At 34.5% G+C, this 72089-nt stretch overlaps 1 pseudogene; it reads right to left on the reverse strand.

Moving 5' to 3' along the window:
- Positions 1 to 22587: 22587 nt before the first annotated feature.
- Positions 22588 to 40922, reverse strand: LOC139044948 (uncharacterized; annotated as a pseudogene).
- Positions 40923 to 72089: the final 31167 nt, after the last annotated feature.

The following is a 72089-nucleotide window of genomic DNA, read 5'->3' on the forward strand; positions in this document are numbered from 1 at the left end:
TTGAATTGCTTTGACTCTTTAATTAAATATTTATTGCCAACCAATGTACAATTCAACTCTGGCCTCCATTTGGTCCATTGAACCTATTTGTCTATTCTTATTTAAATGCCACGCTGTCTGAATTGCTGTATTCTTCATGATTCTTCATGATTGTCTTCAATATTCTAAAGCTTTGGCATTTTTATATAAATCTTAGATTTAAATTGTCAATTACTATAACAAATTTTGACTTTGAGCATGAATGTGTTAACTCTAGTTTAATTTAGAAAAATTAACAGATTGATGGTTTTGAGTATTCCTATCTATGAGCATTTGACTGCATCTTCTTTAGTTTAGTTCACAATGATTTTAGGTATTTTTGCAAAGGCATTACACGTCTTTCAATTAATATTTATTTCTAATGATTTCATGTATTTTTGCTATACAAAATTATTTTTAAATTCTTTTCTCTAGCTGCTTTTGATAGTATGTAAACATAAAATTGGTTTTTATATGTTTACCTTGTATCCTACTAAATTCACCTACTGTTTGTATTTGTGTGTATTTTTTTTATTATGTTGCTGTTCACACGTGCTAAGTGGTGAATAACACAATTTCACCTCTTTTCCAATTTTTATGCCCTATATGTAGATATATATTTTTTTTTTATTGCACTAGCTAGGATGTCCAGTACAGGTTTGTATAGAAATGGGGAGAGGAAATATTTTTGCGTTGGTCCTAAAATTAGGAGAAAACATAATTTTATCACATAATATGATTTACTGAGATAAATTATATGGATATCCTATAACAGATAGAGGATATTCCTTTTGATAAAAAGGTTCTGAATTTTTTTTCTTACAAATGAATATTAAATTTTATCCAATGCTTCTTCTCCAGCTATTGAATGATTATACATTTTATTTATTTTATTAATGTGATGAATTATAATATTTTGACTATTAAGCCAATCTTTCATTCCTGAAATAAATCTCATGTAGTCATCATGAGTTACCCTTTGTATCTATTGCTGTATATGATTTGCTGATTTTTTCTTTTGGAGATTTTTCTGTGTTATGATGAAAAGTGATCTAAATTTTCTCTTCTTGTAGTATTCTTATTATATTTATTTTATTGAGAAGATAATAGGTTATAAAATTGAGAAATTTCAGATGTATATTGTTGTCAGTCACCATATATATGTGCCACCCCCCAACCCTCATCCCCTCTAATCTGTTCTCCTTGTCCATATATTTGTCTATCCTACACACATAACTGAAATCATATGCTGTTTGTCTTTCTCTGTCCAACTTATTTCACTTAACTTAATACCCTCGATGTCCATCCATATTGTTGCAAATGGCACAATTTTGTCTTTTTCTTAATGGCTGAGTAGTATTCCCATATATATATATACCACATCCTCTTTATTCATCAGTCAATGGCCACTTAGGTTGCTTCCAATTCTTGGCTATTGTGAATAATGCTGCAATGAACAAAGGGTGCATAATCTTTTTGAAATGTTGATTTCAAGTTCTTTGGATAAATACTCAGTAGTGGGATAGTGGGTTGTATGGTATTTCTATTTTTAATTTTTTGAGAAATTTTCATACTGTTTTCCATAGTGTCTGTACCAGTTTGCATTCTCACCAGCAGTGTATGAGGGTTTCCTTTTCTCCACATCTTCTACAACATTTATTGTTTTTTGTCTTGGTAATTATAGCCATTCTAACAGGCGTAAGGTGCTATCTCATTGTAGTTTTAATTTGCATTTCCCTGATAATTAATCATGTTGAACATCTTTTCATGTGCCAGTTGGTCGTCTGTGTATCTTCAATGGAAAAATGTCTGTTTATATCCTCTACCCATTTTTTGATTGGGTTATTTGTTCTTTTGTTGTTGAGCTGTGTGAGTTCTTTATATATTTTGGAGATTAACCCCTTGTCAGATATGTGATGTGCAAATAGTTTCTCCCAGTTAGTGAGCTGTCTTTTCATTTTGATCCTTGTTTCTTTTGCCTTGAGAAGCTCTTTAGTCTGAGGAAGTCCCATTTGTTTATTTTTTCTTTTGTTTCCCTTTCCTAGTGAGACACGGTATTCAAAATATGTCAAAGAGTGTGCTGCTTATGTTTTCTTCTAGGAGTTTTAAGGTTTCATGACTTACCTTCAAGTTTTTAATCCATTTTGAGTTAATTGTTGTGTACAGTGAAAGATACTGGTCTACTTTCATTCTTTTGCATGTGGCTGTCCAGTTTTCCTAACACCATTTATTGAAGAGAATTTCCTTTCTCCATTGCATGTTCTTACCTCCTTTGTCGAAGTTTAGGTGTCCATAGATGTGTGGTTTTATTTCTGGGCTTGCAATTCTATTCCATTGATCTATGTGTCTGTTTTTGGACAGGTACCTTGCTGCTTTGATTACTATAGTTTTGTAGTATTTATTTTTTTTTGAGGAAGATTAGCCCTGAACTAACATCTGCTGCCAATCCTCCTCTTTTTGCTGAGGAAGACTGGCCCTGAGCTAACTTTCATTCCCATCTTCCTCTACTTTATATGCGGGATGCCTGCCACAGCATGGCTTGACAAGCGGTGACATGTCCCAACCCAGGATCTGAACCGGTGAACCCTGGGCCGCTGAAACAGAACGTGTGAACTTAACCACTGCTCTGCTGGGACAGCCCCTGTAGTATATTTTGAAGTCAGGGATTCTGATGCCTCCAGCTTTGTTCTTTTTTTTCAGGATTACTTTAAATATTCAGGGTCTTTTGTTGTCCCATATGAATTTTAGGATTGTTTGCTCTATTTCTCTGAAGAATGTCATCGGTATTCTGATTTGGGATTGTGCTGAATCTGTAGCTTGCTTTAGGTAGTATGGACATTTTAACTATGTTTATTCTTCCAGTCCATGTTCAAGGAATATCTTTCCATTTCTTTATGTCATCATCAATTTCTTTCAATAATATCTTATAGTTTTCATTGTATAGGTCTTTCACCTCCTTGGTTAAATTTATTCTTAGATATTTTATTCTTTTTGTTGTGATGGTAAATGACGTCGTATTAATTTTAATTTTTATTTTTTGGTGAGGAAGATTGGCCCTGAGGTAACATCTAGTGCCAACCATCCTCCTTTTTCTTTTTAAACATTTTTACTTTTTTTTTTGAAGATTGGCATTTGAACTAACATCTGTTTCCAACTTTCTTTTTTTCTTCTTCTTCTTCTCCCCAAAGCCTCCCAGTACATAGTTGTATATTCTAGTTGTGAATGCCTCTGGTTGTGCTATGTGGGATGCCACTTCAGCATGGATTGGTGAGCAGTGCCTTGTCTGCACCCAGGATCCACTGACGAATCCCTGGGCTGCCAAAGCAGAGTGTGTGAAATTAACTACTTGGCCACAGGGCTGGCCCCTCATCCTCTTTTTGCTTGAGGAAGATTGTCCCTGAGCTAACATCTGTGTCAATCTTCCTCTATTTTGTATGTGGGATACCACTACAGCATAGACTGATGAACAGTGTGTAGGTCCAGGCCTGGGATCCAAACCCTCAAACCTCAGGCTGCTGAAGTGGAGTGTGTGAACTTAACCACTATGCCACTGGGCCAGCCTCTGGGATTCTATTATTGAATTATTGTTCTGTTAGTTCCTTATTAGAGTATAGAAATGCAACAGATTTTGTACCCTGCAACTTTGCTGTAGTTGTTTATTTCTAATAGTTTCCTGGCAGATTCTTTAGGATTTTCTACATATAAAATCATGTTGTCTGCAAACAGTGAGAGTTTCACTTCTTCCTTGCCATTGAATTTCTTTCTTTTCTTTTTTTTTGTCTAATTGGTCTGGCCAAAACCTCTAGTGCTATGTTGAATAAGAGTGGTGAGAGTGGGCACCCTTGTCTTGTTCCCATTATCAGAGAGATGTGTATTCTGCTGTGTTTGGATGGAGTGTTCTATATATATCTATAAAATCCATCTGGTCTAGTTTTTCACTTATTTCCACTATTTCCTTGTTGACTTTCTGTCTGGATGATCTACCCATTGATGTAAGTGTTGTGTTAAGGTCACCTACTATTATTGTGTTGCTATCAATTTCTCCTTTTAGGTCGGTTAATAGCTGCTTTATACACTTTGTTGCTCCTGTTTTAGATGCTTATATATTTACAAGTGTTGTGTCCTCTTGGTTGAGTGTCCTTTTTATCATTATATACTGTCCCTCTTTGTCTCTCATTGCATTTTTCATCTTGAAGTCTACTTTGTCTGACATAAGTATGGAAACATCTGCTTTCTTTTGTTTGATCTTAGCTTAGAAAATCATCTTCCATCCATCACCTTGAGCCTGTGTTTGTCTTTAGAGCTGAGATGTGTTTCCTGGAGGCAGCATACTGTTGGGTCCTGTTTTTTAATCCATCCAGGCACTCTATATTTTTTGATTGGAGAATTCAATCCATTTACATTTAGAGTGATTATTAATATGTGAGGACTTGCTACTGCCATTTTATCACTTGTTTTCTGATTTGTCTGTATTTCCCTTGTTTCTCATCCCAGGTATTTTGGACTGCCAATTCTGTTTGATGGCTCTTTATGATGATTTTCTCAGTTTTCTCTTTATTTATCACTTGTGTCTCTGTTCTGATTTTTTGTTTAGTGGTTACCATGAAGGTTGTATAAAAAATCTCATAGATGAGTTAGCCCATTTTCTGATAGCCTCTTATTCCCTTAGCCTAAGCCAGTTCCATCCATTTCTGCTTCTTTATCTAAGTTATTGCTGTCACAACTTATTCCACTTTGTGTTGTGAGTCTGTGGTTAAAATGAAGTGATTATATTTATTCTTGAAGTTTTACTTCCTTTTATCTTTAATGTTATAATTAAATGTTTGCTAATCTGTTCTGATAGAGAGTGACAATTTTCCATCAGTTTTTGTTTATCTGGTAAAGTTTTTATTTCTCCATCATACCTGAAGGATGTTTTCACTGGATGGACTATTCTTGACTGAAGGTTTTTGTCTTTCAGAATTTTGAATATGTCATTCTACTCTCCCCTAGCCTGTAAGATTTCTGCTGAGAAATCTGCTGAACGCTGATAGAGGTTCCCTTTTAGGTTATTTTTTCTGCCTTGCTGCTCTTAATATTTTTCTTTGTCATTAATTTTTGCCAATTTTTCTTTCTTTTTTTTTTTTTGAGGAAGATTAGCCCTGAGCTAACTGCTGCCAATCCTCCTCTTTTTGCTGAGGAAGACTGGCCCTGAGTTAAAATCTGTGTCCATCTTCCTCTACTTTATATGTGGGATGCCTGCCACAGTATGGCTTGCCAAGTGGTGCCATGTCTGCACCAGGGATCTGAACCGGCGAAGCCCTGGCTGCAGAAGTGGAATGTGCCAACTTACCCACTGTGCCACTGGGCCGGCCCCTGCCAATTTTTCTAATGTATACTTTGGAGAAGGTCTTTCTACATTGATGTAATTAGGAATTTTAATAGCTTCTTTAACTTTTATTTCCAGTTCCTTTCCTAGGTTTGGGAAGTTCTCAGCTATTATTTCTTTAAACAAGCTCTCTTAATTTCTTAATTGAGACAGCAGCTGCCATCCCTGGCTGCTGTGCATATCTGAGCCTGGACTAATCCCTGGGACCACGGTGGCACTGTGGGCTCCCCCACTGGATGGGAAAGTGATCACGTGGGAGCTCAAGGCTGCTGCAGCCTGCTCCCACAGTCCCACCGAGACTCACTCCTACCTTCAGGGCCATAGCGGTACAAAAGGCATTCACAGCAGCTGGGAAATCATTCGCCCAGGGGCGCAGATCAACCACCGCCTTTTCCTAGGTCACACCAGCCATTGTGCTTGGTGGGTGGGGCCCCCACACTGGGTCCAAGCCTGAGTGAATCCTTGGGACCACAGGAGCATAGTGGGCTCTCCCACCAGATGAAAAAGTGATCACATGGAGCCGCAGGGCTGCCGTCAGCTATTCCCACAGTCACACCAGAGTGTGCGCCCTCGGGGCCGCAGCAGTACGATGGACACTACAGCCAGTAGAGCAGTCGCACGTGTGCACAGGGCTTCCTAGGGGCCAGAGAATGCTCACCTATCTCCAATACCTCCCCGGGGCAGTCCACCCACCTTCAGAAGTATAGGTGCACATGTCTCTCAGGCTTCCTGTGCACTGTGTGGATATCCTCCATTGATCAATGGATGTCCATTTAGTTGTAGTTCAAAGGAGAGATAAAGGGACTAGCTCACTCCACCACGTGACTGACGTCACCTCTCCTCTTACTAGATTTTGATATAAGAGTATATTAGTCTTCTAGGGCTGCCAAAATAGAATACCACAGACTGGGTGGCTTAAACAACAGAAATTAATTTTCTCACAGTTCTGGAGGCTGGAAGTTCAAAATCAAGGTGTCAACAGGAATATCTATGGGCAGCTTCATCTAGAACATTGCTTGGACTTAGCCATCCCTGATCCTGCTTGTCTAATAAAGTTTTCATGACTGGATTCTAGACTTTAACTGATATCCTAGCAGATGTTCTTCTCTTTTGTCCTTGTGAGACTGGGTTATAACATTCTCCTGGGTCCTCTTTTTGGCTTGCAGGCAGCTGCCTTCTCCCTGTGTCCTCAGTTGATCTTTCCTCCCTGTGTGCACTCTCCTGGTGCCCCTTCCACTTCTTGTAAGGACACTATTTCTATTGGGTTAAGGCCCCACCCTTATGAACTTATTTAAGCTGAATTCCTCCTTAAAGGACTTATTTCCAGATATAGTCACGTAGGGCATTAGGGCTTCAACCTATGAATTTGGAGGGGCTGAATTCAGTCCATAACAAAGAGTTATTATGGTCTCATCAAATTTATATTCTTCTATTCATTGAAATGGTTTATATGAAATTGATGTTTTTATTTCTGTAACTATATATTAAAATTCACATGTAAAACAACTGGGGGCTGTAATTGTGAAAAAATCTTTTGATAAATTAGATTTCTTTAACAAATATAAGGCTACTTATATTTTTTATTTCTTCTGTGTCAAATATAGAACGCTATGTTTTTCATAAGGTGTCCATTTTCTTTAATTTATCAACTTTATTGGTATAAATTTATTACTATATTTCCTTGTTGTCCTGTCAAATTTTAGGAGATCTAGAGTGATATCCCCTTTTGTATTCCTGGAATTGGTCATATATACATATATATGGTCTCATTTTCTTGGGTAATCCTATTAAGGCTTTATTAAGCTTAATAATTGTTTCAAATGCGATCTCTTGGCTCTGTCCTTTTTAATCTACTGTTCTGTTATTTTGTTTTATTGATCTCTCTGCTCACCTTCCTCTTTCTGTTTTATTTCTTTTCATTTTCTTTTCTTTTTCCAGCTTCTTGTGGCAGAGATGGAGATAATTGATTTTAAAACTGTCTCTTTTTTGGGGGCATAAATGGAGAAAGTGTTATAACAAAAAGGATAAAGATGTCCCAGAGTTAAATGACTCTGGTAAAATCTTTACATCAAAGGAACTCTTGGAGATATTTCATGACTTTTAAAGCGTGAAGTTAAAATGTAGAAAACTGATTCATACTTAGAAAAGAATATGACAATTTGCCAAGACATCAAAAGATGCTCACTTCCTATTTTAAGTCATATGACAAGACCAAGGCAAGAGATTGAACAGTTGTTCAAACCATGTTTATACCTTTTTACAAATAAGAAAATATTGTTTTAAATCATAATGTACTAAATAAACATTAGTTTTATTTTTTTTTCATTTCCTGATATATTTATAACTAAAACTTAGAGAGTTTTAGTGTTTTGACAAAATATTTAAATGTCACTGAACAATTGCAATTTTTCCCGTTGGTTTTTAAGATCACTTTGTACAGTTTTAGCTTGCACCATCAGGACTGCCTTTGATTCTTTTTACAGCAAACCCCCACCACATCCTGTGCTATTGTTTTCATATGTTTTACTTCAATTATATTATATGCACCAGAGTGCATTGCTATTACGTTTTAAAATGTTTAACACTATTTTAAACAAAAAAATTGCAATAGCATTTTATATTTATCCACGTATTTACTGTTTAAGGTTCTCTTCATTTTCTTTCTTGAGATCTCAAATTTCTCCTTGATTGTTTCCCTTTAACCCTTAATCCTAAACGTGTTTCTATATTTTTTGAAAATTTAATTAGTGCCTCAACTCTTATTAGTCAAAAATATATATTTATTTCTACTTAAATTTTGAAGGACATTTCAACAGACCATAGATTTCTAAGTTCATTTTTTTGGTCACTTTAAAGATGCTATTTATTATCTTCTGGCCTCCCCTGTTTTTGATGAGGTGAGAATTATTATTCACATTTTTTCCCTTGAAAAGAATATGAAATTGGGGGAATAGGTTTCTTTAGAAGACTGTTTCTTTATTGTTTAGCAATCTAACTGTGTGCCTAAGTGAGGTCTCCATGTTTACCTTTCTTGGGCTGTAATGAGCCTCTTGGATGTGTGGGATTACATCCTTCATTAATTTGGAAAAAAGGGCTTAATGGCCATTATTTCTTCAAATATTTATTCCGATACATTCAACTATTTCCTGTATCCATTCTTTGTGGTCCTTTGTCCAACGCCTAAAAAATAGTTGCTTTGTATATTTTGCCCATTTTTAAAAGTGTTTATGTAAGGTATGTCTGATACCAACTATTCCATCATGGCCAGAAATAATATTTTAATGGGTTTATTTTCCTACTCTTCTACCAGAGGAAAGAGTTCATCTGTCCTGTTTTTATCTATTTTTTGGGTTCCACTATAAGTGAACATATTAGTTGAAAAAGAGATTGTAAGCTATTAGTTAAAGATGTTGTTTCATGATCCTATCATCAGATGCTTCAAGGTATTATCAGCACAGGTATTGGAAAATATATCAAAATTCTCTAAATCCAAGTGCTGAAATTCAGTTAGTACATACTAATAAACATATGATCTTAAAATCCTATTATCATTTAAATTTCTGTCCCTTTCTTACTGTTTATGTAAGGACAATGAATTCAATGTCAATTTGTATTAATTTATTTATTCCTTATTTCTAATTTTTCATATAAAGGATATATTTTTAAATAAGCTTACTAGTTTACACTAAGTTAATTTTATTATATTCATTCATTAGTCATTCACAGCCAAATAAATTCCAATTAATTAATTCTCTTCCTATTGTATACCAGTTACTTCTAGCTCCATAAACTTTTTGTTATAGAACATGTATGATTTTAAATTAAAGCCCTCTTCATATGGATTTAGGCTACTTGTTTTGTTTATTTCCCTGCCTTAAGAAAAGCACCTTTAAATTTATTGTAAATTAAATTAAATATCATATAACCACATTATAATTTTTTGAATTGCAAATTTGATAAAATGTTACTAAAACTTAGGGAAATATAGTTACCAAGTTTGAGAAGATAATAATTAAAGCTTTATACATGTGTTTTAATAAAGTAAATGTACAAAATAGTATACTTTAAATTTCTCCATACTGCATTGTAAAATTTCCAATTGCCTTAAGAGTCACTAGCCCCTTTATTGTTAAAGTCTTGAAGCATTTCGAATTTTCCCATGCTAGTTCTGATTTATTAGTTCATTCTCAAGTTGCAGGTAACTTTATATTTGTTTTTCTGATTATAAAAGTGTGGTATTAGTGAAAACAAAGAAATACTAAATGGTCCAGAAATTTTGAGTGAGACAAGAAAGAGGAAAATACCATTTATCTGATGCATTTTATTTGTCTGTAGTATCCCTTTTTTTTTCTTTATTTTCAGCAAATTTTGATATCAGAGTCGTACTAACTTGGTAAGTACAAAAGCTGTCTTTTCTTTCCTCTTCTAAAACTGTTCACAAAGCCCAAGAAAATATCTTCTCTTGAAGGTTTGAAAATACTCATGTACCTTTAAATGGTCTTTTTTGTTATCTTTTAAGCATATCTGTAGTAGCTGGAAAATATCTTCTAAATTTTTATTCCCAGAAGCCAACTCAAGCATGACTTATTTACACACAATAGGTGCTCAGTAACAAATTAATGTAATAAATTAGGAGTTTAATCAATAAATATCTCAGTAAAATTCATTAACTCATTATGCTTATCTTTAACTTAATGTAGAGCCAGAAACACATTATTAGCACTTTGTCTTATAATTAACTTGTTACTCATTTTTGTAAAATATATTCGCAATTCAGACTTTTCATCATTTTAACGCTAGTTTCCTTTTCTCTTCTCCTACTCACAGCTTTCTTGGAAACATTACTGAGGCTTTACAGTAAATAAATGTGGTAATATCTATTTTGGACTTTTTGAATGTAATCATCACAGCTGTGTTTTATTTCTGGGAGGGTTTCATTTTTCAGCTTATGAAATTGTAGGGAAGATGATGAGATAAGTAGAAAGCAAGTAAAAGCTCCAACTAGAGGATAGGAAACATTTTGCTCCTGCTCCCTAAAGATGATGATAAAGAAAATTTGTTTTACCCCTGATGGAATGGAATTTTAGTATAGAAACAGTAACAAAGGTATTCAACAATAATCTTCCTGCACACTACTAACTTGAAATTATTGAAATTATTTCGATAACTATCCCTTAACCATGATGTTCAAGGATATGTGGATCCCTGTAGCTTTATAAATATACAGAACCTTTTTAACAACGTTGTGTATTTTGGAAAACAAACTATGACTTGTATGTAACTCTAAATTAATTAATTTAAGTCAAAGTGGTATGGGATATATAGATTGAATACTCAAGCACAGAGAATTTATGGATAATATTCTCCAGAAGTAAGAGTAAATTATATACTAGGAACTATATTTATAAAGATGATCCCATATCTACCTTGTGCCTTTCACATCTAAGTTTATTTTTATTATGTGATCTCTAATTTTTTAACCATAAAATCTCCTTTCAAATTTTTGGAACACAATCATGTTTATTTATGTTTAATTTATCATTTATCAAACTAGTCATAAAAGTATTTTTGGTTTCATATGATCTTTTGGAAACTTGCCTCTCCATAATCAAGCTGTGGAGCATATGCTCCTTCCCCTTGAACGTGGGCCGACCTTTGTGATTATCCCAATAAGAAGAGTCTGATGGAAGTAAAGTTATATCACTTCCAAGGCTAGGTCACTAAAGTGAATAGAGTCCCCACCTGTCATTCACTCTCTTGGGATAATTGCCCTTGGGATACAGCCATTGTACTCCAAAGAAGTCCAGGTAATATGGTTTCAAACCAAACCCCAGGGCTTCAGCCCCATCTGAGATCCCAGCTAACAGCCAAGAGCAAATTGCCAGCCCTGTGAGTGAGCTATCTTAGAAGGGATCTTCTAATCCTCAGTCAAGTTGCCTCAGCTAACAATGCGTGGACTAGACAAGACTTTCCCCCACGTTGTGTCCAAATTGTAGACTTGTGAGCAAATAATTAATTGTTGTTGTTTTAAGCCACTAAGCATTGAGGAGGTTTGTTTTTCAGCCACAGATAAGCAGAATAATTGAAACGAGAAATTCATACTTCTCAACTTTCAGCAAGATATGCAAATAAAGCCATAGAAATAAATCCAAACGTTGTTTTGAATCCCACCATCAGTGCATTAAATCTCAGTGTTCTCTTCAGGAATTGCTCATCTTTCATCATTTCCTTGAACAGTCCACCATCTACCTGGTTGATGTGTAAAATGTGTGAGATATGTGAGACATTCTATATCAAGTTTGAAGTATCAAACTCTGTAAGGCAACAACGAAAATTTTGACGACTTAAAATTTGCAAAAATGGGACTGACAAGGTTGAATTCTACCTGAGCCCTGTGCTCCTGTAAAACAGAGCTGTTCACTAAATCTGCCCCTCCCCAATCTTTTCTTCACTACAAAAATTTTTACTGCAAAGAATCACCCTCTCTGTATGACTTAGATAGGACACTCATGAATGACCCCCTTGTTTGCCTGTGACAAGGCCAGATACAGAGATACAGACCCTCCAAATACTCACTCTGCGTCTAATAAATGATTAACTGAACTGTTTGACTTCACCAAATGACCTCGACAAAATTCTTGCAATGGAACACGAACAACCCTTACTCAAAGATGCCCTCCTGAGACTCTGCTGATAGAAAAAGATCCTCTCCCAACAGCTGTGAGATCACGCTGCTCCCACTCCTCCGCATCCAGTTCCTTATAGCTTGGTTTACTCCTCCTCGTAAGATACAAGCTTTTTTCTGTCTCACCTTTAATACTTCTGCAGATCTGCAGGCAAGCTGGAACTTGTCTCCCTATTGCAACAGCCCTTCTCCCCATATTTCAAAAAAAAAATGATCGATTCTATCTGATACCACATTCTATCTGATTCTATCTGATATCTACATCTGCAATAGATTGTGAGCTTCTTACAGGCAGGAAAGTTGATCTTTTTCTTCCTCTAACTAAATTGTGTGATCAATAATTTCAGATTGAACCATTCTTATGAGACTAAGGAAAAAAATAGGTAGAAAAGATAAACGTGGCAATTCTCCAGATTTTCTCTGCACCACTGATCTGGAAACATCCTGTCCATGGTTAAAACTACTTTGTGCATTCAGAAGAGTAATTTTTCCTGGAAAAAAATCCCACAAACCATGAAAACAAAGTAACTTTGTTCTCTTGTGAGGAGCTAAACGTGATAATCAGAAAAAGAGAGTGAATGCCTTGAATAATTTCTGTGGTATTTGAAATCTGCCAGTGCATAATGAGCTCCTCTGAAAGAACACCTCATGAAGCACCAATATCCGGTGACCAGGGGGTTGAGGCTGTCTGATGTTGTTATATAACACGAGGCAGCTCAGCATAGGAGAAGTTGTGCTACCTGCTACCCACTGCACACAAGACTTAAGCCCAGACCCTGGAACCACTACTTGCTAGATGTTTGAAGTTAGAAAAGTACTAAATTCCCTAACCGTTTTATGCAAATGTTAATTTATGTGATCAGAAATACGCATATTCATTTCAAATGAATTCAAACACACTTAATTCAATATATACAGGGGCATGCTGGTAATGTTTAATTACCAGCTTTCTGAGGAATAAAAAAGAAAAAATTAAAAGCCCCACAAAACTCTGATTTTTAATGTTTGCCAATTTCTGTGATGTAAATACTCATAACATTGCCAATTTTAAACTATCAACTGGAGATCAGCCAGACCCAGCACGCCACTCACTATATATATACACATATATATGCGTGCGTGTATGTGCATGCATGTGTCTGTGTACCAACACATATCTATATATTCACATCGACTCGTAAATATTCAGCGTATGTATGCTATGTTCCTCATATATATTTATATATGTCTGTGTTTTATATATGCTGAAGAGCAATAAAACAAAAAAAGTTTGTTTAAAGTTGGATATACAGTCATACATTTTGAATAAAGGATTGGGCATAATATTAACATGCAGAAACTCAAGGAACTAAGAGCCTTTAAGAAAACTTGGAAAACGACCAATAGGAAAAGTTTTGTAATTTCCATACTTCTATAATACTTAACCCATATACATTAATGCTGACAAATATATTTGAATGTTTTGGTATTTATGCTTTTAAATACATGGATGCATTAGTTTCATCTCTTGCTGAACGTCTCATAGATTTTATATCCTATATAAATCCATTGTACGTTTTTCTATTATTTTGGTCTAGATTACCGTAGTAAATTTAACTACATATAATGGCAACATAATCAAACTGTGATAAAAAAGGGCTCTTTTGCATTTGCCGTCCAGACGAATATATGCAGAGCTTACAAAAAGCTGGCAACAGGTTGAGGCCAATAGAGCTTTACTGCATGTAATCAAGCCAGCATTGCCATTACTACAGCCAAGTGCTTTGGAAAATTGAACAGACATTTTTTCTTTTTTTTTTTTTTGCGAAGAGGAAATCAATAAGTCTCTGGGAGAAATATGGTAATCTGTACTATAATAAAACATATTCATCCAGATGATTGATTTTAAATGGATTTACAAAGAATGAGTATACTTCCTTTGCACAAAATGAGTAGATGTATAAAGAATTAAGATGGCTCATGGAAAAGTTACACTTACCATTCAAAAATCAAAGAAAGACTTTCTTCTGTGCCCCCTCTTCAAATAAATTAGGAAAATCTGATTACATCTTTTTGTCTTCTTCAATCTAAGTACACTTTCAAAGGACTAAGAGTTGAAATCAATCTCCATCTAAAGAAAAAAAAGTGGTCTGAAATGAAACAATTTCAATCAGAAAAGCATAGGGAGAAAGTAGGAGTAAACAGGAGAAGTTCTTCAGAGACTATCTTTTGGAAGAAATGATCATTGAACATAATGAATGGTGGGGAAAATATCCCCTTGCAAGTTTTCTTGGTCTGCATATTTATATTTTAAAGGAGTGGGATGATCAGGTCATGTGAGAGCCCTACTAATGTGTAGTTCATACTGCTTCATTGTATTTAATCTTCCTCTTTAAGGTGTTTATAAATTGATAAATAAAAGATTCTTTTAAAAATGTATCATCAAAAAGGAGAAAAATCCAAATAAAAAAGGAAAAAAGACACAAGTGTCTCTGCAAAGATTTTTTGTTTTTGTTTTTAATCTGATAATCTAAGAATGTCCCAGTATAAAACTGATCACATAAAATGGGGACATGCTACCTTATAGAGATAGTAATCCCTGAAAAATAGTTTTGGATCAGTGGGACTCAACCATTCCTGAGAAATTTCACTCTCTGCCTTCCCTCCAGCCCTCTACTTCTTTAACACTGGTTTCTACTGGAAAACCACCTCTTCTCTTTCATTCAGGTGGCAGCAGTTATGAGTTCTAAGCATATCTAGGAGTAGAGCCCTTAGTAAGCCATATCAGAATTGCCTGGACTGGTTAATAATCTTGTGTCCTCCTTGGAATTGCCTAGATGATCTACTTCAGTCTTTCTTGGGATTGGACTCTGGAATCTCTCATTTTAACAAATGCTTCAATGGTTTTACGCATACAGTCATGCATTGCATAATGACACTTTGGTCAACGATGGACTGCACATATAACAGTGGTCACATAAGATTAGTACCATGTAGCCTAGGTGTGTAGTAGGTTATATGTACCATTTAGGTTTGTGTAAATACACTCTGTGATGTTCACACAACAACAAAATCACCTAATGATGCATTTCTCAAAAGATATTCCTGTCATTAAGCGATGGATGACTATACTAATTTTGAAAACCTCTGGTCTAGAGGAAGATTGAAGTTACCTGTCCTGTGCTTATTACTAATTTGTGGGAATGCCTCATTAACCTTCTTCCAAAAACCAGCTTTAAGGCTAGCAAAACCATTTAATTAATATAAAATATGGCATAGATGGAAGACTGTGTTTTCACCTCATTTTAACTTGGATGTAATTAATATTTAATTTTTTTCTCATTGAAATGCTTAATGAAAATTGGTCATTTGCTAGAATGTAGCATAAGAAAATTAGTGAACATCGTAAGTGTCAGAATTCTTAGTTTTTAATCTTGACTTGGGCACTAATTAGCTTTTTCACCTTGGGCAATTCACTTAAGGTTCCTCTTATTTAAAAATTAATTTTGATTATATGAATCATATATGAACATGTTATCCTCTTAAAAAAGGAGAAATCAAGTATTTTACAGATCTTCCTCGACTAGCAATGAGGTTACATCTCAATAAAGTTGAGTGTTAAAATATCACAAGTTGAAAGTATCATAAGTCAAAAATGCATTTAATATACCTACCAAACGTCATAGCTTAGCCTAGCCTACTTTAAACATGCTCAGAACACTTATATTAGTTTACAATTGGGTAAAATCACCTAACACAAAAAGCATTTGATAAACTGTTGGATATCTTGTGTAATTTATTGAACATTGTACTGAAGGTGAAAAAGGATGGTTGCATGGGTACAGAATGGTTGTAAGTGCATTGGTTGTTTACCCTCATGATCACATGACTGACTGGGAGCTGCTTCCGCTGCTCAGCACCATGAGAGACTATCATACCACATATCTCTAGCCCAGGAAACGATCAAACTTCAAAATACGCTTTCTACTGAATTCTTATCGCTTTTGCACTACCCTGAAGTTGAAAAGTCATAAGTGGAACAATCATAAGTTGGAGACAGTGTGTATATGACGCTAAATTTTTGTTTGACAACTACCTTCAGTTTCATTTTCTTCCAAGAATTAGCCACTGTAATTACTTTAGTTTACATCCATCCAGATAAATATAAGTGGATAGATAAATAGGTAGATAGATATTGATATAGATACAGATAAGATATATATGCATATATACAAATGCATAATAGCATTGTATGCTTCACTTTACAGAAACTGTGTTACTCTACTCTTTGTTTATAACCTGACTTTTCCATTAAAATTATATCTTCTAAATTTTTATATATTAGTCCTTTGAAAGCATACTTATTTTCCTTAACTGTTGTATAATATGCTGTAATGTGGATATCATATGTTATTCGTTCATTTTATGATTGATAGCATTTAGCACCATTATATTTTTGCTTTCTTTTGTTTTTACTTTGTGTTATTATTATTAACACAACTAATGTTTCATATAATGTTCTTTTATGAACTTCCTTGTTAACACATATAATGTTTCTCCAAAGTATATATCACAATACAGAATCACTGTGTCAAAGAGTATATACATTTTATTTTTTCCCAAGTTTATTGAGATTATAATTGACACATAACAGTGTGTAAATTTAAGGTGTACAACGTGTTGATTTGATAAATTTGTATATTGCAAAATGATTACCACAGTAGCATTAGTTAACACCTTCATCACCTTATGTAATTACAATTACATGGTGAGAACATTTAAGATGTACTCTTTCAGCAAAATTCAAATATATAATACAGCACTGTTAACTATAATCACCATGCAGATTAAATGTCCAGAACTTATTCATCTTTAGTTGGAAGTCTCTACCCTTTGATCAACATCCTCCCACTTCCTCCATCCTTCAGGTCCCTGGCAACCATCATACTACTCTCTGTTTCTATGAGTTCAGCTTTTTTAGATCCCACATATAATTGAGATCACATGGTATTTGTCCTTCTTTCTCTGACTTATTTCACCTAGTATAACAGCTTCAAAGTCCGTCCACGTTTTCCCAAATGGCAGGATTTCCTTCTTTCTCATGGCTGAATAATATTCCATTGTATACATGTGCCATATCTTCTTTATTCAATCATCCATTGAGGGACACTTACATTGTTTCTGTATGTTGGCTATTGTGAATAATGCTGCAAATAACATGGGAATTCACATATCTTTTCAATATTCTGTTTTCATCTCTTTAAATGTATACCCAGAAGTGGGATTGTTGGGTCATATGGTAGTTCTATTGTTAATTTTTTTAGGAAACTCCATACTGTTTTCTATCTGGATGCACCAATTTACATTCCCACCAACAGTGCACAAGGGTTCTCTTTTCTCCACATCCTTGCCAACACTTGCTATTTCTTGTCTTCTTGATAATACCTGTTCTAACAGGTATAAGGTGATATCTCATTGTAATTTTGATTTGCATTTCCCTAATGATTAATTATGCTGAAGATTTCTTCATGTACTTGTTGGCCATTTGGATGTCTTCTTTAGAAAAATATTTAATCAGTTGCTTTGTCCATTTTTTATTCATATTTTATGTTTTTTTTGTTATTGAGTTGTATGAGTTCTTTATATATTTTTTATATTAACCCCTTATCAAATATCTGGTTTGCAAATATTTTCCCACATTCTGTAGGTTGGCTTTTCACCTCTTTGATAGTTTCTTTTGCTGGGTAGAAGCCTTTTAATTTCATGTGGTTTCACTTTCATTTATTTTTGCTTTTGTTGCTTGTGACTTTTGTCACATCCAAAAAACCACTGTTGAGACCAATGTTAAGGATTTTTTCCCTGTGTTTACTCCTAGATGTTTTATGGTTTCAGGTCTTGTGTTTAAGTCTTTAATCCATTTTGAGTTGAGTTTTTTGACTGAAATAAGACAGGGGTCGAATGTCATTCTTCTGAATGTGATTATCCAGTTTTCCCAGCACCATTTATTGAAGAGAATATCTTTTCCCCATTGAAAATTGATTCCCTTGTCAAATATCAGTTGACAATATATGTGAGGGTTTATTTCTGGGCTACTTTGTTTCATTGCTCTATTTGCCTACTGTTTTTGCCAGTACCATACTGTTTTGATTACTACAGCTTTCTAGTATAGTTTGAAATCAGGAAGTGTGATGCCTCCAGCTTTGTTCTTCTATCTCATGATTGTTTTGGCTCTTGGGGGTCTTTTGTGACTCCATACAACTTTTAGGATTCTCTTTTCTGTTTCTGTGCAAAATGCCATTGGAATTTTGACAGAGATTGCATTGAATCTATAGTTGGCTTTAGGAAGTATGGAATAACAATAACAATATATTTTAACAATATTAATTCTTCCACTCCATGAACACAAGATATTTTTCCACTTATGTGTGTTTTCTCACTTTGTTTCATCAAAGTCTTATAGTTTTCAGTGTACAGATCTTTCACCTCCTAGGTTAAATTCACTTCTAAATATTTTATCATTTTGAAGCTATTGTGAATGAGATTGTTTTCATTTATTTTTCAGATTATTTCATTGTTAGTGTACAGAAATCCAACTGATTTCTGTATGTTGATTTGCATCCTGCGACTTTATTGAATTTATTAATTCTAACAATTGTTTGGTGGAGTCTTTAGGATTTTTTTATGTATAAGATCACATCATCTGCAAACAAAGACAATTTTACTTCTTCTTAAATAAAAAGAGTCCAATTTTCTTCCAACGTTACTTTAGTTAATTAAGCTCTTGGAATCTTAACTGTATGACTACATCACTCAAGCTTGCTCTTAACTGGATCACCTGCAAAAATTATTCCAAAACAATCAAACAAGCTTTACTCAGAAATTTCACTGGTAGTTCTTGAACTTTTTGTGGGATTAATTTCCAGTTCACTGCCATATGTCTTACTCTGATAAATAGTGTCTTCTACTTCATACTTTCCATATTCAGTATTAAGCACTGTGTCATCAATTCAGTGGACCAACATGATATCTTTTGTAATTGAGAAATATTTTTAGTCCTTCTGGGCTAAAGTATAGCAGAGAGTTGGAAAGTTCACATATGTCTAAGACAACATGTTTAAAGTATAAGCTGTCTCTGCCAGACGAAAGCAAAATTATTTGGAATATTTTCAGTCTAGCTAAATGTAGGGGGAAAAATCATTTTCCTCTTCACTATCTGCATTCCGATTGTCATAAACTGAAGTGACTGACTACAACAAAAAGACCAAATTTGGAATAATAGCAAGTTATTTTTTACTACATTTACTCTTCCATCTGCCATTTGTTTGCATCGGACAAATTATAGAATTAAGGTGGATGTGATAGGAATCACATTCCCCTCATTATTCAAAATGGTCATTAACCCAACCATGTCATTATTTCTTTTCTCGCAAGCCTCGCTCATAATTCAGAGCCCCGTAAAAATGTGTGGTTTTCTTTTTGGTTGAGTTAAGTCATGTAATTCACCAGCAACAGAACTGAGGAGGTAAGAGCAAGAATCTGTAGCATTTTCTAACATATTTGGAGGTACATACCTGCATATGTCATCCGAAGAGGAAAGATGATTTGCCATTAAAAGGAGGAGTGGAGGCTTTTGGCCATGAAGTAAACAATGTCAACTACCAGTATCTCCTTTTCATGGCATTCTCTTTGCTTAAACATTTGTGAAATCTTGATTATTATATCTATTTATATAATTTAAAGCCCATAGTACATAACTGAGCATATTTGGATTTTGAAGATTACTAAGAAGAGAAAAGAGGTACAGTTAAGGATTGTTCTCTGATCCATTTTTACTGAAAAGGAGAAGAAATGGATGGGCATCCAATCATTTAGAGAACAGAAAATCTTTTTGAAGAACCACTTCACATCAAATGTTGACCTATAGCTACTGAATATTTGACCTGGCTACAAGTGAAGGTAACAATAATGTGCTGTCACTTCAGACGCTGGACTCACAAAATTTGTTAACTCTAAAGCCAGCAGGAGAACAACCAATTTTTGCATTAGAGCACTCACCCACCTGCACCCACGGGTAGCAAGATGTTGTTTTCCTGGGTGAATAGTGGCTATCCTTCATGTGCATATTGGTCCTATGTTCGTCTAATCCATTTTACACATCTGCATTTTTATGCCAAATTAAGTAAAGTATGTTTAGTTATGCATTTCTGGAGAATAAAATTCTGTGTCAGCATTCAATTTTCTGCCTTCCTTTGTGAGTTCAAACGCTGGAAGTTATTTCATTACAACATACTGAGAAGATTCTTGAGATCAAGGAACCAATATTAATTATGACTGATAGATAAAATTAAGTATATTGAAGAGCCTTAACATATATTTATAATAATAAAGATTTCCTTAAGTAATTAAACAAATGAATCTGATTTGGGGGAAAAGAACCCTTTATTTCCATGTAAAGATACATATTGAAGTTGTAAATAAAAATACATTTTTTATTACATAAACAATATATTGTGGAAAAGTTATGAAACCGAGATAAAAATTAAATTAAAATAATTTAAAAATTAATTAAAAAGAAACCCCTGCAGTCATGAATAATAGTCTAAATGTTTAACATCCTATAGAGTACAGATCCTGTCAGTCATAACGGACACTGTGAATAACACCAAAGCAGCCTGATCTGGCTAGAGTTAGCTATGCCCAAAATATCATTCTCTAGGCATAGCTGCTTTTAAACTTTGAGTACAAATCTTATGAGGCCAGTGGATCTCAGATTTTTTTGAGTCTTACACTGTTTTAGAATATGTTAAAGCTCTCAAATATGTTTCTTTTTTTACACAGAGAGATTCTAAAGGATATAAAACAATAAATAACTATTACAAAAAATGTAAACCTTTTTACTTTCATGTAAATAACATACAGGTATATAAATAACATAGGGATTTATTAATGTTTCTATTGCAATATTCGTTTGTATGGAAATATTTTACCAATCCCCCACTCTTGAAATTTTACTGTTTTCAAAAACTTTGCTCTTATTATCCTTGTTTTATGACCATCCTTGTATAGATATATTCACACACTTGTATCCATGTTTTCATAGGGACATTTCATCACAGTAGATTTGCTTTGTCAAAGAGAATTTAGTTCTCCATTGTGAACTGTTAGCTGTGTCTACATCAAAGCACATGATGCTTCAGTGTCTTTTGTAGTATATTTCCAAATGTCCTTCAAGAAATGTTGTACTATTTTTCCCCCATCATTACAAAAATTGTCATTTCTCTAAATCCTTGCTTCATTAGTGATGTTATGGGCGACATGCATAGACTCTCATCAATGGATTGTCAGATGCACACATTACACAGCTGCTGAGAATATTAGCTGCTAAAGGCTCATAACCACGACCTTTTCTGGAGAATTGATGCAGCGAGACAGGAGCAGCCTCACCCAGAAATTATATTTACCCTTTGTCCGGGACAATCAGGCCAATGAATGATCAAACTGGGGTATGATAAAAAAAAAAAAAAAAAAGAAAGCTCTCTTGCTTTAAGGTGAGGCTAACTGTAGTGTAGTTTGTGTAGCAGAACTTCTCATGAAACCCGCTGAAGCTAGTCTCCAGCCTAACTCACTACCTTAGCTTTCTTCCCTCATCTCACTCTGCTTCCCTTAACCTCCTTTTAATGAGAAAATTTCCTCAACAAATCACTTCCGCCAGGAACTCCTGTCTTAAGTTCTGCATCTAGAGAACTTAACCTCAGACATCTGGGACCAGGACAGTCCTACGACGCAGACTCTAGCAAGGGGATTCTGGAAGTCGTCCACTCAGTGACCATAGGACAATGAAGACCCCATCATTGATGGTAGGTGGATTACCAATAGTTCTTGGAAAGTTGTAGCAGCGGGACTTCTAAGATTTCTACCTCTGGTGAATGGAGATGGGAAGCAGGGGGAAGTAATGTATAATCTGGTATATTTTTGTTAGCATTTGAGAGTTAAAGGGAAATGGTAACCAAAAAGACTATGAAATTGGGTGGCTGCTGTTAAGTAACATTGATGCACGAAGCAATCTGTTAATTAGGGAAGTGCGAGAGCCAGAGAGCCTCTTAGGCAACACTTAAGGAGGAACTTATCTACTACAACAGAAGTGAAGAGTTAAGTGTAAATGTGGTGGGCACGATTTCAAATAGGGCTGAATTCTCAGAGAAGAGCGTCTCCTAAGCAGAAGTCAGAGCCCTCATGGGGGTCATGATTGAAGTTTTTAAAAAAATTTGGTTTATCTCCGTTTAATAATTTTTCCACAGGTATTGTAATGTAATAAAAAGTTTATTTTTATTTACTGTTGCAATATATGTCTTTCATGGAAATGAGGAAGAGCTTTTTCCTCAAATCAGACTCATGTTTAATTATGTAATGAAATTACTGTTATTGTAAAACAAGGTCTTAATTCTACCAAGTATAATACAATCCTGCATACAAACAAAATTGTACTACTGCTTCTGTAGTAAATGAAGTAAAGTCCATATCTTCCTCTGTCAGCTGATCATAGAGAACTCCACTTGAGGCCATAGATGTAGGCTGAGAAAGAAAGCGGTGTAGAAGAAGTGGGAGCCATGAGCATTTGGGCTCCTCCTTCGTATAACTTACTTGTGCCTTCAGGGCCTGTTTGGGCCCAAACAAGAATGTATGATGTCCATTTGATGATGGACTGTTTCTGTGTATGCTCAACTTTATGGCTTGATGGGTCAGATAACACCCAGTTCATGATGAGAAACTTAAGTTGTGTGGTAGCTTGCTGGTCCACAGTTGAGTGTTCAGGCTCTACTAAGGCATAGTAGCAAGCCAAAAGCTGTTTCTCAAAAGGAGGGTGGTTATCAGTGGAGGATAGCAGGATTATGCCCATGCTGTGATTCATGAATAGGTGCCTGCGAAAGGCCCCAAAGAGAATCTCTGTCTGCCACTGACACTTCAAACATCTTTGCATCTGCTGAATCACGTGGCTCAAGTGGCCGAGGAGCTTACACAGCAGACAGACCCTATTGCAGAGCCTTCTCTTGTTCATGACCCCACTCAAATTTAGCAGCACCTGTGAATGGGCTGGAGTAACACACCCAAATGAAGAATATGTTGCCTCTAAAATCCAAAGAGGCTCACTAGGTGTTACATCTCTTTTTTTATTGTTTAAGGGGTCAGATGCAGCAGGTTATCCTTTATCTTAGAAGGGAAATCTTGACATGACCCACACTATTTGACACCTAGACATATCACTGAGGTAGAAGGCTCCTGAATTTTCATCAGATTTATTTCCTACCTCTGGCATGTAAACGTCTTACCAATAACTCTAGAGTAGTTACTGCTTCTTGCTCATTTGATCCAATCAAGATAAAGTCATCAATGTAGTGGACCTATATGATTTCTTGTGGAAGTGAAAGGTGATCAAGTTCCCTGCAAACTGATTCATGACATAGGGCTGAAGAGTAGATATACCCCTAAGGTAGGACAGTGAAGGTGTATTGTTGCCCTTGCCAGCTGAAAGCAAACTGCTTCTAGTGGATCTTATTGACAGGCATGGGAAAAAAGGCATGTGCAAGATCAAGAGCTATATACCAGTCATCAGTAGATGTGTTCACTCTCTCAATAATAAAAACATTACAGTGCCTGCAATTGGAATCACCACTTGCTTAAGCTGGTGATAATTCATTGTCATTCTCCAAAATCAACCATCTTCTACACCTGCCAAATAGGCAAGTTCAATGGCGATGTGGTAGGAGTTACATTCTTACACCCTTCCAGTCCTTGATGGTGCACTAATCTTTGCAATCCTTCAGGAATGTGGTATTGCATCTGGCTCACTATTTTCCTAGGTAGAAGTAGTTCTAATGGCTTCCACTTTGCCTTTTCTGCTGTAATCTCCCTCACTTCACAGGTCAGAGAACGAATGGGGGAATTTTATTAGCTGCTGAGTGTATTATTCCAGTTATGCTTTCTGGAACTGGAGAAATTACAATAGGATAGGTTCAGGAAATCTTTGGACCCACAGTGAGAGGGACTTGAGCAAAAACTCAGCACCTGACCTCCATAAGTCCTTATTCTGACTGTGGACACAGTGATATTTTGGGTCTCCTGGAATTGGTGTCAGTTCAAAGCCAGTATTCAGTAGTCCCTGAAAGTTCTGCTTATTTCCTTCACCTCAGTGAACAATTACTCTGGTAAAAGGTCATAGGTCCCTTTGGGGAAAGCTTGGAGAAAGATTAACAGTATAAAATTTCAGAAGTGTACCAAGGTCCTTCCTCAAGGGAACCTAGCCTTCCCTTCATTCAAGGGGTTTTGAATCTATAAATCAGCTCAAATCTAGGAATTGACTGAGAGGTCATGACTGATTTAAGTGCCAAAGTCAAAAGGTCCAAGAACGTATGGAGTTGAAAATCTAAGTCCCAATTTAAGTGCAGGAGAAGACTGAGGTCCCAGCTCAAACAGTGAAAAAGAGAACAAATTCTTCCTCCACATTTTTGTTCTATTCAGAACCTCAACAGATTGGATGATGCCTATACATGTTGAGAAGGGCAATCTGCTTTACTTAGTCTACCAATTTAAATGCTAACTTCATCTGGAATCATCCTCATAGACATACCTAGAAATAATGTTTTGCCAAATATCTTGGCACCACTTTTCCCGGCCAAGTTGATGCATAAAATTGACCATCACAGAATCCTCTGAAAATATTCTTGATGAAGCAGCCTAACTTAATCATGTACTTGAGAAAATTAAGAAATAAGAGGTCCTCGATTTCCTTTAGGAAAATTTAACTAAATGCTTAATTAAATTAAATGCTTAACTAAATGCTTAATTAATTCCACTTTAAAAAAGTGACAGATTTTTCTGCAATGTTTCATCATGCTTCTCTAGGGCTACCTTAGTTAGCTTGCAAAATATTCATGATTTTTGATTCAATGCTTTATCCCTGAGCTTCTTAACTTTGGACTGTTTTACAAACCATCATCATCTTCAGTATGAAGAAAGCACAAAAAAAGAAAAAAATCTCAAATTACCTAAGATTGCTGTGCTTTTGAAGATGAGATAAATTAGAAAATCTTCTATAACTGATAGATATATATCTATGTCTTCCTTCTTCTCAGTCAAGAGTTATCTCTATTAATCACTGAATCTTATAACTGTATTTTTTAAATGCAACAAAACTTCACTGGAGAAGGGAGAATTAAACTGCATCAGGGGTAGATGCCACTTTGTTTAAATTCTGTTGAGAAAAGCTAGAGGTCACTGATGTCAACAGGCTAAGTCATTAATAAGGTTGCTTCCCCGGTGTTATATCTCATGTTGGTAGACTGCCAACCACAGTCTCCAAGAAGTTCATCTAAATAATAGTGCACCACTAGCAAGAATACAGTGAATTTTGCTAAGCATTTTTATATGGTATGTATATAAGTGTTCATTTATTATATACCAATATTCATCAGAATAGTACATTCACTAGTCTTTCAAAAACATAAAAAGGACATGATTATCTAATTAAATGCCCTTGGATTTGTGTATTTAAATTTCTCTTTAAGACTAGTGGACTGAATTTTCATTTGTATAGTACTCCTTAATTGTTTTGATTATGATTTAAAAATTGTTGAATACATAAAACTCTATATCCAATTTAGAGAGATCTGATATGTGATATAAAATGTTTAATGATTATCACATGCCTTTTTAATTTCTAGATATAGGAAGTGTTTAAAACATAAAATTCTTAGTACCAATTAAATCAGACAATTTTGTATGGAAATTTCCCCATTTCATTTTTTTTTCTCATTTTCTACTTCCTTTTAGGTAAGATTTAGTTGAATATTAATTTCAGTAGCTTTTATTTAGACAACAATTATATTGGAAGATAATTTTCAAAGTATACATGTTCCTAGAGACAATAAACATATTTACTGTATTGGAACCAAGATTTGTACCTCCCCAGATTTGCTCAGTTCAGCCAGCTCCCTATGCCTCAGACACTTTCTGGCTTCCTGGAATGGCAGGGATGACCCTAGTGACGGATCATACTCTAACAACAACTATTTCCTCTTCACAAGATCCAGGCCACCTTCTGTACAGATTTAAGATGTTTAACAAGTTCATAAAGACTTGTGAAAAAGACTGATAACCCTGCACAATGGCAATATGGTACTGCTGGAACTATTGCTTCCCAGTGGTGACCAGAGAAACAGGTAACACAATCTAGAAATATGGGAGAGTAATTGCTTCATTGGGTAGTCTTTGACCAATAAAAGACACAAGTCAAGCAAGTGTCATCAGATAAATTGTTTATCTTTCTTGTCGCCAAGGATGGTCCCAAGATGGATTAGTGTACTATTGACATTTCTAAAGACATCCCAGATGACACAGCCCCCAACTGTATTTGTTGCAATCCTGCAATGGGCTCTGTAACTCTCTTGTATTTGGTCTCCCTATCTACATGCCTCACTTCCTTTATGCTTTGACTGTTGGCTCCCAGCAATTGGACTTTTATTAAAGTGTTAGCTTACAAGATTTTGCCTCAGACTCTGTTCTCTAGGAACTTGGTGTAAGACATCCCTCTATTGGGAAATGCTATTGCACTCCTTCATCTCCCAACAAAGAAGCACTGCTTTATAAATTTGTATTGAACACATTGATTTCACTAAAAATAATAATTTAATAATATATTTATGTGACCTTAAAAATGAGGATTTTTTCTAATTCCATAATAACCAGAAAGCAAGAGCTTAAAATTACAGTATATTTAATGTATTCCTATTCAAATCACATATACAATAATGATGATATAAATAGCAATGCTTTAGACACTCTCATAGGTCTCTATGACTTTGTGAGAACTGAAGGAATGTGCATCTACGTGAGGAAAGATAAAACTATCTTATGTGAAGTAATTATTGAATGATTAAACATTAAATTTTGATAAATTTGTTATAAGTATTGTGGGGATTAAGATAAAATAGTGATCACTTAGCACGTTGAAAGTGACTTTAAAGGGAGCAGAATGGTTCGAATTTTTCTGAATTAAAAGTTGCAAGGCAACCAGAATAAGACTAGTTGAATGCCTTCACTTCTAATGAAAAGAGGCATGGCCAAGGAAGAATGCATTAAAATTAATAGGAAACAAGAGCTTACATGCAAGAGTCACTTAAGTATGTGAAGCAACTGTAATCACTTAATTAAAATAGACAGTGAAAATTTAAATTCTAATGAAGTAGTTTAGGTAAGCTAATGTCTTCAAACCATCGTTTAATGTGATGTATAATTCTTCATCGATTCTGAAACATTTCAAATTGATTTATACTTAGTTCTGACATCAATTATCACAATAGCCTTAGATCCTCTGTTCCTTACTCAAAACATCTAACTAATTAGTCTAACGCAATAAAAATACATGATTATTTTTCATTAATAATAATTATAGGACCATTATTTGAGTTTCTATTATAGACTTTTATTTTAACCAATAATTCAAAAATCGAACTTCTTACTTAGTTTAAAAATACACATATAAGATACTATTATTCTTATCAAATGAAGAAATTGAAGATGAGAAAAGTAAACTGCTACATAAATATAAAAAGGACACGTTTAGCTTCTATTTTCAGATTTATTAATTTCAAAGTTCAAGAATTTCATCAATATTCTGCACTGGTCAGAGATTCAAATTATGCCAAACTATACCATTCCTAAACACAATAAAAATTAATGTTCCTAAATGATATAAAACAAGTATCTTTCAGCAGTATAGGAAACTGACAATGCTAAAACAAATTTCAAATTTTTAGTATGTATTATAGGGGGAGGCAAAGACCACCACAAACAACTTGGAAATAAGAATGCCTAATTGAGTCAAACTTTAACATCAATAAATTATGGGTTATAGCAGATTTATGCAACACTACTCAATAGAGACAAAAATGGGAGGTCTTTTCTAAGAGGTTTTCCAAAAATAGGAGATACAGTCTACACAGGTAATTAAATTGGTTCCCTTAATCCCATTGTAAAGTTATATGTGTCCCTGAGATACACATTGTTGTAGGCAGTTGGGTGCTACTGGGTCTCAGTCTCTTTTGACGATGGCTCAACATATGCAAATCAATAAATGTGATATGCCACATTTACAGAATGAAGGATAAAAAATCATATAGTCATCTTAATAGAAGCAGAAAAAACTTTTTACAAAGCACAGGATCCTTTCATGATAAAAAATTCTGATAACTTAAGTATGGAAGGAATGTAGCTCAAGATAATAAAGACCCTGTAAGTCGAGCCCACAGCTGACATTATACTCAATGGTGAAAAGTTAAAAGCTTTTCCCCTAAGATCAGGAACAAGAAAAGGATGTCCATTCTCATCATTTCTATTGAACATAGTACCTGAAGTCCTAGCCAGAGCTAGGAAAGAAAAAGAAATACAAGACTTCCAACAGAATGGAAGAAATAAAATTATCTGTGTGTGCAGATGACATGATCTTATATATAGAAAGCACTAAAGACTGTCAAAAAATTTCTAGAAGTAGTCAACAAATTCTATCAAGTTTCTAGATATAAAATCAACACACAAAAATTAGTTGTGTCTTTTTTCTTATTGAGATACACTGGCATACAATGTTACTAGTTTCAGATGTACAACATAATGATTTGATATTTGTACATATTTGTGAAATGATCACCACAATAAGTCTAGTCAACATCCACCACTATACATAGTTGCAAAGATTTTTTTTCTTGTGATAAGAACTTTTAAGATCTACTCTCCTAGCAATTTTCAAATACACAATACCTATCATTAACTATAGTCACCATGCTGTACATTACATCCCAGGTCTTATTTTATAACTAGAAGTTTCTATCTTTTGACCATTTTTACCAAATTTTCCCCACCTCACACCCCCTGGCTCTCACAACCGCCAATCTCTTCTCTGTATCTATGAGTTTTGGTTTTTTGTTTATTGGTTGTTGGGTTTTTTTTAGATTTCACATATAAGTTATATCATACAGTATTTGTCTTTGTCTGATTTATTCCACTTAGCATAATGCCCTCAGGGTCCATCCAAGTTTTTGCAAATGGTAAGATTTCATTCTTTTTTATGGTTGAATATTCATATACATATATATATATATATCACATTTTTAGTCAGCCATGGACACAGGTTGCTTCTACGTCTTAGCTATTGTAAATAATGCTGCAATGAACATGGGGGTGAGATGTCTTTTTGAGGTAGTGTTTTCATTTCCTTCAGTTAAATACCCAGAAGTGGAACTGCTGGATCATGTGATAGTTCAATTTTTAATCTTTTGTAGAACCTCTGAACTGTTTTCTATAGTGGCTGTATCAATTTACATTCCCAAGAAGAGTGCACAACAGTTTTCTTTTCTCCACATTCTCACCAACACTAGTTTTTTCTTGTCTTTTTGATAATAGCCATTCTAACAAGTGTAAGATAATGTCTCATTGTGGTTTCGATTTGCATTTCCCTGGTGATTAATGATGTAGAGGACCTTTTCATGGACTTATTGGTCATCCGTATATCTTCTTTGGAAAACTGTCTCTTCAGATTCTCTGCCCATTTTTTTTTTTTTTAAGATTTTATTTTTTCCTTTTTCTCCCCAAAGACCCCAGTACATAGTTGTATATTCTTCGTTGTGGGTTCTTCTAGTTGTGGCATGTGGGACGCTGCCTCAGCGTGGTCTGATGAGCAGTGCCATGTCCGCGCCCAGGATTCGAACCAATGAAACACTGGGCTGCCTGCAGCGGAGCGCGCGAACTTAACCACTCGGCCACGGGGCCAGCCCCTCTCTGCCCATTTTTTAATTGGATTGTTTGGGCCTTTTTGCTATTGAGTTGTATGAGTTCTTTATATATTTTGGATGTTAACCCCTTATCAGATATATGGCTTGCATATCTTTTTTCCCATTTTGTGGGTAGCCTTTTCATTTTGTTGATGGTCTCCTTTGCTATGCAGAAGTTTTTTTAGTTTGATGTAAACCCACTTGTTTATTTTTGCTTTCGCTGACTCTGCATTTGGTGTCAAATCCAACCAATCATCACTAAGACTGATGTCAAGGAATTTACCACCTATGTTTCTTCTAGGAGTTTTGTGCTTTCCGGTCTTGCATTCAAATCTCTAATCCATTTTTTGCTGATTTTTGCATATCGTGTAAGATGGTGGTCCAGTTTTATTCTTTCACATGTGGCTCTCCAGTTTTCCCAATGCCATTTATTGAGAGACTATCAACACATGATCTGATTATTACAAGGCATTTCTACCAGGTTTCCATGCTTCCTCTCTTGTCCTATAACAAATGCTCCGAGATGTTACGGATGAGAAAAGAGAAATAACCATTAGATTTGGCAACGTAGAAGTGGATGATATTCCTGCAAAAGTTGTTTCAGTGGAATTGACTGGTCAATGCAGAAAATTTCAGGGAGGTTGGTAGTGGAAAATGCTGGGGTTTTTTTTCCCCCTAAATAAACAACTATGTGTTTAAGTGCTATTCTGAGAATGATAAGGAATATGGAAAGAAGTAAAGCTGAAATGTTTATTGCCTTCTCGCTTCAAGGTCCACCTTGGTTGCTGAATCTACGCACCCAACGCCAAAAGTACTCTTATGTAGCCATTTCTGAACGCCTATCATTTCTATTATGATAACGATTTCTACTCTACTCTTTGTGCCTTCAGACTCAGAGGGGGTAAGTGATCCAGCTACTACTAGCCGTGGCACACTTCAGTATCATTTGCTGGCTTCCTGAAACCTAAACTCTCTTTAAATTACCCATTAAAAATGTGCCATCTGTCTCCCAGGACCTTGCCTGATTTAAGACAATTAAAACAAAAATGATAGCCTCAGTGGATTAGTTTCAGCATGGCCAGAAGAATGATAAACTCAGAAGCAAATGAATTTGGTAACAATTCAAGTGATATTAAGTATAAAGAAGAGAATAAAACATAACAAAATGGCTAAGCAGTAACTGAATTGGGTGGGACTTACTCTAGATGAGGTTGTCAAGGAAGGTCTTTCAGAGTGGCATACAGGAAAAATGCTACCTTCTGAAGAGGAATCTGGGCCAAAAGTACTCCAGACAAGGAAAATGGAAAATGATTCCTGAGTAATTAATGATCTGGAAATTTAACAGGACGAGTAGAAAGATCAGAGAAGCAGAAGCTGAGGGAGAAAGTAGAAGAAGATAAGTTCCGAGGCTTAAACAGAAAGATATCAGGCAGGCTCATGTTGACCATAACAAAGAGCTTAGAATTCTAAGAGCGATGGGAAACTATTATAGGTATTTAATTAAGGAAGGACATGCTGTCAGCATTTTAGACAGATAGCTGGCTGCTATTTGGAGAATGGATTAAGAGAGGGAAAGACTGGAAGTATAAAGATTAGCTAGGATGCTACTTCTGTAGTACAAGTGAGAGATGATGGTAGAAATAGAATGACAGTGGTGGAGTAAAGATTTTAAAATTTGTTTTGAAATTAGAGCCACAAGCCTTTCTAATAACATGTATGGGGATAAGAAATAAAGTCTCGATCACCTGGACGTGTGATGGTGCCATTTCCAGAACAGGAAAGATTAGGGAAAAGAATTAATTTGATGAGAGTAAAATAATTAGGAGTTATGCTTTGGTGACGTTAATTTTTATAAAATAAAATGTTATAGAAATACTTTTATAAAATAAAATAGGTAGAATTAAAGTAAAATGATTAGAATAGGTAGAAGGAATCGATGTGTTTTTGCTACATCTGAAAGAAATTCTTGGCATGGGAAGTGGAAGAAATTCCAGAAGAAATCTATTTAGAGCTTTTAAATGGTCTAAAGTTAAGACTAAAAAAAATACCAGTATGTTACAATTGAGTCAAATTCTGCATCCCTCCAGCAATTCTGGCAACCATACTACGCATGTTGCTTATCCTGGTACATTATCCTGGTTTAAGGAGGCCCCAGAAAGCAGCCTCTAGTAAGAACCACTACAGCTTCCTTCTACTGAGGGGAATGTGTAAGACAAAAAGCATAGCTAATGGGTAGCTGCTGCAGCAAACAAAGAAAAGGAATTTTCAAGTTCAGAGTGAAATTCTCTGAGGGGAATGCCTCTATCTCTAGCCTCCTTCCAGTAAGCCCTCAGACTTCCAATTTGCTGAACTACAGAATAGAATTATGGTAAACTTTCTGTTCAGTTTTTTTTGGGGCCTCAAAGATTCAGACTCCCATTACTAAACCTGATCCCTCATTTTGCCTGTTTTCGTTTAGAATCCTTTCCCTCCTGATGCCAAAAGTGTCCTCGGTGTTTTCAATACTGTTCTCTGCTACTTAGCTTTCAGACAACTCTATTCTCACCTGCAACTTTGGACTGAATCTACCCGATAGAGACCAGTGCAGTCCACTGCTACATCCAGCCTCAGAACAAGCTTATTTGCGGGGAAGGGTAGGTTACAATACAGCTGCCAGCTCTAACCTTCTATGATCCTGTGAGCTGAGCTGCTGCCTCTAGCATGTTGTATATGACAACTGAGCTTTTTGCTATTGCTTTTTACTCCTACCAATGAAATTCACTGTACCTTTCTGGGGAAGAAAAAGTTTATTTTAAAATCTACACACTAAGACTCTCTGTTCTCCATGGAGAGGTACAATTTTATCCTCAATTGAAATAGAATTTTATTGTATAAGAATTTTGACTTCAGTGATGAATTCCAGGCAGTGACAAAACTCAAAATTTGTTTTGCTCTGAAGTCAGAAATTATTCTCAACAAAGCAACTTTCACATTTCAACATGAGAATCAGAAGAATGTTTGCACTATGCAACCTCTAATGCCAGGATACTTTTTTTCTTTTTCACATGGAATATAAAAAATAGTCTGAAAAGACTGATCTCCACAACCACACATACACTGAATATGTGAATATAGACACAACCCCAAAGGTCGTTACTCAGTCATAGCTTAGCATTTTATCAACATTAGGACCCATGTCTAAGTTCCTGACTTGTATGCTTCCATTTGCCAGCATTAATATATTGCACTGCTCTTGTTAATACTCCAAAGAGATGTGGAAAATAGGAAGGTAGGTTTCAGGGGGAAAAAAGGAAAAAGGAAGCAAATATAGAGTGCAAATAAGTGGGAGACATTGTAAGAATGAAATAAGACAAGCAAAGTTAAAGTAAAAAAGACTGAGGGCTCCATGACTCCTCTGGGAAAAATGAATATATTCTCTTTCAGTGAGATTGAATTCAATGACTTTTTTATACTGTGTGTTGTCTTTCTCTCCCAATTCTCACACAGAATATTTCAGGGTGACAAATTGCTCCTTTGAGTACCATTTTCAATAGGTGTATGACTTTCAGACATAGGCAAGGTTGACTCAAGGAAATATTGTGATGTAAGAGAAACCTGTTAGAGAGAAATTCTTGCCTTTCTTTCCTAAGCTCTTCCCCAGCATCTCACAGCCCCCACAGCCATTCTCCAGCCTCCACCTCACTACACAAGTCACTGAATACCCTCAAGCAGGGATACACAGGGAGCCCCTAAAATTAAATACAAAATGTAAAAGCACATGTATGACAGCTGTGGAAATGTGCTCCTGAGATCCACTGTGGGCATGTGACTTTGCCAGAGGCTCCAGGGCTGCACCTTTGGATCCACCACTGCATTTCCACAGAGGTTATGTTTCCTCCAGACTTCTCTGAGCCAATGACTGGGCACAACATGGATACTTAAACAGACTCTTTAAAGGGAGATATAGGAGTTTTCCACCAGAAGACTGTGGTTCAAGGACTCCGTTTTAGTTTGGACAAACTTTTGTTGGAACCATACTGCATCTAAGAATCTTCCTCCTCAATCCTCCTTTCCTTCTCCACGTGTCAGACCAGTGTTATGGTATATGGTTTATGGTGTCTACCCTCTTCTTCTCTGGTTCCCTCCTACATAAATGTCTTAAATATCTCATTCTGTCTTCGTATTTACCCCTTGGTGGTCCTAAACTAATGCAAATACTACTGAGATATTTCAGAAAACAGATGGCAAAATGAAGATTTAGGCATTTTAAATAATTGAGGGGCTAACAAGACTTAACAAAATAGCAATACTAGTCGGTTACTAAGTTGAATTAATTCACTGAGGAGGAATAATGAGAAACTGATGATGGTTGACAAGCAGTTAAAGGCTGACCGTTAAAAGCCAAAAGTTCTTTTTGGGTAAGAGCAACTTCTGAGTATCAGATTCAAAATCTGACAGAATCACAGATATCTAGAAGTATTTTAATGTTCATCCAAAGCAGATCTGCTATGTTAAAGTCAGGACCCTGTTTGGGAAAACCTGGGGCCCCAATACATGAGATGGGAATATCTGCATGGAATCCCTGAGGATATTGCAGATGCCCTTGAACGCTCAGAGCTTGCAGAAGTAGCCCATCATTCCCTCATATGCCTTATCAGTACACTGTGCTGAAGAAGCCTCTCTACCACTAGGAAACGGTTGCCTCCCTCAGAAGCTGCACCCGCCAACACTAGAGTGAATTTCAGCATAACCTGGCTCAGGACATGCTGAGCCTGAACGGGAGGAAAGAGATTATAAACAAACAGAGATGGAGGAATTAGTTAAAAAGTAATGGCAGGGGCCAAGGCAGTTATCCTGGGACTGGATTTTTACTGTTTCATCAAGGGGACCAGAATGTAAAACTAGGTAAATAAGAGTTAGTTGGGGCTGGCCTCATGCTGAGTGATTAAGTCCACATTCTCTGCGTCGGAGGCCCAGGTTTTCTGTTCAGATTCTGGGCATGGACCTGCATACCACTCATCAACCCATGCTTTGGCAGCATCCCACATAGAAGAACTAGAATGACCTACAACTATGTACTGGGGCTTTGGGAAGAAGAAAATAAAAAGAGGAAGGTTGAAAACACATGTTAGCTCAGGGCCAATCAAAAAAAAAAAGTGAATGTCAGTAGATACTCTCAAAGGATTAGTTTTTTTAAAAAGAAAAGAGTTAGTTGATTTGGAAGTACTTTATCAAAACAGGAACTCCAGACTCGGGCACAAACTCACTACCAAGTAGCACCTAGAGGCTGGATGCAGTAGCGTTATCCAAGGTGTTCTGGCAGACAAATGAAGTAGGAATAAAGAGGCCAAAAGAAATGGTCATGCTGAAATGGTACATAATGTAATGCCAGAGGAGTCATCAGATGATTATGTTTTACAGGATAAGCACTTCACTAGGGTCATCAGCAAGGTACTTAAAGAAGGGCACCAGCATCACTAAGAATTTCATTGGTGACTGCCAACTGCAGGTCAGGTATGATGGAAAGAAACACAGTTACAAAACAGAGCTCATTCACATCCACTGTGAGTGATAGGTCTTGAATTAACAAAGGCCAGGTGACAATATTTAATCTCCAGAAGACTGGAGGCTATAATTACTGAAACAACTAGTCAGATTGGAGGAAAAATGAAAAGACATAACTCATGAGGGGTTGTGGAGATGTTAATAAAGTATGCCATGCCTAGAGACAAAATGGATTGGCAGTTGACAAGGGAGCTACTTAACATACACAATCAAATAAAGTTGAGAATGGAGGAGGAAGAGGCTGAATCAGTTGCCCCAGTAAAAACCCACAACCCTTTGCTCAGTACTTGGACCTGAGATATTTTTCAGATCTGGAATCCAAACATTGAAGCAGTGGTTGGATCTCTTGAGAAAAGGAGCCTACAGTACCATAACGATTATATAAAGAAAGTGGCTCCATCCATCTGCTTCAGTAAAATTGACCATCAAGGCGAGAAATTCCCAGACTTTTCAAGGAGTATCTGTACAGGGCCAGAGCTGACATTGATAACCTGAGACTCAGAGTGTCTGCATGCCTGCTATTAGAATGGGAACTAGAGGGGCCAGATTAGTAAATGGATTTCTAGCTAAAGTCTGGTTTGAAGAGGAATCTCTGGTCTTTCAGGCCCACCCAAAGTTTATAATGGAATTGATATACTGAGAAATTGTAGTAAACTGAGCATTGGCTCTTTGGAATGTGGAATGAGCTACCATAGTGGGGAAGACCAAATAGAAACCTCTGAAGTGTGCTGCATCCCTCTAGCCAAGATCATAAATAAAAAACCACATTTCATTCAATGGATAATGGCATTGACTAGTGTCACCATTAAAATCCTCATAATTGCAGAGTTGATTCTATCTGTCATATTTTGATTTATTCTACCAGTCTGACACCTCAAAAACTCAGATGACTCCTGGAGAAAAAGTGTGGACTACCATAAGCTTAACCGTACAGGAGCCATAATTGCAACTATTGTACTAGACTTTTTACTTGTTATGCAGCAGTTTATTCAGGAATACTTTCTTCTCCATTCCAATTACAAAAGAGGATCAGAAATAGTTTATATTCATAGGGGAATGGATGAGAACATTCATTTGCTGTTTTGCTTCAAGTCATGTTAACTCCAGTAATGTGTGTCATAATATAGACTAAAGAGATCTGAACCACTTGAACACACCACAGAACACCACACTGATCTTACGCCATCTGATCCTCTCTTGGCGAATGTATCTCAAGGGTTCTGAATTAGAACTAAGGCAATAGTAATGTATTTTTTGTTGTTTATTTTTCCACGATTGAAAAAAAATTACCAAAATATTCCATTATTCAAAAATAGTCTGGGGGGCTGGCCCCGTGGCCGAGTGGTTAAGTTCGCGCACTCCGCTGCAGGCGGCCCAGTGTTTCGTCGGTTCAAATCCTGGGCGCGGACATGGCACTACTCATCAGACCACGCTGAGGCAGCGTCTCACATGCCACAACTAGAAGGACCCACAACGAAGAATATACAACTATGTACCGGGGGGGCTTTGGGGAGAAAAAGGAAAAAATAAAATCTTTAAAAGAAAAAAAAAATAGTCTGGGATTGCTAGTCTAAAGAAGGTGTTCTTCAAAGATTTTACTCATGACTCAACTCTTCAGTTTAAAAATAAATAACTAAATAAGTAAGAAAGAAATCAGAAAAAAACAGATTGGTGACAAAATGGCAAGTTATAGTGAACATGTTGTTAGCATTTATATCATCAGTGCTTTAAATATATCACTTATATCATGACGTTTACTAAATTGAATATACCTCATTAATTTTCCTAATTTTACTATGATAGCCTGATGCAATTTACACAATTACGTCAAATTTATAGGAAGCATATTACATATTAAGTCAAATTTATCGGGAGAATATAGGGAGTTGGTTTTCAAACTAGCCCCATATACGGAGGGCTAAGAGAGACCAAAGAAAAAGATAGACCACTCTAGATTGGTAGGGGGCAAGTTTAATAAGCAAGGGAGCTTACTTATGAGGTTTGCCTTGTGCAGCCACAAGACAAGCAGATCTCTGCACCCGCCCACCAGAATCTTAAAAGTTTATATAGAGGCCTTAACTGGGTTCAGTAACATATACAATCCAGATAGTCTCAACAACACCTTACTCTCTTCAGGCTGTGTCCTTGAAGCAGCTCCTAGTGTGGGAATGGTGGGCAGAATATATACTCCAAGGAAGGGGAAGGGGTAAAGAGCCTCTAATTGCAGGGCTCCAGCTCAAGGATCAATTAGCAGTCACATCCTCTTGATGACCTCCTCGAACAAGAGTGTCACTGGTCAGGGAAATTGGAGAGTCTGCATTACATGTGTATTGATTGATCAACCGATCTATATATATATACATATATATATATATATATGCTTTTATGAATACAAATATAAAGAAGTCTTATTTAAAAAATAATGTAAAGATATTTTGATGTTTTTAGAAAAGCATGGGCCCAAAGTTCCATAATGTAAATATATACCTACAATTAAAATATTTGGTAAAAATGACTAATATTTACTGAGGGTTTTTCATGTTATAAGCATTATTCTCAGTACTGTATACATATTGATGCAGTTACCTTCAAAAAATCTTATCGGGTAAATACTATTATTGTATTAATCAGAGTCCTGGCATGAAAAAGATATCACACTCAAGGTAAATAATTTGTAGAATACATATTAAAAGTTAGGAAATAGGATGATTGAAAAAGTCACGGTTGTAGTAAAACCATAAGGGATGGTGCTGTATCCTGGAGATTCATGACTGTGGGTTACAAATTTGGGAAATGTCTGGAAGCTGAAACTAATAAGGTGTTAGTGGTGTCTTAGGTGTTGAAGATATGTAAAAAGAAATGTTTCCCAACTGTTTGGCTTATGAATTGGAGAATTAGACATCACGTTTACTTGAGGTAACTAGAGCCAGACAATAATCAGATAGAAGAAAATTTTAATTTGAGGCAAGAGAGAGCAGAGATATTAATACCCAGTCACACATAATATTTGGGACTCATAGAAGTCCAGGTCAGAGATATAATTTTGGGAGCACATAAGCATTTAAAAAATGTAGTAAAATCTAAAATAAGGTTTGAGCATATACCCCATGCTATCCTAAGCAGAACAGGAAATGATAGTACTAAGATTTTTGAAAAGATATTTCAATTAATCACTGAAGTTGACTTTAAAAATATTATACAAAATAATCTGAATTCTTATTAGAGATTATAGTCTTCAAACCTGTGAACTGAAATCTACAGATATACTTGGGATAAATTCATGCCTAGTTTTATAAACTATCTAGTAATATAATCTACAGACTTTTTCTTTAATACTATGATTAAGATTTAGCAATACACAATTTAAAACTTGACTCATTGGTAGAAACAACGGTTCTTATAGTTATGGAAATTATAATGGCATTTGAGAAATGATTATGCTATAGATTAAGAAATATTCTAACTCTCCATTACATAAAATGAAGTGCATCACCACTTTGCTTTCATGATTTTCCCACTAGTTTCAATCACTTTGTTGTATAGATTGAGATAAATTATGTTTATTTCTTTAAGGAATAAATGACTTTGTTCTATATTAGTGGCTATTTATGTAACACGCCAGGATCTTTTAATTCAACATAAGTGCAAGCATTTCAGATATACATCCAATGAGATAAAGAAATTGACACTGAGATTGTCACTGAGATGCTCCAAGATTGATGATCCTTCTTAAACATAAGATAGAATTATCAAGTCAGGGTCACTCAAAAGGAAATCAAGGAACTGTCAAAAGTATCACACTATTACTTTTCTCAAAAGAGACATTACCTAAGTTTTATTGTAGTTAGTAAGTCTTTTATTTTGTATGTAAAAATAAAGTGAAACCTATGTAATATTAATTTTTTTTTAAATAACAACTCACTGATAACTCTTAAGGAAGAAATTATATCTTTTCACTCTTCTCTTCCTCTTACATTTAAACTGAAAACTCAAATGAAATACTTTTTTTGTTATTAACTTTAGTTTTATAGGGACTGTATTTGATCTGAACTTTGATAATAAAATAATGCCTATTATACAGTATACGCACTTTCTTAAAAATGGTTCATCTTTTCATTGCTGTAGATTTAATAAATTTCTAAAAATATTTGGATTATTAAAACAATAAAATCAAGATCCAGTAGACAATATGCTTATAGAATGACATTTCACATAAATATATGCACATATGTGTATGTGTGTTAATTTTAGGTTAGAAATAAACAGGACTTATTAATTCATAATATAATACATAGATCATTTATGCATATCCATGCTGTATGGATGTAGTTTTATTATGGAGAAGATGCTAAATTCTCTCTGGCTTTACTTATTTTCAGCCAACAAAAATAATATACTGTGTGTGTGTGTGTGTGTGTGTGTGAAATTTGCCAAACAAGATGGAGCTAAATTAATTCCAAGAAGAATTTGAAGACTTTGCAACATAATACCATTACTTCACCATACTAGGTACAAGTTGCATGTTCAAAGAGGCCCTTTCAAATCATTTTTGACTATACTATTGACAAAGTTTAAGTGCAGAGTAAAGTGATAATGGTCAGTCCTAGACATTTGCAAGGAGCTTCTTAAAATTTCTATGTAATCGAATCGTGCCTTGGAATATTGTTTTAATTATAAGACAATTGTGTCTTTCATCAGCAAGCAGTTACAAAAATGTTCTACTTGTTAACGTTATTAATGCTGTCACTTGGATATGCTAAGTTGTATCTTAGGGACTTATTTGTGGACCTCCCAAATTTAACACCCTACTTTATTTGAAAAGATGTTAGTCATGGAAACACTTTGCATGCTGCTAAGTAAATTGAAGAGCAGACTGCTACAATCAGATGTCTTTATGGAGAGATATCCCAAAGAATAATCTGATGTTTTGGGTCCAGGCAGGTTTGCTTATCTTTTATTTAATCATTACATTGAGAATATTAAAATTGAAATTTAACAAAAATTTTTGTTAAAAATAAAAATAATGGTTTTGCTTAAAAGTAATCAAACAATGGGGGTTTTTATTTCATTCTTTTATTACAATATTGAAAACTAAATTCTGAACAATGATCACATACCAAGCAATTGAATAGGTACACGGTACTCAATGCTCTACCAGCAGACTAGGCTTCTACACTTGTATTGTCAAGCCTAACACTGAATCATATACATAAGATCCTAAGGAAACAAAAGGAATTACTCCCCAATTTTGTTATCAACAATCTTCAATATTTCCAAGGTTCTCAGATTACTATGACTGCAAACTCAAAGCTACCCTCCCTATTTTGGAAACAGAAGAATATTGCATACATCATTACAGCCTGGTATTTCACTGATCATGATATAATTACCAGGGTTTGGCATTGCATTTTAAAAACATTATGAATAATACTTACCATCTCAGTAAGACCTGATTGTTTCTCAACTTACATTCACATTTGATCACCATCTCAAAGCAGCTCTGTGTCATGTCCCATTTAATGGAAAGGAAACTAACACTATTAAAAGTAGAGTGAGAGTAACTCCTCCAAGATTCAACTTCTTATAAATGTTATATCCAAACTATGAAATCGATTCCTCTGATCCTTGATCCTGGATTTTGTTTTATACCACCAAAAGAATATTATACTAATAGCCATAAAATTTTAAATCTATTCTTGTTTGATTAACCACCTTCTATTTAATTGTACAAACGGTGGTTTCTTAAACTATACTACAGTTGCATTTCTATACCTAGAAATATTGTTATATGAGATTAAAATTTTGAACCAGTTATATCTGTATATATTTTTATGTGACTAAACTTTTAAATAAAATAGGCTTGTATTACTAAAGGTGGGAAAGTATTGGATGAATGCACTATACTTAAACTTAGCTCAACTGCACCAACTTCACTTAGACTTTAACTATTAGTTATGAAATTCCAGTAGCCTAGTACAGAAGCCATTGAGAGTTTTTAGTCACATAGTGAATGTCCCACTATACATACAGTTGGCCAGAGTTCTGCATCTGGATTCAACCAACTGTGGCTCGTGTACTATGCTTATTATCCTGGGTTGGTTGAACTCACAGACACAGAGGGCAAGTTAAGGGACTTGAGCATCCAGAGATTTTGGTATCTGCAGGGGTTCCTAGTACCAATTCCCCATGGATACTGAGGGACAACTGGATTCATTTTTGAGATTTATAGTGTAGTGAATCTTCTTCTTTTGGAGGGAGTTTTCTTCTTGAGGCAGAACTTGGTTGCAGTTATGGAGATTACTCTTTTCCTAAGAGTGGGTGCACTGGTCAGTTTTGCCTCTTTCTTGAGTCTTAACCTGCTTTCTATTTGAGCCAAACAGATAAATCCTGTTTAATTTATTTATTTTTAATTTTTTTATGATTTTTTCCTTTTGAGGAAAGTTAGCCCTGAGCTAAAATCTGCCATCAATCCTCCTCTTTTTGCTGAGGAAGACTGACCTTAAGCTAACATCCATGCCCTTCCTCTGCTTTATATGTTAGATGCCTGCCACAGCACAGCTTGACAAGTGGTGCATAGGTCCTCACTTGGGATCCAATCCGGTAAACCCTGGGCTGCCAAAGCAGAAAGGGCAAACTTAACTGCTGTGCCATGAGGCTGGCCCCAAATCTTGTTTAATTTATAATGAGAGCCACTCTCTCTCTCTCATCATTATTTGGTGTTCCTGAAGCAATATGGGGTCTATTGTGGAGAATTGAGAACAGAATACTGAATTCAAGTGGCACTGGCACTATAATATAATTTGCAATATGCTTGGGTAAGTGATCCAGGTCTTCTATCTCCTCCTCTTTCTTTTCTTCCAACAAATTCCAGACCACAGGAGGAGTAAAAACTGCTGTAAACTGATTGAATGGAGTCGCCTGAAGTTTTGAAACAACAATGAACTCTGATTCTTGTTGATTGCTTCTTGTCCATTCTCTCCTACAACTCCCCATCTTCTTTTGTCACCTCTCTACTACTTTGTCTTCTTTGTTATACTGTATCTTTGTATTGGGATGTCCTTGTCTGAGTTAGGAGTCCTCCTAACAGAAGATTGAAGACATGACCTTCAAGCACTGTCAATCCTGAGACACTGTGGCACAATATCAGAAAATATGTGAAATGAGTAACGATCAAGTAAAAAGAAGTGTATCTTTTTATATTGTGTTTTGAACATGCATTAATCTCTTTTTAAGACCTCTGTTTTATATTTATTGTTACTAAAGCCTCATGCTGTTCTTAGAAATCATCCATAAGATCATTATCAATGATTTATGTGTACTAAGGATAAGAGAAATTATTTAGTGAAATTTGATGCCAACCCTTGCAGGTTTGGATTTTGCAGAGATTGTTGAAGGTCAAGTGCCTTCTCTCTAAACATCATTTGTATTTTAACCACTTATAACCAATATTTACCTATGTTGTCCTTACAGTGTGTGTAGGTTTATTTGCTCTACGTGAAAGTCTTAGATCTGTTTTTAAATAACACTGAAGAAGCAGCATGCATTTATTTTTCATCTGTTAGAAGTCAATTATGAATGAATTAAAAGACAGAGAAAAGAAAGAGAATGAGCCACTAAGCATGAAACAGGAACTTAAACAGGCTATGCTACTTGCCATTCTGCTCAGTGAGTAGATTTCTCCTAATGAACACAATATGGTAAAAGTTCACCTGCTCATTCCTTTGCTAGTTTCAGTACTCAATTTCCACAATCAACACTGAATTGAGTTGCGTTTGAAGATAATATATCCTCTTCTTCCTTCTTTGTCCTCAAATACAAGCAAGCCAATTGCTTCATTTAGTGTTCAACTAGAAATGTAGAAAAAGTGACTGTGTTAATCTAGGTCAGAATTACGATTGCAATGCCCAAAGTGATACCTTGCTAACAGATTTCCAGAAGTAATCTTCAGTTTATGAGATACTTGTCTTTTGTTCTCTATAGGTACAGAATTCCAGCAAAATGCAACTGCATTTCTTCCTTGATGTCCCTGAGTTCTTTGTTTTGTTTAGACCATAAGTCATTTGGAAAGAGGCTATGTTTTCTTTAACTTTATTAGTTCTACAGAATATAACATTATCATGAACATAGGTTGTGGTGAATAAAAATGTGTGGATTAATTTTTTAATTAGCTTTTTAAATGAGTAGATAGAGTTATCAATGGATTCAAACACTTATCTTGAAAGTTGTTCTGAGGTCATATAATATTTTATTTTTTAATAGAAAAAAGTTAGGGATAAAAAGGGAAAGCCAAAGGAAATTTTATGTATGTATCCCAGTTGAATATATTATAACTAGTTACACATCGAAATATTATAATTAGCTTATTATTAAATGGACAATACATAGAATATATATTTCCTGAAGTTAAAATAGTGTAAGTATATATTTAGTGTGTCTATAGTATACAAATCATATTTGCCTGACTCCATGGCTTGCACTGTAGGAGCATCAACTCCATAGTCTGGGTCAAATAAAAAGTGACTTTCTTATCAATGACTCTGAAATTCTACCTTGTCTCCTCACTCAGCTCCTTGGTTTTCATTTTTGCAACTACCTGTATGGTATGCCACAGCTGGGGAGTGCAATACTTGAAACTAAGGGGAACTCTAAGGTCTCTATACAATATTACATCTGGGAGAGCGAGAGGTACCAGGCCTCATAGCATTGCTTCTTCAACCGTACACCAGCTGTCACTATGAAAACTTCTAGCAACCACATCACTGCTGTGGTTGTCATCACAGTGTTCTTTGAATAATGGTGTTCCCTTATTGCTAATGTAAGGTTTTATCAATATTAACCCTGGAATGAGTAAATAAATGTTATTAGTTATGATGTACAAATATTTTGAAAATACTTGGGAAATAACTTTAAAAATAAGATGTCATAGGTAAAAATATCTTCTGTAATATTTTCTAACATTATTTTAAAATCTAAATTTTGTCATTGAGAACATATTCCATGGGCTGAAGCTAGTATAATAACTTTTGTTTCAGTAGTCCAGTGAACATTGCAAATATAGCAGATTATTGTGAGATACTTCTTATTCTCACCACAAAATATTAACATTGCATACATTTTAAGACAGTCTTAAAATTAATCCAGCATCTGCACTCATTGTTGTCTCCTTTGCGCCTTTCTCATTGATAAATTGCTTTTCCTCCTTTCCATAACTCATTCCTCCTCATGAATTTGTATTCCATCTGCCTCTTCAGGAACCTTATTAGGTAGGAAAGATAATAGCAGGCATGAAATCCATAACTTCTCTGGTGGTTGCTAATGAAAAAGAATGCTTAATTTTGAAAGATTGAATGCAGAATTTTTTGTAGAAATTGATAAGCTTATTCTAAAATTCATACAGAAGGAAACAGGATCTAAATTGGTCAAACTAATTTTGAAAAAAGAAGAATAAAATTTCAGGACTCACATTATCTGCTTTCAAGACTTACTGTATAACTACAATAATCAAGAGGTGTGATATTGGAAAAAATATAGACACAAACATCAGTGGAGCATACTAGAGAGTCAAGAAATAGATGCATACGTGTATGGTCAATTGATTTTTAATAAAGGTAAAAAAGCAATTCAGTAAAGAAATGCCACATCATGTTGTAACAATTGGTGCTGGAACAAATGATGCTGAAACAATTAGATATTTATAAGGAAAGAAAAAATGAATCTTGATCCATATCTCACATCATAATCAATAATCAATTCAAAATGGATCATAGACCTAAAGGTAAAATTGAAACCATAACATTTCTAGAAGAAAACATCCATGGTTTGGATTAGGCAAAAAATTTTTAGCATTTTGAGGGGTGATGGAATTGTTCTATATATCTTTCTATATGTCTTATATATCTTATCTAAGTAATAACTGTACTAATTACAGGCTGAATTTTTTAATATATAAATTATACCTCAGTTAAAAACTACTGACATCCAGTTGTATTCATAATGGAAAAAAATTAAAAATACTAAAAACCACTAAAATGACCATAAATCTGAAAATGGGTAAGGAAATTATGAACTACATATATAAGAGAGTACAAAATCTGGCCCTAATGTTGATCTAATCAAATACATTAAAACTTATGTGCTTATATAAGGACTTCTTACTTCCCTTGGATGAGTGTTTGATGAATTTATGATTTCCTTGGGGAAATAATATTACAGCGTTCCTACTGAAAAAAGTGCTCTGAGGTACCATCAACCAGAGTTCTTGAGATCTAGAACTAAGTCAGACATTAAACTTAGCTGTTGTGACAATATAAACTCAAGTGTTATTAAAAAAAATGTTGAAATTCCTCCTTATCATTGCTCTAAGACATAACCTCAGTTCTTGCTAATTAGGTTGCAAGGTTTAAAATAAAACAAAAGAAAATTATAAAGGCCAAAATTAAAATCCTTCACAATAAATAATTGTAAATAGTGTTTTCCAATATTTATCATTTTCAGTCCTTAACAGTGACAGTGGTAACATCAGTATGTAATTTCTGCTATAGAGTGAAGGTTTATGTCCCTTCAAAATGCATATGTTGAAATCCTGACCAGCAATGCAATGGTATTTGGAGGTGGGGCCTTTGGGAGGTGATTAGGTCATGAGGGTACAGCCTTTATGCATGGAATTAGTGTCCTTATAAAAGAGGTTCCAGAGAAAAAGTTCTTTTTGCCATGTGAGTTTACAGCAAAAAAGGGAACTATCTATGAACCAGAAAGTGGGCCCTCACTAGACACTAGACACCAAACCTGCCAGTGCCTTGATCTTGGACTTCCCAGTCTCCCAACCTATGGGGAATACATTTCTGTTGTTTATAAACCACCCAGTCTATGGTATATTTTTATAGCAGCCCAAACTGACTGAGACAAACTCTAATCTGTTAAACACTTAGCACTTGTGCTAGATGGTCCCTCTGCCATATTTACGATGGCATTTATTTCTTATCATAAATTTCTGCTTAATTGCATATGGTAGATTGACAACTGTTTTTTCTTGTTCCCTATATTTAATATGTAAAGGATCATTCTTTAGTTGACAGACCTCAACACAGGAAGAGTTAACTTAAAATAAAAACCCATGAGAAATTAATGTAACTAGTAACAATAAATAGTAACTATTTTTTTTCTTAGCCTAATACTGTTTATTCTGGGCCTTTTAGATAATGCAGAAGGCACCGGGTTTCTAACTGGGGCACAACAGGTAGCTCTGCTGTTGCTCCTGTCTCCCAGCATTCCACAGCTTTACCATATGGTCAGAAGTACATCAGAGCCTTTTAAAGCACGGCCTCTGGCTATTCTGCCTGTGGAGGGCTCACCACAGCCCCGCAGTCTGCAAATGACTAAGAGGCCTGTTGTTCCACTTCTTCCCATGCCCCCAGCACAGCAGATTTGCCATGCAGGAAGCATCCCTGTAAACCTAGAGAACTGGCTGCTTTCCAAGGCTTCGAATTTACTCCTCAGGCTGCGTCATTTATGGGAATTGATTCTCTTATTTATGTCTGGGAGGTGCTAACAACTCTCTGTGGAATGCAGCCATAGGAATTGCATAGGAGAGGCAATGAGAGAGGCAGAACACTTGCATATGTATGGAGAAGTACAAGAAAGGGAAAATTTTCTATGCAAACGTCAAGCAATCCTTTCATTTTGTTCAATACCTCCCAGCTAGTCAGTATCAGACCAGGGTTTATGGATTATAAATATAATGCTCTTTCCAATATACCACAATCTTATTATCTAAAGATGTTTCTGTTAACCATTATTATTACCATTATACTTTCTCCAGACATGAGCTTTCAAACGTCACTATTTCCTCAGTCAATTTGACTTCACCTATTCATGTGGGTACACAAATCCATAGGGTCTCATTTCCTGTGCACTCACACACAGATTTGTTCTGGCAAACAGGAAAAGCAAGGGAAAGGTGAGTTTTAGGAGCTCCCAGAAAGTCAAAGCTCACCTGGAGTTTCCAAAATGCCTTTCTCCCCCCAAAATTGTTTACATTTGTCTAACAAAAAATAGTTTAGGCACTGTATTTGACATTGAAAATACAGAGATAAAAGAAGGATACATTTTTGCTCTCAAAAGTTTGCATGCTCAGGAAAAGAAAAATAAATGAATACAGACAATAAAATTTGGCCATTCCTAAGACTGAGGTAAGCCCAGAATGCATATAAATGGGCACTAACCTAGATGAGAGGGATCTAGCAACCATTCTGGAGGAAATAATATCTGATTTCCTCTCTCTCATCTCCACTATCAAACAAAATATAAAGTTCTAGTAAAATATTCAGCCAGGCCCTTCTTTCTATCTCCACTCCCGATATCTTAGTTCAACTCATCATCATTTCTTGTCTGAAGTCCATAACAACCTCCCAATCAGTTTTCCTACACACATCTTGCATATCTGCAGTCTCTCTGTTCTCCAGGCAACGTCTCAAATTATGTTTTAAAAATTTATATCTGATCACCTCACACATTTGCTTAAAAGCATATAGAAAATTTTCCTCCGATCTTAAAAAACAACCTTATTTTATTTATCAGGACTTATAAACTCCTGCATAATTACGTCCTGGGTTATGTCTCTCATCAAAGTTCATGCTATTCTTTCTCCCTATTACATTTCTTTCTAAGCACTCTGGCCTTCAGTGCCTTCCTGTAACGTTCCAAGCTTTAGTTTCATTTTTGAAGTGTATAGTGTCTTCTCTCGTAGTACATTTTCTAAACACTGCCCACTTTGATTCTCAATCATCAGATTTCATATGGAATACTGTTTATTCCTAGATATCTCTTTTGAACTTTCCCGAAGAGCTATGGCATTTTGCCATACATTTTTAGGATATCCTGCAATTCTACCTCATTTTAATAATGCTGATTTTTATGTTTATTTTATAATTGGTTTATAAATCCCTTCTTATTGCTGATATTCTATAAAGTCAACATTTATAAACCAATAATTATAAATTAAATATAATGTAAATAAGTATAGTAATATATACATAAAACCTGTATTTTTCTTCATTTTGTCACCAGCATGTATTATGGTGTTTCATAGATTAACAACAAATATTTGTTGAATAAATGAATAACTTGAATTCTCAACAATGAACTCACCTGGTGAAGAGAGGAAGAAAAGGTGTTTCATGTGCAATAAAGAGCTTATATCAATGCTTCTGAAGCCTATACACATAATTGTCTATAATCATCTATGGATAGATTCCAGAAGGCTGTCTGAAAGTTAGATAGTAAAATGTAGGTTTGAATGTTAGGAAGAGGCTCATTACTGAAGGATTTTCTATTCCACTCTAAGGAATTTGAATTTTATTCCAAAGTCAATGACGACTTAATGACAGATTTTACAAGTTTTGTGTTTTAGTTACTAAAGTACTAAGTGTATTAGAAGGCAGCAAGATTTGAGCCACTGATCGGCATTAGAAACCAAAAGATGGTGGATAGTAAAGGAAAGTAGGAAGTACAAGATTATCCATGCCTTTCTGGACTGGAACTCATTTCTTCTTTTAGGGATTTAAGCATTTCAAATTTATCAAATCATAAAATAATAAGTACAAAAACAATTATATAAAAAGAAACATTTTAAAAAACTTCTTTCATCCTAAATACCCATTATCTACAGTCCTATTTATCTCCTCCAATAGTCAATTTCTTGAAATATATCTAATATTCTTACCTTGTATTTACCCCTCAAATGATTTCAGTGTGATTTCCACTTAGCACTAATGAAAATGCAGCTGTCAAGACATTACATCACCTCTACAACAAATGCAGTGAACATTTTAAATCTCTTATCCTACTTTGTCATCCGTCTTTTGACATTCTCAGAATCTTCATCATTGGAAATGCAAATGAAAAAGGTTTTGCAAAGGCAATTAATAATGAGTCATTAAAGAGAATGAAGCCACAAAAGGAAACAAAAATTTTCATGTTGAGAAAGGTCAGTAGCATCAGTGGCTGAAAATACCAAATAATGACTGAAAGATTTGGCTAAAAATATGTCATTGTTAGGTTAGTTTCAGGGAACCACTGGAATAGGTAAGTGGGAGATAAGCAAGAAAATACAGTAATTTTGAAAGCTTAACTCTTAAAGGAAGATTGATATGGGTAATAGCTAGATACTGAGAGGTAGTCATTATGGCTATTATTATAATTATTATAGCTATTACTGTATCTTATCCAGCTGAAAAGATAAAATAGAGGTTGAAGAAATTCCTTGAGAAAATAGAAGCCAATAGAGTCAGGGAATAGACATAGTAACAGGCCTTCAATAAGAAGACGAATTCTGTTTCCACTGAGCTTTAAGCAAGGCAACATGGCTATAGACTTAGGTAGCATTTTAAGGTGTAGAGGGAAGTGATGTGTAGTTTTTCAATATGCTAATTTTCAAGGGAAATTGAACATTGATACATGTTCTGAAAGATGCGTTAGAGTCGAATTATAAGGATAAGGACGAAATCTAGAAATAGTCGTTTTCGGGAAAGGGAATTTGTTAGGAACACATGAAAATTTCAAGGCAATATTGAGATCTCATTGCAGTTCAAAATGTATTTTCATGTGTTTTTTAATGGTAGTACTCAGCATTTTGTGTGCAGAAGTGAAGCCATATGGCAGTGTTGAATTCAGGTTCATGTTTTTCTACAGAGAAATAATAACAGAGAAAGTATGGTGTCTCAGTCTGTCCAGGCTGCTATAACAGAACACTATAGACTGGGTAGCTTATAAACAACACAAACTTACTTTTCACAGTTCTAGAGGCTGGGAAGTCCAAGATCAAGGCACTTGCAGATATGGTATCTGATAAGGTCCCACTTCCTGGTTCATAGACAACTATCTTCTTGCTGTGTCCTCAGATGGTGGAGGGTTAAGGGAGATTTCAAGGATCTTTTGTATAAGGGCCCTAATCCCATTCTTGAGGGCTCCATCCTCATGATTTATCACATCCCAGAGACACTATCTTCAAATACCATCACTTTGGGCATTAGGCTTTAAAGTATGATTTTTTTTAATGGGGACATAATCATTCAAGCTATAGTTAGGTCTTAAATGATGGAAATAAGTAGATGGGATAAAGAAGGAGGAGGAAAGAAGGCCTATTTTTTTCAAAGGAAAAGTAAGAAAGAGCTATTTTAATTTGGTCTGAAGTCAGAGATTATCAGGAAAAATTGGTTGGAAGGGAGAAAATATGAAAAATTCTGATTAAGAATTAGACAATGAAGAATATAATATCTAAATTTAAGCAATTTCTAGAGATGACAAGGTAGGAGATATTTTAGATGTCTAGAAAATTTGTGTTGGGGGCCGGCCCCGTGGACAAGTGGTTAAGTTCGTGCACTCTGCTCCAGTGGCCCAGGGTTTCGCTGTTTCCGATCCTGGATTTGGACATGGCACCACTCGTCAGGCTACGCTGAGTCGGCGTCCCACATGCCACAACTAGAAGGACCTGCAACTAAGATATACAACTATGAACTGGGGGGACTTGTGGAGATAAAGCAGAAAAAAAAAAAAAGAAAGAAAATTTGTGTTGAAATTGAGATCAGTCAGTACTATAGTTTAGAAGAAATTATCTATTTCTGCTACAGAGATTTGTCATTTATTTAATGTTATTAATATCCGAGAACTTTTCATTTGGTAATATGACCACATGTTTTGGTAACACTCATTTGGTAACGCTTTTTAAATTTTGTAATAAATAATTTTAGAGGCAAGTAGCTCAAAATGATGAAAATGCACATTTAATGAAAAATTTATGACAATTTCTCTCCCCAACAAATTTGGTAATAAACATGTTAACTAAGCAAGCATTTGTCAACAATTTGCCATCTACTATAGAAACTGTAATGATATCGCTGACAACATAAAAATGGGAAAATGCATATCTGTTATAGAAACATCAGGAATATTTTAAAAGTCAGTAGTTTAAAAACAAAGATTATAAAGAGGTCTAGCTGCAAAAGTTGTATGTTTTTTAAAAACCACTTTATTAAGACATCATTGACATGTAAAAAACTGTACATCACCTCGCAATGTTTAAGTTGTGTTTATGTATGACTCCACTATTCATGACTTTTCATTCAAATCAAAAAGACTTCTGAATTAATTTTGCTTATTTTCATTTTCAAGTTTTCTAGTGCATATAGGAAAAGTGAACTAATAGATATTAATATGTAGACTCTGTTAAGAAGAAAGTCTAAATTCTTAAATAATCTTATTGGGTATAATCAGTTACTTTCACTTAATTCCAAAGGTGGTTCAACTTTTTAATTTAATTCATGAATTAAAATAAAACTTTTACAAGTTAATTTTTTCAAAAATGAAACATCTGACACTGTGAGAATTGTTAAAATTCAGTTTCATACCTCAACATTGAAGTAAAATTACTTTTTTTGTGGATTATGATAAATACCGATTTTAATGAAGCATAGTACACAACTAAAACAACATTCTTACTAAATTAAGCATCTGTGGAGCAGGAATGTGGTTGGAACTGGTTTTGGTGAAAATATGGCATAATTAAAATACACTTGTCAAATTTTACGTGTTTTTAAACATTCACAAAATAAGCTATGTATAGTATATACGTTACATATAAAATATACAAATCTGATATTGAGGGGTCGGCCCAGTTGCTGAGGGGTTAAGTTCAGGCACTCCACTTCAGCAGCCCAGGGTTTCACCAGTTCGGATCCTGGGCGCAGACATGGCACGGCTCATCAGACCATGCTGAGGTTGCATCCCACGCGCCACAACTAGAAGGGCCCACAACTAAAGTATACAACCATGTACTGGGGGGATTTGGGGAGAAAAAGCAGAAAATAAAAAGAAGTTTAGCAACAGTTGTTAGCTCAGGTGACAATTTTAAAAAAAAAAATCTGATATTGAAAACAAAAAAAAATAATTCAACAAGGTGATATGCAATTTCTCTCTTCACTGCTTATCAATTAAGAATGTTTTAGCCTTTGAGGAACTATTTAGTAAATCAACATGTGTACCCTACTATGAAATTGAAGTTTTTTGCAAATGAATCTTATAAAATGTGATTACATTTCCAAAGTAGTTAGGAATTGTCTGTCATACAATAATGAATGAAATAGCCAACAACAACAACTAATCAGTTTTGAAGCTCTCAGATTTTTGGAATTATTTAAAATAACTCTTACAAAATAGAAAGACTTATAAGTCTGTCCTATCAAATAAGAGAGGCTCTCAACAAATTCAACAATGACATGGGTCAAATAGTATTTAATTTTGAAATACTACAAGAGTTCTTTTTAAAGTACCTTAACTTATGGAAACAATCTTCTGATGGATTTCCTGCTTTTAAGTTATAAATTTATACTCTGTACCACATTGAAAGATACATTCTTCAGGAAAATATTAGTGACTTGGTATTAGAAATAGATACAATTAATAAACTGGTTAAATTGTCTGAATATATAGCATAAATATTTCTTTCTTATGTTAATGTTGAGAAATCAATATAAAAAATACTTGTACTTAATGTATGTGTATATGTTTTTACTTTCAGAATTTTTTTGAAATTTATTTTAGAATATGATTATTTTTAGGTCTTCCAATATACTGTAACCAATATTCGTTTAGGAAATTAATGTTCAAAAATTAAATATTTTAAGTGTTTTTACTGTTTTCACAGTCAATGGTATCCCTATTTGAGAAATAATTCATATTGTCACACCACTCATTGGTGATACTAAAAATATTGGATCAAAGCATAAGGTTTAGGTAGCATGGAACATTCTAGAACAAGAAAGACGAAGCCTGTTACAAGTTTAGGGACCAGGGAAGAGTAGGTTCTGCTATAGTTGACCTGTCAGCAGAAACTTGCTGTTGTAGCATTACTGAGTGTTCCGGCAGGCTGTCCAAGGGACACTAAATCTCTATCGTATATTCTGTAAGGGCTCACACTCAACAAAATAGAAATAAATTGTTACTGTGTATCAACAACGTATCTAGAATGTTGTCAACCATTTTCATATATCTTATTTTAGTAGGAAAAATAATTTTTTGCTGCATGGACAAAGGAATAAATACATGAACTGTAGAATCTGCTCAGCTGGATAATTGACTAGATGTCATTTGAACAGAGAAGATTAGAATCGTGAAAGCATTAGCAGAAAAAGCAAGTAATAAGGAGTTACTGGTTTGAGAATTGGGGAAATTCTATATTAGGTTATTAATAGTGTCTTGGGGACAGAGTTTAAATAAAAGGGCACAGGAAACACTTGAAAAATTAAGTTTAAAGAAGAGCAAGAGATAGAAATATAGATGAAACTTAAGTAGAGAAGATTTACGCCATAGAAGTAAGTGAGAAAAATTGAGGGAGAATGAAATATGAGAGGGAAAAGTATGACTGAAAGTAGCTTAGGGTGACACGTGAAGGACACAATAAAGTGCCTGTCTATACCCATACAAATCCAGATAGTGTCCCCCCATGGGCCCAACAACTTGTAAACTTGTCATGTTATTTATAACCTAGTTCATATTATTGTTGAATCAATTAACGATTTAATTTACATTGAATTTATTTATTTTACACTGGGATGCGTTCTTTTGTAAAGTTAATCTGAACTTGGGCAAAAAAATGTTTCCAGTATTTAGATCTCTTCCATCGGCATGAATTTGTGCCATAAAAATCATGATTTTGCAAAACAGAAAATATAAGACAAGGCTATAACGAATTAGCATTTAGTTGGAAAGAAGCTAAATCACTAGTAATTTGGTACTTGATTAAAAATTCTTACTTTGAATTGATTAAATATTTTGAGTAATTTCAAGAAAGTATAAATTTCTGCATCCAAATAAAAATCTTTTTAGTGTTCCCGGAAAATATTTTTGCTCTATTTCAGTGATCTAAAGTGAAAGAAAAGTCATTCTCTCTGTATATGTGAAACATAATTTAAAATCCTACAAACAAGTTTCTGAAGGAAGAAAAATACATTAACATGTGATGTTTGAGCTGAATGTTATATTGTGCACTAACAGAAAATGGTTATTATATAATAGAAGATTGTTATCAATTCAGTATTGAAGACACTATAAAACTAGCTTACATTTTATTTTGATTCAATTTTGCTTTCACTTTCTCCCATGAATGTGAGATGGTTGGTATTTATTTCCATTAGTTTTTTTTAGAGTTCATTGTTTTCAGCTTCAGCAATATCACCCAAAGACTAATGATAAACAGTTATGAATTTAACAAGTATTTTCTCTACCAAAATTATCATTGAACACCTTACAATGCACCATGGAAACATTATAAGTATTATATCACTGATTTATGTGAAATCAACAAATAATTATTAAATTCCTGCTATACACAAGAGACAAGTAGTTATTTTTAGAGAAAGACTGATGTAAAGATGGATTTTTATGGATTTTAAAATTTAAGGAAATAATGAGTAAAGTAAAATTAACACTAGTAATTCAATAGAATTTTAAAGTAATAAAAATATTTTTTCAGGAGACATGTATAAAATAAAATTATTGGTTGGGTGTTCAGGAAAACAGAGTTTGGAGAGATTGCTGCAGTCACTCGTGATTTGAAAGTATATTTTAGGACTTATACATTTATTAACATTCTGTTCTAATTTGTTCTGAAGTACTCTCATTGGTTGAAGATGCACAGTTAAAGCAAATGGCAAAAATATAACATATATTTCATCCAATATTTACAATTCTGGAAAGCAAGTATTGTTATTATTACAAGTGATGAAAGAGAAAAATGGAATATAAATTACTTTACCAATACCATTGCTCTTAAGAAACTAGACTGAGAATAAAATCCAGATTTATCTGGTTTCAAAGCTCATATTCATTTTCTTACATTATAATCAGTTTAAGACTTTCTTTCCTTAATTAAAATTATCTTTTTACTCTGGTGCTTATTTATAAAGAAAGGAACTAGAAGGGTCTGGAAATTAAGAATTAGAAAACATATTGATAAAGTCACTCAAGTTTTTATAAATATGTATTTATTATTATTATTTTTCATGACTATTATAATTGGCATAACTTTTTTTGTTTACCTTATATGGTCTACTCCAATATTAAATACTTTCATAGCTAATCTAAGATTTTTCAGCATGTAGGTAATCTTTTCGATAATTTGTCTTCATTTTTTCACTCACAATTCACTACAGGAAACAAAATTATTACCTGATTAATTGTTCTGTCAAGTTCTTCCTAAGAAACTAGCGCTGACCAAATTCAACGGATAAGGTGTACCAGAAAAAAACCCAAAAAACAAAGCTCTGTAACCATCTAATTCAAGCTCTCCTGAATTTGAGAACCACATGAAAAGAGTACCATTCCAGGGCCTCTATATAACATTTTATAAGGGGTTGAGCAAGAATCACAGAAACTTGACCAAACTTATTCTGGGTGTGGTAGGAAGCAAGAGGATGAACAGTAGTAGAGCATCATAACATTGTTTGATATTGTCTTCATTTGAACACAAGAGCTTAATTTTGCTCTTGATTAGAACTCAAGGACTGAGATTGTTTAATCCTTTTGCTACTTTGACTTGAAGATGTATCAGGAATATTTATGTTGATGTTTTCTTTTTCTGACACAGATCGAATTTCCCAAATTATGCAAAAGGAAACGTTTGTTGATACTTGGTGTATGTACTTTTCCATTTTTAAATCATTTTAGTAAATATAGTAATACATGTATATTTTTATTAAAAATATTTTACTGTTTTTTTCAGTACAGAGTGAAAAACCAGATGAGCAGGCCTCATTTCCCACAAAAATGTGTTGATTATATTAAAGTTCACAATGTGTTGTGTTTTTTAATATTTTAATTAAAAGAATATGTCTTAGGTTCCACTAGCTAACAGAGAGTGGTAATCTAATGATGCTTTATATTATGTCCGTTTTCATTTTGTTTTATATTTAAAACATAATAGTATCATCAGAGTATTTTAATTATAAAAGCATGCAGTTTTCAAGAATAGAGTACATATGAGCAATTCATTATATATTCATTAAAATACCAAGAAAAAAAGTGTTATGTTTCCATGTCCACAATAGCAGGATAAATTTACGTCTGAAATCTCCATTTATTATTTCTTCTTTCTAATTTTTATGAGATTATTTCAATACGTATATAACTTTCAAAGTGGTAGAATTATACTTTTAATACCTAGGATTAATATTTCTCACTGATAACTTTTTGGAAAGTAAATATAATGATAATGCTTATTTTAATCTTCTCCATCTTTGATCCAAAATGCAAGTGGAAAGCTTCAAATATACTAAACAAAGAAAACAGAAAAATACTACACTTTCAATAATTCCTCAGGTAGCAACTAAAATGGAATAGTAGTTTAAACATTTTCTCTAAATACATTGTCAGGTGGGAGGCCTTTGTCCAACATTGTTAATATTGAGGCTAATAACGTTATCCTCTTCATGCGTGCTACTATGCCACTCTCATAGCTGGATGCAAAGCCATATAATCTTTCAAATAGGTCTTTGATATTCAGAATTAGATTAAAATAGAATCAAGTAATATGGCTGAAAAATAATAAGTCTCTAGCTTCCAGTGTCTATTTATCTTTGTAATCATTTATCTTTGCAACACTGGATTCTTTAGCTTTTCCTCTTTAAAAGTCAGTATCCTAGAATAAGCTAATTGCATAGCCTATAAGTCAGAGAATTATAAATTCACTCAGAGGTCCCCTAGCTCCTAGCTACCATTTTGTTTCCCAAGAATTAAGATTTCATCTTTCATACATAAATTTCTGTTCTGTATAAGTGTTCATGACATAGGGATGATATTTCTTCCTATAGGACTATGCTTACAATAAACAGACCCTCAAATATTACAATATTATATATACATATTTTAAAATTTCAATGAGGCAATAATGAGTCATAATTATAAGCTATCTACTGTGGAATTATGTTGTTAACAATGGTACTAATAGGCAAGACAGATATCAAAGTTACTGTACTCCTGAATTTCTAAATTCTCAAAGTAGGATATTTTCTTCAATCCCTATTATGATATAGTAACTAAAAACAGGCATTTAACATCTTTTAGCTTTAAGATATACAAAGGAAGTTCATGAAATTGTCCCTATTCTTTAACTTACCTTCCTTATCTAATTACAATCTATTGAGTATTAAGTTATACTCCTTAAGCTAGGTTTTCAGATCCAGTGAACTCACAGTGGTTTCACTTATTCATAGTTCTCACGGTTTTAAGGACTGACTCTTTCTCCTCTTAGGATTTTTATTTCATGCCTGAGGATTCTGATCATTTTATCTTGATTTCTTTAGGACTACTTCCTAATAAGTTTTTACAAGATATCTTTTCTTGATCTTTTCTTGAGTTATGTTCATTATTATATGATTAAGATATTGCAACCAGAATTATACAAAGTATGCCACATGTGCAAACTTTATGGTACTGTCCAAGAATAAGATAGATTTCTTCTTCTTTCCATTGCCCCCTAACATCATGAAAGATTTTTAGATTGGCTTTTTTGTGCAGCATCAGTCATCATAATTTTGTCTTCTTTAATAACCTATAGTAATTCCTAGATTAGAAGTTTTAGCTTGAAAACAAAAACCCATGGACTATAATCATATAAACTGTTCATTGGTAGTTGATTGGCAGCCATGAGCTTTAGTTCCATTATAATTAAAGTATTTTGTTAGCAGAGTGTAATACATGATGGAATAAATATCCTCCATTAACTTCTTTCTTTACTTCTCTCCTTGAAATGTAAAATTTTATAGCTAATTCCCAAGAACACCTTAAAAGTGTTGTTTGTGATGTATCTCATGCTTTAGGCAAAGTGAAAAACTATATTATGAAATTTGTGTTCTAGAAATATGACTCACAATACACAGCAATGCTACTAAAGTATGACAAAATATATTAAAAGGAATGTGGCTATTCTTACAAGTCAATGATAATTTCCCATGTTCCCAAAGTTAAAGAAAAGCCATGATCCAGAGGAATAAGTACAACAAAATATTGAGCTTGCTCTAAAAAGAAACATGGTTATTAATACTCATTCATGAACAAGAAACAGCTATCAGAGACGGGTGGCAATACTATGGGGTGATCAGCATAGGCTTCATTTAAACAACCGCATTTGAGCAAAGGTTTGATGGTGAAGGAATTACCAAGACGATATCTTGAGGAAAAATATTATGGGCAGAAGGAAATCATATGCAAATGTTGGCATTAGAGGGTGATGAAGTCATAAAAATATGAGGATTGGGAAGATTATACATATGATAATGAAAGCCATTGTAAACACACGTAGATAAGTCACATCGCCAGCAGGAGATACATAAGCTTCTCTCTTACGGAATTCTAGTGGGAAAAAGTCGCTTTAAAGAATTAACATTCTATACAGGATTACATACTTCTTTAGAGTTCAGTTTATTTTGCTTATATGGCTTAATAACTCAAGATAAGATTAATTTTTAACAATGTCACAGGCAGAGAGGAACTTTTGTTATGCTAGAATGTGGAAATCCTCTGTCCAAAAAACAATTATAAACTAATTGTTATATTATTATTGTTAACCAGTAATATTAACTAAATGTATACTAAACGTATACAGCAGATTGAGAAGCCTTTATTTATGCAAGAGATTAAACTTGGAGTACAAACAATGGGAATCTGTGGGTTCTTACCCGGACTGCTCCCGTCATGCCCAGCTTGGTCAACATGGTAGTTTATATGAATGGCTCAGATCATGAAAGTCAACCACTCTACTTATGAGGGATGCTCACTTGATTTGGACCAGAAAACAACATATCCATGCCCAGCAGTAATGCCAGTAAAAGTAACAATTCCAGTGGCAAGCAAAGAGAGAAGTCCAGCAGACCAGCAAATTAAATCTTGTGTCCTAGTTGGGAAGAGCAATGGACCACTAAAATATAGCCAAAATTTTCAAAGGAGATCCTATAAATGAGGCAAACATAGAGAGGCTAGATAATCTGTCTACACACCACTGACTTTCTTCATGGCTTTGTGCGCATGCAGAGCAAAACAGAGGACTCAAGCTATCAAACTGTCCACATACTGTTTTGGCTGATGAGGAGGCTGTGAACTTGTGCAGAGGAGAGACAAAAGAAAAACTGGGGTAAACGTGAAAACTGCCTTAACTTTGAAAGCACTCCATAACCGACACACACATCTATCAACGAGGGTAGAAGCCTTACTTGTGCAAGATATTTGAACATAACCTTTGAATAATCATTGGCTGACCACTAAGCTATGCACACATAGGAGCAACCCCTGGGAACTAGGATTAAGTGAAAAATAAAACTAAGGAGAGATATTCGCAGTCACCCACCAAAATGAAGTGGGATTCTATAAATTTAGTCCAACAGGTTACTAAAAATTAATACAACAAGCAAAACAAAAAAACAACAACAACCCTTAGGAGGAAAGTTCTGAATCTAGAATTGCTACAATATAATATCTAAAATGTCTAGATTTTTAAGAAAAAATAAAAGCAAAGAAAAATAAAAGTAATTCACAGTTGGAAAGGAAAACCATCCATGGAAACTATCTCTGAGTATGCTCAGTTGTTGGATTTTGTAGGAAACAACTTGAAAGCAACCATTAAAATATTTTCAAAGTACTTAAGGAAATCATGTCTAAACAATTAAAGGAAAGCATGATGATAATAATCCATCAAATGAAAAATATAAATAATCAACAGAAATTATATAGAATAAAGATATACATATTCAAAAGTTGAAAAAACTAATAACTGAACTTAAGTTCAGTAGAGGTACTCAACAACAGATTTGATTGTGCAAATGAAAGAATAAGCAAATTTGAAAATAAATCAATAAAAGTTATCCAATTTGAAGAGTGAGAGAGAAAATATAGAAGAAAATGTACAGAATCACAAAAACTTGTGGACAACATCTAGTGTACCAATACTAGGTAAGGTAAGGTGAGTTCCAGTAGAAGAGGAGACTTGAGCAGATAAACTATATAAAGATATAATGATCAAAAGCTTCCAAAATTTGATTAAATAAAACAATTACTTGCATGTCCAACAAGTTTAATAAATTACAAAGAGGATAAAAATAAAGAGAGCTACACCTAGACACATCACAAACTTTTGAAAACAAAGACAATGAGATAATCGTGAAAACAGTAAGAGAAAAACTTTTCATTATGTAGAGAGGGAGAGCTATAAAATTAATACTGACTTCTGATATGAAACAGTGGAAACCAGAATGCAGTGAAATGGCATATAACCAAAGTCTTGAAAGGAAAGAAAAAACTACAAGCAATAATTCTATTTTCAGCAAAACTATCCTTTAAAAAATAATGTGAAACAAAATCATTCCCAGGAAAACTTAGACTAAGAAATCAGTTATTAGAATATATGTCTTACGGAAAGTTCTTAAAGAAATCTTTTAAGCTGACAGGAAATGATACCAGAAGTTAATTCAAATACACAGGAAGCCATAAAAATAACCAAAAATTTTGGTAAACCTAAAATATTATCTGAATCTTTTTTTCTTTTAGCTTCTTATGAAGATATAAAAGGGTATAAGGCAAATATTATAACACTGAATTGTTGAATCTATATATAGATGTAATATATATATAAATCATAAATCAAAGTAGGAAAGAAGAAACTGAGTTGCACTGGAACAAAGTTTCTATATTTTACAAGAATTGGTTTAATATCGATCAATATCATGCATGCACACTCTACACACAGAAACAAGAGAAAAAAGATAATATTAGATACTATTCTTATTACATTTGATTTTAACTTCTGATGTATTAAAGACCTAAATATGAAAATAATAACTTTAAACAGCTATTTAATTAATTAACTAATTAATTATTTTGAGGAAGATTAGCCCTGAGCTAACATCTGCTGCCAATCCTCCTCTTTTTGCTGAGGAAGACTGGCCCTGAGCTGACATCCGTGCCCTTCTTCCTCTACTTTATATGTGGGATGCCTACCACAGCATGGCTTGTCAAGTGGTGCCATGTCCTCACCCAGGATACAAACCGGTGAACCGTGAGCCGCCATGGCGGAACGTGTGAACTTAACTGCTGTGCCACTGTGGCAGCTCCATAAACTGCTATTAGTTGAAATATTTCTTAATGACTATAATATAGGGAAAAATCTGATTAAAATTTTAATCAAACATTTTTTTTGACTTCTTTCTATTTGCCATAAATTCTTCTATATGCCAAGGATATCATAATAAACATTACTGAAATATCCCTCTGTCATGTAGCTTACATTTTCATGGGTTTAACAATGTTTACATAACTGCACAAAGGAAATATTGATAAACTTGTCCACAGTAAAAAGAAAATTTTAAATGATAAAAGACAGTGTAAACAAAATAGAAAGACAAAAACGACTAAAAATGATAAATGGTATGTACGTAGCAACAAAGGGTTTTACTCTAGAATGTATAAAACATATCAATAAAAATAAGAAAATATGCCAAGATAAGAATGGGAAAGTCTGTAGAGAGAAATATTAAATAACTAATAAGCAAGTGCAAGATTCTCAAGCTAATTATGAACTTTAAAACTATTTAAAACTATACTGAAAAATAATTTCACATCTATAGGATTATACAATTTAAAAAGTTGGCTAAGGAAGATGTTGGTGACAAGTGGAAAAAAGAACACAGTACATTGCTATTGAGAGTATAATTTGAGGAGAAATTGGCAATTTGTGATGAAATTAAGGATGACCAAAACTTTTGCTCAGTAATTTACTCTACAGAAACTCTTGTACATGTAAAAAAGGAATCATGGCCATTAGTGTCCATGGCAGCACTTGTGTGTAATTATGAACACACTAAAACATCCTAAAATTTCAATTTATTGGTAAAAGAAAAATAAATGTAGTACATTCATACAAAAGAACATTACACTATAATAGGTTAATTAGCTAGGGCTAAATGGCTAAATAATTCTCAAAATCATCATGCTAAAGGAAAAAAAAGTTTTCTAAGGGTAAAGAAATGCCATTTTGACTTTTGTAAATATGCAAAGTCAACCCCACATATTGTTTTGTATACATATGTAAGCAGCTATGTATACAGATGAAATAGATATTAAATATCTAAGTATTCACACATTTGAGATTACTCATGAGAGAGTGGGAGAAGTAAGCAATGGGGCCTTGGTCATTAGCTGTGCTTGTCTCAGTTAAAAAAGCTTGAAGCTAATGAGTCAAATTGCTAACATCTTTTAAAGCTGTGTAGCCAAAATATTGTGTTTTGTATTATTGTGTGTCTTTTTAAGTGTTTTTGAATATTGTTATAATAATTTTAGTGTTAAAAATTAGTAGGAAATCATTAACTTTTAATTTAAATCTTGAAAATATCTGATCAGAATGTCACAGTTAATAAAAATAATGATATATAAAAATAAAACTTAAAAAATCAGTTAAGAGGTTTTTCTTTCTACGTACTTCCACTGTCGTCCCACCAGTGCACTTCATTGATTATTTAAAGATTAGTTGCTACTTGACAGAAACCAGGGATAAAAGAAAAATCATCCTGCATTTCTGTTCAAGAGTCCATTAATTAGCAGCTGGAGATCTGAGAAACTTTAATCAAAATATAAAGAGACATCAACAATTAAAGAACAATCATAAAAGAAAATAAATTATTTTCAAAACTAGGCCAATATGAGAATAGACATATGGTTTTTAAAAATCTAATTTACATGTAGTTTTTTCCCCCTCTTGAAAACAGCTAAAAACCTAATAAAAACCTTAGCAATGTTTTCCTGTATATAATCCAACTCTCTTGAAGTCAGATAAGCTTTCGGAGATGGGGCATGAATGCATAATTTGTAACTGTGTATGTATGTATATACACATATATACATACACGTATAGACATATACAGATGCAAGCATATATGTACAAATGCATGTATATATTAATGTTACCATGAAACAATGTTTTAGCAAGTCTTTAATTTTCAAATGTAAAAATTTGGTAAATCTAAGTGTTACTTCTTATCCAAAAAACTCTTTCTTAACTCTTTTGTCCTCTCAGCCCTATGTACTTAACCCAAAAGCCCAAAGTACGTTTGTCTATGTCAACACTGGTTTAGTAAAATATAGCATTTGGGGTGTTATTGAAACCACATTATTTTTAATTGAGTTTTGCTGAATTATTTTGGTGAATACAAAGGTAAAATTCTCTTAGTCTATATTACAACAAAATTCTAAGGGTCTGATGATAAGCATGCTGTGAATTTTAGTTAACTATAGTGAATAATCAGACAGAATATTTTTTTATAATATATACATGAAAAATAGTTTCCAAAATTGCCCCTTTAAATCAAACTAAGGTTGATAAGAAAGGCCCTAGGAATAATAAATGTTGATTGTTACTTCTAGAAATACTAGGGTTTATGGAACAGTTATGGATTCTATCAGGACAGAGGAATCCAGTAGAAAAAATTAGGTCAGATAGTTAATAAAGAGTAATATAAGATTTTAACCCACTGTTCTTATTTAGTATACCTTAAAAATGGCACAATATTTAATGCGGCATTCTTTGGAGAACATACGTTGCTCTATTTATTTAAGAAATATAACAATATTTTCCCACAATAGCTTCATTTCTTAACATTGGAAAACTTCATGGGGCAGCCATTCTATTGTGTGTCCTTCTGAACCCTGTTCAAGGAGAAACCTGCCACAAGAAGGGAAGTCAGCTGACAGTCTCCAGCTGTTGGTGCTTTCAGGATCTGCCTCAGCTCTTGCGCTGTGGCACACAACAGAATGACTACACCCATCCAGTCACTGAGCATCAAGGGGATACAAACGTTCAACATTTCAGACTACATGGAATTGTTTGAAAGATATCTTAGCATTGTAGTTCCATTTGGGGCTAGCCAGTATTTTCTCAAGGCTGCACCACTGTCTTCTTAATCAATCTTCTTTCCTTCATACTCTCCATTCACAGATGGCAGACTTGGATTACAGTCAGAAGTCTTCCTTTGCCTACTCTTAGACACTTTATCCTTTAACTTTCACAGACATTTTCCCAATAAATCTAAATAAATCTGTTGTACTTTTTTTTTTTTGGTTGACACCTCAGCTAACAACTGTGGCCAATCTTTTTTTTTTTTCCCTGCTTTATCTCCCCAAATCCCCCCCGGTAGATAGTTGTATATCCTAGTTGCAGGTCCTCCTAGTTGTGGCATATGGGACGCTGCCTCAACGTGGCCTGATGAGCAGTGCCATGTCCTTGCCCAGGATCCGAACCCTGGGCCACCACAGCAGAGCGCACAAACTTAACCACTTGGCCACGGGGCCAGCCCCTGTTGTACTTCTTAGTACATATTTGTGTTTGCTTCTTAGAAGATCCAGATGACAAATGGAAGATTAAAGCAACTAAATTTTACATGAATTTTCTACATAATTAGCTAAAATTTTTCTTAAGTCTCCAAATATTTCAATGGGAATTTGAGCAATTTTCTTAGGAAAAAAATCAATGAATATATTAGTTGGCATATATATGCTTAATAATAATTTTTTAGTAAATATCTATTGAATGAATGTCCTGCTTTCTTCAGAAGAAAACACTAATACAACTTATTTATTAATGACTGTTCTCTATGAGTAATCCAACTCATCACCAGCTTTTGACTGGATAGAAGTATCTAATTAGTCCCCCTGCTTCAACGCTTGCTCCCTTTGAGTCACTATATTTTCTATAATTCTTAAAATAAGACAGGAAAATTATGAATAAGTTTATGCCAATAAATTCAATAAATTAGATGAAATATACAAATGTCTTGAAAGATACAAACTATAAACACTCACTCAAGGAGAAATAACCTGAATAGCCTAACACCTATTTATTAGATATTAGAGATTGAATTTCTAGGGGGAAAAACAAAAACCTAGACAGAAAGAAAACTCCAGGCCCTGATGGCTTCACTGATAAATTATACTAAATATATAAGCAAGAAAGAAGTACAATTCTGCACAAATTCTTCCAAATAAATTAAAAAATAGAGAATGCTTCTGATTGAGTCTGAGGCCAGCATTATTCTCATAATAAAACAAGAAAAAAAGACATTATATGAAAAGAATACTGCAAATCAGTATCTCTTGTGAGCACAGCAGCAAAAATTTCAAATATTTTCTCAAATTGGATCCAACAGTATATAAAAAGTTGGTCTAACATTTGAAAATTAAAAAGTGGCGCAAAAAAAGTTGAAGGTGATAGATATGTTTATTTTCCTAATTGCAGCGATGCTTTCACATGATATACATATGTCAAAGTATATCAAATTGTACCTTTTAAATGTATGCTGTTTGTTGTTTGTCAACTATATCTCAATAAGTCTGTTAAAATAAAATGGTTGCATTGAGGCACTATGTTTTGGGGTGTATTTTTACACAGCAGGGGTTAATAGGACAGCGTAATAATCCTCAAGCTCCCTTTCCCTTGGGTTGGGTAGCTTTGAGTCTAAGCTCTGTACTGGCCCTTGGCAGTCCCCTAAGTGGTAACTTGGTAGACAACTAATGCTTTTGCCTCCTTGTAAATGGGGCAGTTAGGCTTTGGTAAAGCCCCAGTCAGTTATTCTCTGGTAGAAAAGATTCCCTTTAGGACAGGCCTTGTTAAGGAGAGCTATAGGCATATTTCGAAATGATTATTTCTTCTCAATCTCTGCTGGAAGCACAGGGGATTTTTCTCTCAACTTCACAGTGAGAATCTGGTAGAGCTCCTAGAGATAAAACTCAAGAAAATATTTGGTATTTCCTAAGACTGGACCCTCTTGGAATTTTTAATGATTATGTTTGTATACATCGAGCTTCCAACAATTCATCAATTACAGATTAAAATGTTCCTACCAATACTGACTCCAGCTATAGTCTCTGATTCTGGACTTCTGCACCCAGTAAGTTGCAATTGTCTGTTTCTGCCTGTCTGCCTCTCCAGTTTTCAAGGCCGGCAGTATTTTGCCCTGGGTTCTCAATTCTTTGATGTATATCCTAAAAGTTGTTAATTCTTAATGTGTTCATTTTTTACTTATTATAAGGACAGGAGTGACAACTTTCAAGCTCTTTACATGTCAGAACAGAAACCAGAAGTGTAATGTATCTTACAAAATACTCCATCTAGCAACAGTAAACTATGCAATCTTCTCATGCCCACATAGAACCCTCACTAAGATAGACCACATTCTAGGCCATAAAACACACTTTAACAAATTTAAAATTATAGAAATCATACAAAATCAATTCTCAGATTATACTGGAAATAAGGCGGTTCATAACCATTAGACCTGCCTTACAAGAAATGCTAAAGGGAATTCTTTAAGCTGAAATGAAATGATGCTAAGTAATAACATGAAAATATACACAAGTATAAAATTCACTGGTAAGAGAATTATACAGTTAAACTCAGAATACCGTAATACTGCAATGGTGGTGTGTAAATCACTTGGAACTCTAGTATAAAAGTTGAAAAACTTTTAGTGTTAAAAATAACTGTAACTACAAGAATTTTTAATGATGTACAAGATCAAAAGATGTAAAGTGTGACATCAATAGCATAAAATGTGAGAGGAGGAGAAAGAAAAGTCTAGAGTTTTTGTATGCAACTAAAGGTAAGTTATCACCTTAAAATAGACCATACTATATACATTATGTTTTATGTCAGCCTCATAGTAACAACGAAGAAAAGCCTATAGTAGTTACATAAAAGATAAAGGGAAAGAAATTAAACCATGTAATTACAAAAGTAGATTACAAAGGAAGACAGTAAGAGAGGAAGAAAGGAACAAATGAACGTTTAAGAAAACAGTCTGAAAACAATTAATGAAATGATAATAGTGAGTCCTTGCCTGTCAACAATGACTTTAAATGGAAATGAACTAAATTTTCCAATCAAAAGACGCAAAGGGCCTGAATGGATAAAAAAACAAGATCCAACATTATGCTGCCTACAAGAGATTCACTTACACTTTAAAGACACCCATAGGTTGAAAGCAAGGGGATGGAAAAAGATATTACATGCGAATGGTAACCAAAAGAGAGTAAGGGTGACGGTACTTTAGATATAGCAGACTTTCGGTCAAAATCACTCACAAGAGACAAAGGTCAGTACATAGTAATAAAGGAGTCAATTCGACAAGAGCATATAACAATTGTAAATACAGTTATGGGCTGCTTAACTACAGGGATACGTTCTGAGAAACACGTTGTTAGGATTTCATCATTGTGTGAACAGCACAGAGTATACTTACACAAATCTAGATGGTATAGTCCACTCCATACCCAGGCTATCTGGTATTAATCTTATGGGACTACCATTGTCTATGTGGTTCATCATTGACTTAAACGTCGTTATGAGGCTCATGACTATATACATGTGCACAGCACTGGAGCACCTGAATATTTAAAGCAAATACTAGCAGACCTGAAACGAGAAATGAACAGCAAAAAAATAATAGTAAGAAAACTACACTATGCCACTTTCAACATTGGATAGATCATTCAGGCAGATTAATAAAGAAAGAGCTGGTCTACTCAAATCCAACCATAGATTCAATGCAATCCCTATCAAAATTCCAATGGCATTTTCACACAAATAGAAAAAACAATCATAAAATTTGTATGAAACCACAAAGACCCTGAATAGGGAACCAATATTGAGGAAAAAAACAAAACTAGAAGCATCACACTTCTTGATTTCAAACTATACTACAAACCTATGGTAATTAAAAGAGTATAGTACTGGCAGAAAATACATACATAGACCAGTAGAATAAAATAGAGAGCCCAGAAATAAACCCATGTATATACAATCAACTGAGATTTGACAAAGAAGCCAAGAATACTCAATGGGGAAAAGATAATCTTTTCAATAAATGATGTTGGGAAAACTCACATGCAAAAGAATGAAACGGGACCACTATCTCACACCACTCACCAAAATTAACTCCCAATGGATTAAAGATGTAAAGGTAACATCTGAAACGATGAAACTCCTAGAAGAAAACATAGGAGAAAAGCTCCTTGAAATTGGTCTTGGTAACGATTTTTTGGATATGGCACCAAAAGTACAAGAAATAATGCAAAAGCTAAAGTCAGCAAGTGAGACTACACCAAACTTAAAAGCTTCTGCACAGCAAAAGAAAGAATCAACAGAATGAAGCGGCAACCTGCAGAATGAGAGAAAATATTTACAAACCGCATATTTGATGAGGGGTTAATATCCAAAATACATAAGCAACTTGTACAACTAAATAACAAAAAAACCCCAAATAATTCAGTTTAAGAGCAAATCACAAACTTATTTTTCTGTTTTGCTACTGAGAAGCAATGACTTTGTCCCCACTTTTTAAATGTTTTAAACAATATCTTTATGAACCTCCTTTCTTGTACTTATGTTAGAGTTCCTCGCAAGTTAAATTACTGGAATATTTGTGCCGGGTGGTAAAAGACCTTCATTTTCATTAATCTTATGGCCATTTTTCTGAATAGTAGTGAGAGCTAACATTTTATTTATTTATTTGCCACACAGATTTCTTCTTCCATAAATTGTTTGTGTTATTTATTCTGTTGCTTTTGCCTTTTAAGCCTTCTTTATATATTTGTGGTATAAATCCTATGTCATCGATTTCACTGCAAGTGTCTTCAACCTGTCCGTGCTTTCTTTTTCTCAGGATGATTTTAATGCTTATTTTGTCTGAGAAAGTCTGCCACACAGTGGGGAGTAATAATTGGAAAAGCAAAAGTGGAATTGTTTGGCTGAGTCTGTCCCAGAGAGCAGTCCTATAAGTACAGATGTTTGATAGTAGATTGACCCACAGTTTGGTAGAGCTTAAGTTAGCAGTTTCTCAAACTGACCTCACACGCTATCACCTTTTCCAGTTTTGCATTCAGTTATCTAGATGTGAGACTGTGTTATAATCAATCAGACTGCACCATTCTTGCCATTTTTTTTTTCTTTTTCAACTGATGTAGATGAAATGATTATTTGTCTTACACTTGCTCAAATAGGTGTATTACACTTATCTTAGGCTAAGTTTCTGGCATTCCTTAAGGAAACTACAGTGTCTCTGAATCCTGCTCCTGTGGGCAGCTTCACAGTGCATTCTCCCTCAGGCAACTGGAACACCCAGACATGAGGGGCTACTTGCCCCTATTCAGTAGATTATTTTTCAACTATTTTGCCAAGAGGTTTTCCAAATGTGGCTATGCTCAGGTACTAGGATGATTTATTTTATATTAATCTAAATTAATCACATTATGGCAAGTATTGAAGATTTTGCCTTTGTTGCCTTCAATATTTACTAAATGTATCATTTAATTTAGACACATCACTTAACTTCTCTAAATCTTTTTTTCTTGCCTCAAGAAGGCTTTGAAGTATTTCTTCTAAAACAAAGCCTTTTTAATGCCTGGAACTACAAATTGGACCAAAATAAAAAAAGTTGTTTCAAAAAGCAACAGCTTTAAAAAATTATTTCAGCTTTATAGACTAAAGAAAATCCTCACCAGGAGCAGTTATGATCCAAGCAATGATATTTCGCTGCCAAGAACACATGTATACTATTTGATGATGTGCTATTTCACAAGGAAATAGAACACCCTGTTTGTCAGGAAAAAAGAATTTAGTGAGTTATTTGAAGTGATGGAAGTAATCTGAATGGGACCTTACATTCTAAATAAAAATTTGCTCATTTGCTCAGCATACTGAAGAGGAGAATAATTTGGTATGAGACGGAAATATAGTAGAGGAGACCCAGGAATTTAAGGGCTAGTTATTGTAGAATGAGTAGTACTAGGGAGAATTGCCACTGCTAACACAAGGAAGAAGGAAATTGGCATGAAAGTTGACATTTTTGGTTGGAGTATTGTTCTCTGCAAAACGTAAATCCTTCATGTAACACATAAAAAACAAATGAGGTTATACAAATTGTGGTGTCTATCTATGGAAAAGTTGATGATACATATTTGACCAAGTCATTTCCTGAGTTTCCCCAGTATATGTCCAACCATCCAAATATTTGTGAATATGTTAGTCTTCCTCAAGAAATTTGACAACCTAGATGAAAATATATCCTGGAAGTTCATGAAACTGCCTAAGGACATTTTGAAACACCATACAAAGACTGTAAATGAAAATACTACAAACAGTGCATAAGGACAGAGAATGAGTAAAGCAAAGAAATGATCAGAGTATGATTTAATGAACAAAAGCTTCTTAAGAGATGGGTTTTGATTGGTAAATCGGCTATAGACCAGCCAAAGTGAGTAGACAGAGATGCTTGAATATTGGCAATAAAATACTGGAGGCTAATAAAATGAAGGCTGTTAGAAATGTCTATTTTCCTAAGGATTTTTTTTCTGAAAAATATTTCTGCTAGAGTTAAAATTTGTGGGCTGTGTTACTAGTAGGATCCTAAGAATCTGCAGTCAAGTGAACAGACGGGACACAACTTTAATCAGGTTATGCAGAAGAAGTGTTTTAAAGATGCATTGGAGCACAAATTCAAATGACACAGCACAACTGTGTGCTATAGGAGAGCAACAGCTGTAGCCAGGCCTCCTGGCAGTTACTTATGGCTCCTGTCAAGCAGCTCTATCAGACAAATTTGATTTGTTGCAGTGAAATGATTGTGTCAAAAAGAAAACAAAGGTGGCTCTTGAGCTAACAAGGAGAAAAGCAAAGCTCATTCAGAAGCAGAGCTGATTTTGTTCCTCTGCATATTCCCTTTCATACAAACTTCTTTAAAGATTTCGTTTGTTGCATCTGCCTCTCTTTTCTATTCAGATTTCTTTCATAAATAAAAATTACTTATTTTATTATCAGGCACTAACCATTGCTATCTCACTTTTTCAATTGATCTACCTTGAACATTGTTTTTGAAATGGCTCATCTACTGTTTGAATTCCCTTGTGGTCCGATTAGTCCAAACAACTGTCCACAAGGCATTTTTACAAGAGTGTGAATTGAAGTACCCTCTCTTGTAGTGAAAGAGAACATTTCATGTTTTACACTTTAAATGGTCTATAACAATTGTTGATTTTTTCTAAGTAAATATTTGAAAATAAAGTATCTTACAGATTCTTCAAGTGATATGTCAAAATATGAAGAAATAGAATATCGGCACATTTATATTGCAAAATTTACACTAACCTTATCTATTGCAGAGAAGCAGATGTGTTTGCATGCAATGTCTCAGTGGTCTATATTCTTATATAAGCCAGGGATTTAATGTTTTATAGTCCGGGCCAACATTTGTCTGTGCAAGACTTTCAGGATAGTGCTGTGTTTGCTTTATGGTCACTCTGCCTCCAAAAAAGTCTTCATCAATTCTCAAGAAAGCATCCAGAATGATGGTTTCAAAACTTAAGTCAAAGGATTTTATTCTTCTACTCAGAACCTCAGAACCAATGGCCCCATCTCAGTCATTTATAAGGCGTCAGTCCTGTTCTCTGAATTCAACTCTTGCTGCTCCCTCCCTCCTTCCACTCCAACTACACTGACTTTCTCAGTGTTCCTGAAACGTACTGTAGACACTCCTGCCTTAGGAAGTTTGAGTTCTTCTTCCCTCTATTAGCATGCTTCTCTTCCAGATATTTTCCA

This window comes from Equus asinus, chromosome 3, assembly GCF_041296235.1.
Source record: "Equus asinus isolate D_3611 breed Donkey chromosome 3, EquAss-T2T_v2, whole genome shotgun sequence".
NCBI lineage: Eukaryota > Metazoa > Chordata > Mammalia > Perissodactyla > Equidae > Equus > Equus asinus.